The sequence below is a fragment of the Pongo pygmaeus genome, chromosome 13 (genome assembly GCF_028885625.2).
Source record: "Pongo pygmaeus isolate AG05252 chromosome 13, NHGRI_mPonPyg2-v2.0_pri, whole genome shotgun sequence".
Taxonomy (NCBI): Eukaryota; Metazoa; Chordata; class Mammalia; order Primates; family Hominidae; genus Pongo; species Pongo pygmaeus.
In genome coordinates this window covers 118989288-119057701 of record NC_072386.2, presented here as the reverse complement: position 1 = coordinate 119057701, position 68414 = coordinate 118989288, and the positions used below count along the sequence as shown (strand labels likewise).

Here is a 68414-nt window from a genome sequence, read left to right as displayed (position 1 = left end):
TGGGTGGGTGGGTGGGTGGAGGAATGTTGTCCTGCCTTGCCAGGGGTCATTATTGCTCTTGGAGGTAAGGGAGACTGAAGTGAGAGATGATTGGGTCAGAAAAAGGGCAATTGTGCTGGTGTGTAAGCTCAGGAGAGCAATGGCCCCATCTTCCTCACATGACTTCCCCACTGAGCTAGCACAGTACCTAGCAGAGACATTCTTGATAAACAAAGACCATGTCTGACTCATGAGGATGAAAGGCAAGTTGTCTGCAGATAAATCTTTTTTTTTTTTTTTTTTTGGTAGAGATGAAGTCTCCCCATGTTGCCCAGGCTGGTCTCAAATTCTTGGGCTCAAGCAGTCCTCCTGCCTCAGCCTCCCAAAGTGCTAGGATTACAGGCATGAGCCTCCATGCCTGGCCCAGATAAATCTTAACACAGCAGTCTGTGGCTTCTCTCTTTCCAGCTTTGCTGAGGCCTGTCAAGGAAGCACGGATCCTCCTAGAATCCCAGGCTTTGGGGAGTGTAGCTGGGCCAAGGGTCAGTGAGGCAAAACAGTGAGAAGTCCAGACCAATACAGTTCTAATTGGATCCAAGCAGCCAGACAATATCAATTAAAATGCACTTAGTCATGAGACTTACCCCCCTTCTAAGGGGCAGAAATGCTGAACGCTGTAGGGCATGGACAGACTTCTATTTATCTTTGTATCCTCAGTGTCTGGCTTGCTGCCCGGCACATGGTAGGCACTCAATAAATGGCTGGTGAATGAACTACCCAATTAAGGGAAAACATGAAAGAAATGGGAGGCATCCAATGAGAAGAAAGGCACTGGGAAGAGGTTTTAGATTCCCGTCCCAGACTTTTCCTTTCACATAGACCTTGGCTTGTTTATCTACACACACACAGGCACACACACACACCTACCTATTACACACACACACACACACACACCCCTACCTATTCCCTCTTTTCCACGTGATACTGCAAAGTACACCACCCATCTTTCAAGGCCTGTTTCTTTGCCTTCTCTCTAAGCTCTGCAGTTTCTCTCAGCTTTGAAACCATATGACAAACCTGTTTGTAGGAAGCACAAAATAGTGCCTTGGGTAGACTTCCTCCCTGCTCTGTGTTTCTTCAGTAATTGGTGTGTGTCCCAATTTCTGCATTTTTTGTCTTATGTATACTATACCGTCCCTGTTAGTTCCCTTCAGTGTCATTTCTTATTTGTCCCCGTGTCTCCACCTGACTCAAGTTCTGCAGAAGGCAATCAGCAAGTTTACTGACTGTCCTGAAGGAGGCTCAGGTCTGTTTAGCATCCCCAAGTCTTGGGAAAGAAAAAGAAAAAAGTCCCGCCCTGGCCACTACATCCCACGAGAAACAAGACCTTAATAACAGTGTAAAAAGAAACTGCTGCCCAAAGAATGAAATCAGTGGGTGGAGGGTGGTCCTTCTAGGTTCTAGCTCAGATGCCAAACAGATGGGATTGGTCCGAGATAGGAATGGAAAAGAAGATAGAGAGGCTGCCTGCTAACAGTCACGACCTTCGACTCCGGCGGAGCACAGGGCACCGAGGGGTACACAGAGAGCATCTCCCTCCCAATTTACGCCTCTATTTCCGGACAGACGGCCTCATTGCCAAGGGAGACTGGCCTCTCAGACTCTCCTAGGCGGGTAGCGTAGCTCACAGCGGGCACTGGGACACCCAGTGATTCGGCCGTGTCAGGCCCCACGGCAGAAGGAAAGGAATTCTGGGCCCGACGACTTCAATCCATCCCCACGGCGCCCCAGCTCTGTGACTCACCCGAACTCCACGTCCACTGACAAGGGCGCTGCCATGTTGAGGAAGCCGAGCTCGCAGGAAACTCCCCTCAACTTCCGGCGCGCCCGCAAATTTCCGGGTGTCTCCGGGCGCCGCGGACGGAAGAGGCGGTGCCCAGGAATCCAGCTTCGTCAGCTGTTGGAGGAAGACATCGAGGGAAGGGGAGGGCAGGGCAGGGCAGGGGAGGGGAGGGCAGGGCAGGGCAGGGCAGGGGAGGGGAGGGCAGGGCAGGGGAGGGGAGGGCAGGGCAGGGGAAGGGGTGGCAGAGGGAATATCACCGGTGCTGTTGGCGCTGTGAATCGGTCTCCTTCCGTCTTTCACCGACTGGGCTCAGAGACCCAGGGTGGGAAGCGCCTTGTACGGGACCACAAGCAGGCGGAGGAGAGCCCCCAGGATTTTTGCGGCGTGACCGTGAGCCACGTAACTGCTTATCTTGCATGAGTTAGAATCTCTTCAGTCTACACACCGCTTGGGCCAGCCCATCCACTCGTCTGGTTGGTTATAAATGACTCCCAGATCTTTATTTCCGACCCAGAATCTCTCCTGAGCGGGCGACTCGCTATCCAGCCGCCCCCTTTGCTGTCGATTTGGAAGTCACTCGTTCAACAGCTGTTCATTGCGCCTCCCTGTGCCAGGCATTTTGATCGGTGCTAGTGGTAAAGGGGATGGGCAAGGTTCTTGCCTTTAGGGCACTCACAGTCTAGCGGGGAGACTAACTGTAATCAAATAAGCATACTAAGACATGTACAACCTCAAACTTAAATAAAGTAACTGAAGTTATAGGAACTTCAAAAAGAAAACTGAGTAGACTGGACTTGCTGAGCTCTAAAACCTGAGTAAACTAGTTGGCTGTGAGGGGAGAGAAACCTCTAGCAGCATTCCAGTGAGGACGACAAAAGGCCCAGAGGCTCTGGGTGAGAACATGCTGGAACACGGGGAGGAAGGTGGAAGTTAGGGAGCCTGACTTTCATCCATCTAGAGATGGAGCTGCAAAGGTGCGCAGGGGCCAACCCCTGCCTTGTAAGCAGGTAAACATTTCAGTCTCTAGGAGCAGTGAGAGACAACTGAAGGGTTTTGGGAGACAGTGACATTTTAGAATTGTGTTTTAAAATATAATTTCTGGCTGCAATATGGAGAATGATTTGAGGGGAATAAGGAAAGAGACAAGGAGACCACTGGAGCCTGTTGCAAAAGCTCAGGGCAGGCCGGGTGTGGTAGCTCACGCCTGTAATCCCAGCACTTTGGGAGGCCGAGGCAGGCGGATCACGAGGTGAAAAGATCAACACCATCCTGGCCAACATGGCAAAACCCTGTCTTTACTAAAAAAATACAAAAATTAGCTGGATGTGGTGGCGTGCGCCTGTAGTCTCAGCTACTTGGGAGGCTGAGGCAGAAGAATCGCTGGAACCTGGGAGGTGGAGGTTGCAGTGAGCTGACATCGAGCCACTGCACTCCAGCCTGGTGACAAAGCAAGACTCTGTCTCAAAAAAAAAAAAAAAAAAAAAAAAGCCCAGGGCAGAAATGGAATGAAGCTGGCCAGGCACGGTGGCTCATGCCTGTAATCCTAGCACTTTGAGAGGCCGAGATGGGCGGATCACGAGGTCAGGAGTTCGAGACCAGTCTAGCCAACATGGTGAAACCCCGTCTCTACTAAACATACAAAAATTAGCCAGGCATGGTGACAGTCTCCTGTAATCCCAGCTACTCTGAAGGCAGAGGCAGGAGAATCCCTTGAACCCAGGAAGCAGCAGAGGTTGCAGTGAGCCAAGATCGTGCCACTGGACTCCAGCCTGGGCAACAGAGTGAGACGCTAAAAAAAAGAAATGGAATGAAGTAGACGTCCTATGGGTATCTAAACACCAGCACTTCCAAAACTGAACTCAGCATTGGTAGAGGATGATGGTGTAGCCTAGTGGTTAGGGGCAGAATGATGTAATAGTTAAGATCTAGGAGTTCAGGTGGAATGGATGTGGTGACTCACACCTGCAATCCCAATGCTTTGGGAGGCCAAGGCAAGAGGACTGCTTCTGGCTGGGAGTTTGAGACCAGCCTGGGCAACACAGCAAGACCCTATGTCTGTAAATGTTTCTTAAAAAATCAGCCAGGCATGGTGGAGTGTGCCTGTCCCAGCTACTCAGGAGGCTAAGAGGGGAGGATCACCTGAGCCTGGAGGTCAAGGCTGCAGTGAGCCGTGATCATGCTATTGCACTCAGCCTGGGTGACAGAGTGAGACTCCGGAGTGCAATGGCATGATCACAGCTGACTGTAATCTTGAGCTGCTGGATTCAAGGGAACCTCCTGCCTCAGCCTCTAGAGTAACTGAGACCACAGGCACTGATAAAGTCCTTCCTTCCTTCTAGTCCGCGATGCCTGGCTAATTTTTTAAATTTTTTTGTAGAGACAGGATTTCATCATGTTGCCCAGGCTACTCTCAAACTCCTGGGCTCAAGCAATCTGCCTGTCTTGGCCTCCCAAAGTGCTGGGATTACAGGTGTGAGGCACCACACTGGGCCAAAAAAAAATTGTTTTGTTTTTGAGACAGATTCTTGCTCTGTCACCTAGGCTGGAGTGCAGTGGCATGATCTCGGCTCACTGCAACCTCCGCCTCCCAGGTTCAAGAGAGTCTTCTGCCTCAACTTCCTGAGTATCTGGGACTATAGGCGTGCGCCATCATCCTGGCTAATTTTTGTACTTTTAGTAGAGATAGGGTTTCACCATATTGGCCAGGCTGGTCTTGAACTCCTGACCTGGTGATCTGCCCGCCTCGGCCTCCCAAAGCGCTGAGATTACAGGCGTGAGCCACTGCACCTGGCCTGGCCAAAGAATTTTTAATTAAAAAAAATTTTTTTTGTAAAGATCTAGGAGTACAACTACCAGCTTTATATGCAGGCCCTAGCCAGGCACAGTGACTCACGCCTGTAATCCCAGCACTTTGGGAGGCCAAGGTGGATGGATTGCTTGAGGCCAGGAGTTCAGAACCAGCCTCGCAACATGATGAAACCCCATCTCTACCAAAAGCCAGGCATGGTGGCACACACCTGTAGTCCCAGCTACTCGGGAGGCTGAGGCACGAGCTGGGAGGCAGAAGTTACACTACTGCACTCCAGCCCTGGGTGACAGTGAGACTGTCTGAAATAAAAATTAAAATTAAAAATTAATATATCTAGGTCCTACTACTTTCTAGCTGTGTCTTTGGGCAAGTCCCTTAACAGTTTTGCACCTCAGTTTCCTCATCTGTAAAATGGGGATAATAACATCCCAACCCCATAGGGTTGTAGTGAGGAGTGAGTAAGTTCTTGGCACAGTGACTCTTTCCTAAAACAGGTTCTCTCAGCCGGGCGCAGTGGCTCACGCCTGTAATCCCAGCACTTTGGGAGGCCGAGGCAGGTGGATCACTTGAGATCAGGAGTTCGAGACCAGCCTGGCCAACATGGTGAAACCTGTCTCTACTAAAAATACAAAAATTAGCTGGGCATGGTGGTGCACACCTGTAATCCCAGCTACTTGGGAGGCTGAAGCAGGAGAACTGCTTGAACCTGGGAGGCTGGAGTGCAGTGGCGCAACAAGAGAGCTAGACTCTGTCTCAAAACAAACAAACAAAACAAAACAGGTTCTGTGTTCCCCATCTCAGGAATACCACTACCACCCACCAAAACACTCAAGTAAACACCCAAATTAGCCTAATTTTCCCTCTCTCATATCCAAACAGTCACCAAATTTGGATGAGTCTCCCTTCTTTTTTTTTTTTTTTTTTGAGACGGAGTCTCACTCTGTCGCCCAGGCTGGAGTGCAGTGGTGTGATCTCAGCTCACTGCAAGCTCTGTCTCCCGGGTTCACGCCATTCTCCTGCCTCAGCCTCCCGAGTAACTGGGATTACAGGCGCCCGCCACCACGCCCGGCTAATTTTTTGTATTTTTAGTAGAGATGGGGTTTCACCATGTTAGCCGGGATGGTCTCAATCTCCTGACCTCGTGATCTGCCTGCCTCAGCCTCCCAAAGTGCTGAGATTACAGGCGTGAGCCACCATGCCCAGCCAAGTCTCCCTTCTAATCTGGCATGCCTCCCCAGTCCTCCAGCTCATCACCTCACCTGCACCTGCTTCCTCTCTGGCCTGCCTGCCTCCCATCTCCTCTGGCCTTGGCTTCATTGTACAAATCAACTCCACGGACAGCTTTGAGCCCCTTCAATGTGCCAGGCCCTGTTCCTATAAAACAAGGACAAATGAGACACTGCCCTGGTCCTCGGAAAGCGGAGGACTCACGTGGTACACAGAAAGGCCTCATCCTCACCGTGCCATGTGACCCACCCCTCTGTGGAACTCAGTTTCCCTATTCTGTGAAGAGGTTTGGGACCAAATGATCTTCTAAGGTCTTCTATGCAAACATATTCTAAGATTCTTCTACTGTACTCTAAGCTCCTTCTGGGCAGAAACTTTTCCTGATTCATCTTTGATTATACCAGGTAGTGCGGAACTTTGTACTCTATAGGGGTTTGCCAAGAGCTTGCTGAATGAGTAAATGAATGAGTGATATCAGTCCCCTGCTCAAAGTCACTTAATGGCTTCCCTTTGCCAACAAGCTAACGGCCTATACCTAGAAGGCATACAGAGCCCTTTACAGCCTCTGATTCCAACCCACCTCAGTGTCCCCTGACCTGGAAACTGCCTCCCAGAGCTGGAATGGAGCACTTGGGAGCATTTGAAGAGCTTCATCCACCTGACAAACATTCACTGAGAACCTATTACACACCAGGGGCAGTGTTGCTGCTGGGAACACAATGATGAACAAAACCTGTCAGTTGGCCGGGTGCGGTGGCTCACGCCTGTAATCCCAGCACTTTGGGAGGCTGAGGCGGGTGGATCACGAGGTCAGGAGATCGAGACCATCCTGGCTAACACGGTGAAACCCCGTCTCCACTAAAAATACAAAAAAAATTAGCCAGGTGTGGTGGTGGGCACCTGTAGTCCCAGCTACTTGGGAGGCTGAGGCAGGAGAATGGCGTGAACCCGGGAGGCGGAGGTTGCAGTGAGCCGAGGTCGCGCCACTGCTCTCCAGCCTGGGCGACAGAGCGAGACTCCGTCTCAAAAACAAAACAAAACAAAACAAAAAAACAACAACAAAACAAAACACCACCACCAAAAAAAAACCTGTTGGTAGGCCAGTTGTGGTGGCTCACGCCTGTAATCCCAGCACTTTGGGAGGCAGAGGCGGGTGGATTACTTGAGGTCAGGAGTTTGAGACCAGCCTAGACATGGCGAAACCCCATCCCTACTAAAAATACAAAATTAGCCAGGTGTGGTGGAGCATACCTGTAATCCCAGCTACTTGGGAGGCTGGGGCAGGAGAATCGCTTGAACCCAGGAAGGGGAGGTTGCAGTGAGCCGAGATTTCGCCACTGCACTCCAGCCTGGGTGACAGAGCCAGGCTCCATCTCAAAACAAAACAAACCCCAAAACCTGTGGGTCTTCTTGCCCTCCTGGGGCTGATGTTCAAGGAGACCACATAGAGGGAACCACAGGAGACAGAGCAATCCATGCTATGGAGGGAGAACACGGGGCCTGTGGGAACCAGAGGAGGTCCCCAACTTAGTCCCGGGGTCCGGGAACGCTTCCCACAGGAAGTCACATGGAAGCCCAAGTCTAAAGGAGGTGTTGGGAGTCTATGCACAGGGCCAGAGACACTCCCTCCCTACTGGAATCTCCCAGGTAGGTGGTCCTCCAGCTTCTCCTGGCACAGCCCAGAGATTGGTGAGCTCTTTGGGTAAACCAGCCCACTCTGTGGATGCCCAGCTATCACTGATAAAGTCCTTCCTTCTAACCCAAGCCTACCCCACTCCACCCTTTAGTTAGTAACAATATTGGCGTAACACCCATAATCTTTCAAAGAGTATTTATTGCACGCCCACTTTGCACCTGCCAGGTGCATTACATGCACCCCCTAAGTGACTCCTCACAGGGACTCTTCGTGATCCCTTTTTCAGATGAGAGCACCGAGACTCCGAATGGGTGGCTTGCCTGAGCACACGTAAGGCCTCAGCCCCAGGCTTTTGTGCCCTCGGGATCCCTGCCCCTTATGCACTGACCTCACTGCCTCTCCTTGGACTAGCCTCACCCAAATGCTTTCCCTTTGGGTCCACACAGAACAGGGGCTTGGGCCCCATTCCCTGTTCCCTCCAGCAGGCCGGCCAGCCCGGGCGTAGGCCTCCGTCCTCTCTGAAGCTCGCAGGGAGACAATGGCGGGGTCGGTTGGGGAGGCGAGGGCGCGGGTGCCCCCCTGCCTGCTGTCCTTTGTCTTCCCGCCTGCTCCCCTCGCGCGCCCCGGGAGGCTGGGAGGCGCCTCTCGCAGGCTTCCTCCTCCCATTCTTGTGCTAATTGGGTGTCAAGCTGAGATCAGTGAGAAAGAAATCCGCCCCGGCTCGGGTTAAACTGCCGCCAAACACGAGGGCTGAGCCCAGAATATCATTAGGCCGGGAGGAAGCAGGGCCCCCTCCTCAGGGGGAGGGGCCGGCTACGCATTTCAGGCCCCTTTGAAAGTCACTCGGTCACCCCCTCCTTTGCTGCCGCAGCCTCAATGGGCCCCTCGGAGGTATTTAACCTTCTTCCCAGGAACTGAAAGTGATACACCATGCAGTGGCCTGGACAGCCACTTGCCTGTCCCGAGGGCAGCTGGACCTCCGGGAGCGCACGAGGCTGGCCCCTTCCAGCCTCTCCTGGAGGAACAGTTTGCAGATGGGAACACTGAGGTTCAGGGAAGGGGACTTTCCTCCCAGCTCTGCCATTCACAAGCTCTGTGGTATTTGGGAGAGACTTTGCCTCTCTGAGCCTCAGATTCCTCATCTGTGAAATGGGGATAAAAATGTACCTGCTTTGGGCTGGGCGCGGTGGCTCACGCCTGTAATCCCAGCACTTTGGGAGGCCGAGGCGGGTGGATCACTTGAGGTCAGGAGTTCGAGGCCAGCCTGACCAACATGGTGAAACCCCATCTCTACTAAAAATACAAAATTAGCCCGGCATGGTGGCGGGTGCCTGTAATCCCAGCTACTTGGGAGTCTGAGGCAGGAGAATGGTTTGAACCCGGGAGGTGCAGATTGCAGTGAGCCGAGATTGGGCCACTGCACTCCAGCCTGGGCAACAAGAGCAAAACTCCATCTCAAAAAAAAAAAAAAAAAGTACCTGCTTTGAATAGGAGGATTTAATGACATCATGCACATAAAGCGCTTTGCACAGGGCCTGACACATAGAAGTGCACCGTACATTGTGGACATTGGTGGCAGCCTAAGGAAGTGGGTTTGACTTGATACTCGGACCTCCAAACGGAGCTTGCTCCTCTGGAGGCGTGCAAATAGAAGACCCCACGAAGGATTCTAACAACTCTAACCCCTCTCCCCAACCCTGCAGCCTCGCTGCCTGCCCTTATTTATTTGAGACAGAGTCTCGCTCTGTTGCCCAGGCTGGAGTGCAGTGACATGAGTACTCAGCTCACTGCAACCTCCGCCTCCCAGGTTTCAAGCGATTCTCCTGCCTCAGCCTCCAGAGTAGCTGGGGTTACAGGTGCCCACCACCACACCAGGCTAATTTTTGTTTTTAATATAGAGATGGGGTTTCATCACGTTGGCCAGGCTGGTCCCGAACCCCTGACCTCAAGTGATCTGCCCGCCTGGGCCTCCCAAAGTGCTGGGATATAGGCGTGAGCCACTGCGCCTGGCCTGTCTGCCCTTTTTTAACCTGCCCTGGACTTCCAGCCCTCTACATGGGGTTGCTCCCTCCATCTGGAACAATCTTCCTTGAAAGCCCTCCCGGACCAAGATACGCCCAGCCTGGGTGCTGGATTAGGTACAGCTAAGCACACAGCCTTTGCTTCTTTAATCACCATCCCCCTCTCTGGAGATGGTGGCTCCCTGAGGGCAGATCTGGGATCCAGGTCTCTATCTTGCTCATCTGGCAGTTCCCTGCCCTCTCTGCACAGGGTAGGCCTTTAGAATTTGCTCCATAGGGCCGGGTGCGATGGCTCACACCTGTAATCCCAGCACTTTGGGAGGCCGAGGCGGGCAGATCACCTGAGGTCGGGAGTTGGAGACCAGCCTGACCATGGAGACACCCCGTCTCTAATAAAAATACAAAATTAGCCAAGCGTGGTGGTGCATGCCTGTAATCCCAGCTACTCGGGAGGCTGAGGCAGGAGAATCGCTTCAAATCGGGAGGCGGAGGTTGCAGTGAGCCGAGATTATGCCACTGCACTCCAGCCTGGGCAACAAGAACGAAACTCCGTCTCAAAAAAAAAAAAAAAAAAAAAAAAAAGAATTTGCTCCATAGATGAACCTACAGGGTGCTCAGTAAACTGTGGGGCACTATATAAATGTGAGGAAATGCCTGAGAAATAGTAGCTATTTTTGTCAGTTAACTTCACAAGCATGTATTAAACATCTGCTGCATGCATGGAGACGACTCACATGGCCATGGCTGAGGTATGATCAGATGCAGACCTGAGAGGTGAAGGGGTCACAGGCTCACCAGTCCCTGTCCATCATGGAGGGGCTGCGGTGGGGTCCAGTGCAGAAGTGGGAAACTTAGCCTAGTCTAAGTGGGGTTTTAACATCTAAATATATCTCCTTTTTCTCTTTTAACTACCACGCATTGAGTGGACACCAGCACCAGGCCCAGTGCTGAGATTTTCATGCATGATCTCATTGAATTTTCACAACTATCCCAAGATAGGGATTCCTTGACCTTCATTTACAGGAGAGGAAACTGAGGCTTAGCCTGGCAAGTGGTAGAGCTGGGATTTGGATGCAGGCCTGTCTGACTCCAGAGCCAGAGCTCTTCACCACCACTGCATATTGCCTTCGGGTGACTGTTCAACCTGGAGGAAGGAATGCCCCGCTCTGACAGCTCCTTCTTCCCATTGTGGAGAACTCACTATTGAGGGTTAAAGACACAAAGCCACACTGCCAACCAAATCCAGGTCCTTGGAAACCCGACCAAAGGCCCTCAGAGGCCTGTCACAGGGTCCTCTAAGTTGGGAACTTGCTCGCGGCTGAGGTGGGAATCAGCCTCTCCATGCTTCGCTCGGCTAAGGGCCAGGAGTGGATTCTCCAAGCTCCACACGCCCTCTGCTGATCACACTCAGGTACGGCAGCTATACCTGCCACATGACTCCACTCAGCACCGCTCTGCAAGGACCCCTACTCCAGTTCTGCCTCTGCATCCCACATTCTCTCAAGACAGGCACTGGATTCCTCTGTCTTTCCAAGTGCACTCCCCCAGGAAGCACCCCAGCTTTCAGCCTGGCTACCCTCCGCCTGCACTGTCATTTGCTGGCCCGGGGTGTGGCCAAGGCGGCCCTGCAGGCATGTGTGGAATGGAGGCTTTCTGGCTTCCCCCGCCTTCTGCACCAGGAGGCAGGGTGGTGTGGCAGGAAGGGCACAGGCTCCATTACAGCCCTCTCTACTTGCTGTGAGACGCTGGCCATGTGACTGAAATCCTCCGAGTTCTGGTTCTTTCCTTAGAAAGCCTATAGTGGAGATAAAGGCCCAGGGGCTTGCACTGCCCACCGCCCTGGGCTGTGCTGGAACTCCTTCCCATTGGGCAGTGAGTTTCCAGCGTGGGTGTGACTCCTCCATCGGGGCCTAGGAGACAGCTGGCTCTCCACTGGCACTGCTGGTGGGACAGCTGTGTTGACTGTTCCAGGAAGCTTCCCTGGCCTCTGTCCGGGCTGCCAGGCAGCCTTGCTTTGGCTCTCACTGCAGCCCTCACCCCTGCAAATCTTTCCCGCCCCTAAACAACTGGGAAAATGCACCTCAGGCAGAGTCAGGGTCCTGCCCGAGGTGACAGTTTCCCCTCAAGCCCCTTACTCGTGATGGCACTTTTAGCTTCTGAATCCTCTTAACTGATGAATCCCATTTCACAGATAAGGAGACTGAGTAATTTCCCCAAGGCCACCCACTTAGAGTGACAGAGCTGGTTTGGACTTTCAAGCCCACACTGTTAAACACCTTGCCAGACTCACATGGGCACTGCCCCTGGCTGAACCAGCACATTAGAGGCAGGGGCTGCGGCATCTTACCTGCCACACCCTCAGCTTAGATGAGTGAATGAACAGATGAGGTGGGTGAATGGGCCAGGCGGTTGGCGTGGGGGATCAAGCGGCCACAGTGGGGCTGTGGGGGCTCTGGGGTCAGGGTGGGCTTGGGTGGTTTGCACACAGGCTAGGAGGACTCAAGGCAGAGTTTATTGGCCCCTGAGCCCCCTCCCCCATTCCTCCTCCCCTCATAGCCAGGCCAAGACTGAAATGGAGGTGACACAGACCCACAAGGACTGAGAGGCCCTGCCTGAGGGATAATCAGGCAGCCACCCAGGGAGGAGGATGGGGGAGTGGGGAGAGACCGGGGGTGTGGTCCTGACCTCCTGCTGTAGATGGGGCATCAGGGGCCACCTACAGATGTCAGGTCCTCTCCTCCCCTCCTGGAGGTGGGGGTGGAGCCCAATGAACTTGGGCAGCTCTGGGGCTACGATTCTCTTTGGCCACCGGATGGATGCTACCACTGTCCCTGCCCACTCTGTTGACTTCCTGAGTCTGGGGACTTCTGCTCTGGTTCCATTTATAAGCTCCCTGCTCTCTGGGAAGGGCTTGGTGACCCCTTGTCCTCTCCCTACCCTGACCCAAGACATCATCCTGAGAAAACCCGTCAGTCTCAGCCTGGGAACCAGAGGGCCTGCCCAGCCCAGAAGACGTAACTTGGACATGAGACTTTCACAGAAAGCCTCTAGAAGGGTTGGGGAGGCAGTGAGTCACTTGGCAGTTTTGGATGGAGGGGCAGCACCTCAGGATGGAGGTGCCAGGCCCTGCTTGCTTTGGTCTGGCCTTGTCCAGGACCCCTCTGGGGAGGAACCTGGGGCTCTGGATCCAGCATCCACCAGCCCTCAGAGGGATGGGGGGAATCACAGCTTCTCCTCGCCTGCCTGGATGCGGCTGTAGGCCTCTTGGTCCAGTGGGACGTAGCGGCCCTTCCGGGCATCTAGATAGAAGAGCGGGTCTTTCACAATAGCTGGGTCAAAGCCCTCCTTCCGTAGCTCTGTCTTCTGGAACTTGTAGGTCCCTGGGGGAGCAGGGAAGAAGACTCAGTGCAGGGCAGGGGCAAGAGCTCCCAGCTTCCCAACCACCAGTGCTGAGGAAGGCAGGGAGCAGGGCTGGAGGACAAACAGGGGAGGGAAGTGGGGGAGGAGGAGGCACAGCCCTTTACAGTTTGCAAAGAATGTTCCACCTATTACCTAAAGTAATAGAGCAGCCGTGGCAGAGTTGGGGCATGGGGACAGCTGCTAGTTACCCACCCTCCCCTACTTTGCAGATGGGAAAACAGGCCTGGAGAAGGGAGGCTGTTTGCCTAGTGTCACATACTGAGTGACAGCAGAGTGGGGACCAGAACTGAGGTCTTCTGACTGTGATGTCTCCCTTTGAGTACCTACCAGGTAACAGTGTAAGCTTATTTCATCTGTACATCAGCCCCATAAGGCAGGTGCTCAACCGTATTCTCTGGATTCTAACATGGACGTGCTTGCAGATTTTAACATCTCTGAACTAGTATAATTAGCAGCACATATTTTCTTACTCGTATATAAAGAATTCATGGTATTTTTTTCTTTTTTATTGAGACAGGGTCTCGCTCTATCACCCAGGTTGGAGTGAAGTGATGCCATCTCAACTCACTGTAACCTCCACCTGACGGCCTCAAGTGATCCTCCTACCTCAGCCTCCCAAGTAGCCAGGACTATAGGTGTGCACCACTGTGCCTGGCTAAGTTTTGTAATTCTTTCTTTATTGGAGACGGAATCTCGCACTGTCACCGGGGCTGGAATGCAGTGGCTCGATCTTGGCTCACTGCAACCTCTGCCTCCCAGGTTCAGGCAATTCTCCTGCCTCAGCCTCCCAAGTAGCTGGGATTACAGGCACCCACCACCACGACCAGCTAATTTTTTGTACTTTTAGTAGAGACGGGGTTTCACCATGTTGGTCAGGCTGGTCTCGAACTCCTGACCTCAGATGATCCACCCTCCTCGACCTCCCAAAGTGCTGGGATTACAGGCGTGAGCCACTGCACCTGGCCAAGTTTTGTATTTCTTGTAGAGATGGGGTTTCGCCATGTTGCCCACCCAGATCTTGAACTCCTGGGCTCAAGCGATCTACCTGCCTCAGCCTCCCAAAGTGCTAGCATTACAAGCATGAGCTGCCACGCCTGGCTGCATCTTTCAATCAATGGTATTAATCCTGTACAGATGAGAAGACTGATGCTCAGGGTGGTAGAAGTGGGATTGGAACCTGGATGAGACAGACTACCAAAAATGGCTGCATATTCCTCCCCTCCCTGTACACACACACCTCTGCTATGTGGCTTTGGCACTTCTCCTGGCAAGAGCTCAACTTTTTCAATCTCCATTGGCCTCAATCTGGACTGGCTTTACAACTTGCTTTAACCAACAGAAGGTGGTAAAAGCAACGTTGTAGGAGTTCTGGGTGAGTCTAGGCCTTGGGGGACCTTGCATCTTCCACCTCTACCTGCTTGGGGTGCCCTGGGGCTAGTCTAGCCTTCCAAAGGGTGAGAGGCCACGTGGAGCAGAGATGAGCCATCCCAGGTGAGGGCCCAGACCGGCGCCGTCCGATATGACCTCATGTGGCTATTTACATTTAAATTATTAAACAAGGCCGGGCATGGTGGCTTACGCCTGTAATCCCAGCACTTTGGGAGGCCAAGGTGGGCGGATCACCTGAGGTCAGGAGTTTGAGACCAGCCTGGCCAACATGGCAAAACCCCATGTCTAATAAAAAAAATACAAAAATTAGCCAGGTGTGGTGGCACGTGCCTGTAATCCCAGCTACTGGGGACGCTGAGACAGGAGAATCACTTGAACCCAGGAGGCAAAGGTTGCAGTGAGCTGAGATTGCGCCACTGCACTCCAGCCTGGGCGACAGAGCAAGACTCCATCTCAAATAAATAAATAAATAAATAAATTTAAGTTAATTAAACAAAATTTAATCCCAAAGTGTTGGGATTACAGGCGTGAGCCATGGCGTCCAGCCAGCAGCCACCTTTCAAGTGCTCAGTAGCTCTGCCAGGCTAGTAGCTATCGTGTTGGACAGCAGAAACCTAGAACATTTCCATCGCTGCAGAAAGTTCTGTTGGACAGTGCTGCAGAAGTAAGCAGCCGAGAGCCAGACACGTGGGTGAGGCCATCTAACTGCCTCCTGCCCCAGCTAAGTTACTAAGTGATGACAACTCTTTCAGTGACCCCAAAGCAAGGTCAACAGAAGAACTGCTCAGCTGCACTTAACCCCTAAATTGCTTACCCACAGAATTATGAATAAATAAAGTGGTTGTTTCGAGCCATTTTGGGGCAAGTAAGTTTGGGGGTGGTTTGTTCTGTGGCAAAGCCCATCTGAAATACAAGGTCTGAGAGCCTCCCTGCCTTTCCTGGACAGAAGTATGGTGCTGCTCAATCCTCTGGAAGCTCGCGGTCTTGGCCATTAGCCTAGCCACAGTGTCTCTATCCTTCAGAACCACACTGAAGTCCTAAACCCTCCCCAATGCTTTAGGCACTCCAGGTACCCACTGTCTGGCAGAAGCCACACTGGCTAGGGAGTGCCCACCATCAAGGCAGGACTGATATGATGACAACGTGGGAGGTGGCCAGGGAAATGTGCTCCAAAGGGTGAGCAGCCAGGGAGGGCCCAGAAGAGGCACCTAGGGCTGAGGAAAGCAGGGGCAGGTATGGGCATGAGCCTTAGCATTTCCTGCCCACCAGGGAACTCTTGAGAGCCACCAATGGGCCAACAGATAGAAAGACGGTGCTGTCTTGTGGGCAACTGCAGGCCCGCTGCCCACCTCCCACCTGGACAACTGCAACAGCCCCTCCCAGCTCCCTCAGGGCTGCCTGCAATCCTCTCCCACTCTGTACACAGCAGCCAGAGAGCTTTGTAGAGCATGAGTCTGACCAGGTTCCCACCTGCTGAGATGCTTTTCTTTTGAGACAGAGTCTCACTCTGTCGCCCAGGCTGGAGTGTAGTGGCATGATCTCAGCTCACTGCAACCTGTGCCTCCTGGGTCTCCTGGGTTCAAGCAATTCTCCTGTCTCAGCCTCCCGAGTCGCTGGGATTACAGGTATGTACCACCACGCCCGGCTAATTTTTTTTTTTTTTTTTTTTTTTTTTGAGACAGAGTCTCACTCTGTCTCCCAGGCTGGAGTGCAGTGGCACGGTCTCGGTTTACTGCAACCTCCACCTCCCAGGGTCAAGTGCTTCTCATGCCTCAGCCTCCCAGGTAGCTGGGATTACAGGCGCCCACCACCATGCCTGGCTAATTTTTTTTTTTCTTTTTGAAACGGAGTCTCACTCTGCAACCCAAACTGGAGTGCAGTGGCGCGATCTCAGCTCACTGCAACCTCCACCTCCGGGGCTCAAGCGATTCTCCTGCCACAGCCTCCCAAGTAGCTGGGACTACAGCTGCACTCCAGCCTGGGCGATAGAGCAAGATTCCATCTCAAATAAATAAATAAATAAATAAATAAATAAATAAATAAATAAATTTAAGTTAATTAAACAAAATTTAATCCCAAAGTGTTGGGATTACAGGCGTGAGCCACGTAATCCACCTGGCACCTGGCTAATTTTTTTGTATTTTTGGTAGAGACAGGGTTTCATCATGTTGCCCTGGGTGGTCTCAAACTCCTGAGCTCAGGCAATCCATCTGCCTTGGCCTCCCAAAGTGCTGAGATTACAGGTGTGAGCCACCATGCCCAGCTTAATTTTTTTTTTTACTTTTATTTTTTGTATTTTTAGGGGAGATGGGATTTCACCATGTTGGCCAGGCTGGTCTCAAACTCCTGACCTCAAATGATCCACCCACCTCGGCCTCCTAAGTGCTGGGATTACAGGCGTGAGCCACCACGCCCAGCCAGCTAATTTTTATATGTTTAGTAGAGATGGGATTTTGCCATGTTGGGCAGGCTGGTCTCGAACTCCTGACCTCAAGTGATCTGCCCGCCTTGGCCTCCCAAAGTGCCAGGATTACAGGCATGAGCCACTGCGCCCGGCCTTGCTGAGATGCTTCTGTGGCTCCCTACTGCCCCTGGGACAGTCCCGACTCTTACCTGGCCTGCAAGGCCCTGGGCTTCTGGCCCCTGCTGGCTTCTCTCCCACTTCATGCCACTGCCTGCCTCTCTCACTTGGCTCCAGCCTTTGGGGGCCCCCTTTCGTTCCTCCAGCACCCAAGCTCCTTCCTGCTTCGGGGGCTTTACAGTGTCTATTCCTGCAGCCTAGAGTGCCTCCCACTGCCATAAAGTCCTTCCTTTCATTCAGGTCTCAGCTGAACCATCCCCTCCTCAGAGGAGCCTTCTAGTCATCCCAAGCGTCCCTCCTTTTTGCTTTCCTATCAGCTTGCTCTGTGGTTCATTTTTTTCTTTTTATCTGTTTAACTCTAATCTCATGACAGATTATGTGGTCGATTCTTTACCTTTGGAATGCCTTGTCCTAGGCCAGCCTCTCTCCTGCTCTAAAACTCCAAGAAGGCAAACGTCCAGAGCTCACCACCCGTATCCCGAGGCTTAGCGCCGTGCCTGGCACCTAATACGTGTTCTACTAAGGAACAATGTGTGTCCTCTCTGCCAGCCCCGTCTGCTCACCTCTACACAGGCAGGTCACTTTACCAACTGCCCGGCCAGACTGTGTGCAGAGGTCAAATAACAGCTAACCGGGTCTCTCCAGAAGGAAACGGGAAGGGACCTGGGATCCGAGAGCTGGAGCAGGGGAGGGACACACCTGTTTTGTGCAGCTCAGGCAGGAGGCGCAGGAAGATGGGGCGCGCATACAGGGGCAGTTCCTTCTCCAAGACCTGAGCAAAGCGCTCCAGGTCACAGTTGCCAGTGGGGCTGGCCACGGCAGCCATTCCGGCCCGGCCCTCGGTTCCTGGGGGTGGCAGGGTAGACACTGAGCAGCTGGTGGTGCCCCTGGGTGGTGCCTCCCTACCCACACCTTGCGCCTGCCTGCACATACCTGGCACCTCGACACCATACACGGCCACGTCAGCCATGTCCAGCAGGCGGCTGAGTGTGCCCTCCACCTCGGTGGTGGACACATTCTCACCTTTCCAGCGGAACGTGTCCCCAGTGCGGTCTCGGAAGTACAGGTAGCCCAGCTCGTCCATCACCAGCACATCACCTAGGGAGGGGCCGGATGAGGCAGGGCTGGGCCTGGCCAGCTCTGAGTCCAGGGCTCAAGCCAGGGAGGCTTTGCTGGAGCCCAAGGATTTGTTTGACCACAAGGGCCAGGACTGGGGGAGTCCTGGGAAGGTGTCCTCTGGAGGTGGGAAAAGGTCCCCTCCTCCCCCAACCCTCAGGAAGGGGCTATGAAGGGCTGGGGACCCACCAGTAAGGTAGGCCTGGTCCCCCTTCTTGAAGACGTCCTTGGCGATCTTCTTGTTGTTGGCGCCCTGGTTGAGGTAGCCATCGAAGCGGCGCAGGGGGTCTTTCTGGATGATGCGGCCCACCAGCTGGCCCGGCTCACCTGGGGTGGGGAAGGCAGGGTCAGATCTGCCCTAGGCAGCCTCTCCCACCCGTCCTGTCACCAGGTGTACCCTGCGTCTTTTTTTTTTTTTTTTTTTGAGACGGAGTTTTGCTCTTGTTGCCCAGGCTGGAGTGCAGCAGTGCAATCTTGGCTTACTGCAACCTCTACCTCCTGGGTTCAAGCAATTCTCCTGCCTTAGCCTCCTGAGTAGCTGAGATTACAGGCGCATGCCAACAGGCCCAGCTAATTTTTTTTTTTTTACTTTTTAGTGGAGATGGGTTTCATCCTGTTTGGCAGGCTAGTCTCGAACTCCTGACCTCAGGTGATCCACCTGCCTCGGCCTCCCAAAGTGCTGGGATTACAGGTGTGAGCCAACACTCCCAGCCTGTACTCTGCGTCTTGATCTGATTTGAGTCATGCTGCTTGCCACAGAAATGCCCCACCCTCCCCCAGCCCAGGAGCTCATCTTGGCAGGTCGGACACACTGAGCCAGTGATGTCTGTTCTCGAAACTGATGGGAGGATGAACATAGGTCAGGCTCCTTGGGGACAGCCTAACAAAGCCAGCACCCCAAGCTTCTGCTCCATGCCAGGACCCACTCAGAGTTTTATGTTCTTTATGAAACATAATCCTCAGGCCAGCCCCATGTGCAGGTGCTGCCATGGGCACAGTCTGTAGATAAGGGGACTTAGGCACAGTGAGGCTGAATACTCGCCCACGACACAGAGCTAAGGAGCTGAGCCAGAATAAATCTCAAGCAGCCTGGACTCAGGGTCATTTGGAGTCAATATGAAAATGAATGAATGAGGCCAGGCATGGTGGCTCACACCTATAATACCAACATTTGGGAGGCCGAAGTGGATGGGTCACTTGAAGACAGGAGTTCGAGACCAACCTGGACAACATGGTGAAACCCTATCTCTATTGAAAATAGAAAAACTAGCCGGGCATGGTGGTGTATGCCTGTAATTCCAGCTACTCAGGAGGGTGAGAAAAGAGAATTGCTTGAACCCAGGAGGCAGAGGTTAGAGTGAGCCGAGCTCACGCCACTGCACTCCAGCCTGGGCGACAGAGTGAGACTCCATCTCAAATAAAAAAAAAAAAGAATGAATGAATGGACTGATGTACAGATAGAATGGTGAATGAATGAATGGATGGATACACAAATAAATGAGTAACTTGTAACCCTAAGAGCAGAGCTAACTGATGGCCACTGGTCAGAACAGGGCTCCCCATCCACACACACGCCTGGCCTCCTTCCTTCCCAGGACAACCCCTCCCTCTCTGACCCTGAAGTGGCAGACCTGGCTGGCAGGGAATGCAGATGCCGTCGGGCCCCCGGATCAGCTCCATGGTGTCCTCGTTGACACGTACCAACCGGATGGGGTACACGAAGGACAGGATGCGACTATTGAAGCCACAGGCCCCCACCTGCGAAGGCCAAGACTTGGGCCTGGGCTCTCTCACCATAGGCCCAAAACTGGACAATGAGGGGGAAGTGGGACTGCAGCACCCACACTCTCACGCTGGAACTCTGCCCTCCCCTCTGTGTCCAGTGCCTTCCGTGGGCCATCCCTGCAGCAGCCTCGCCCATCCCCAACCTGGCCGCACCTGGCTGTCGAAGTTGCCCAGGCTACAGTTGCACTCTGTGGCCCCGTAGAACTCAGCCACCTGGGGTATGTGGAAGCGGCTGGAAAAGTTGGTCCAGATGGACTGCCGGAGGCCATTGCCTAGTGCCATGCGAACCTGGTGCTGGTTTTCTGCCTCCCGCGGTGGCTGGTTCAGGAGGTAGCGGCACAGTTCACCAATGTACTGCACAATCTAGGGGTGAACTTGGTGTGATTCGCGGCTCTAGAGGCTGCCCTCACTACACTAGGATTCTCCTGATCCCTCAAACCCCTACTCTCCCCAGGGGCTGGCCGTGCCATCCTTTCCCTCTCCGGGTCTCAGCCTCCCCATCTGAACAATGGGAACTCTGCCACAAATGAGCCCTTTGGAATGACTGGCCACCTCAGCTATAAGACAGATGCCCTGGAGTGTAGTTGGGAAGAGGGTAACTAGGGGAAAGGGACAGCTCGCCCTTCCCGCTCTCGCTCACCGTGCAATTGTACTTGATACAATCGTCCCAGAACCGGGAGGCTGAGAACTTCTTCCGAATCACCACTGTCATGCCATGCAGCAGGCACTGGCCGATTCCCACGATGTTTCCTGGAGGCAGAGGGATGGCCCCTGAGGGTCAGCGAGATGAAGACCCTCCCTGGCCCCAAATCAGTGATACTGCCATCCGGCCAGGCAGGCTTGTGCTGCCCTGCAGGCTTCTGCACCTCACATCTGCCTGCCTTGGGTGACCTCCTCCAAGAAGCCTCCCCGGCTTCCATCACCAGGCTCTTCCCTGGTGCTGCACTCTAGCTCCCTGCCTCTCTCCTACACTCACATATACATCCGACTCTAAGCACCTGGAGGGCAGGAGCTATATTTATTCAAGCTCTGTCTTCCCTTAAGCCCCTACAAACAAGCAGCAATGCCATGCATATCTGTGGAAACAAACTGAAATGAGACAGGCCCAGATGCCCCGTGGGACACTGCCACACATGCTGTGAGGCTGGTGTGCTCATCCTTTTTTCAATTTAAAACAACCATTTTTTTTTTTTTTTTTTGAGACGGAGTCTCGCTCTGTCTCCCAGCCTGGAGTGCAGTGATGCCATCTCGGCTCACTGCAAGCTCCGCCTTCCGGGTTCATGCCATTCTCCTGCCTCCTCCTCCCAAGTAGCTGGGACTACAGGCGCCCACCACTATGCCCGGCTAATTTTTTTTTCTTTTTTGTATTTTTAGTAGAGACGGGCTTTCATCGTGTTAGCCAGGATAGTCTCGATCTCCTGACCTTGTGATCTGCCCGCCTCGGCCTCCCAAAGTGCTGGGATTACAGGCGTGAGCCACCACACCTGGCCTAAAACAAAATTTTTTTAGAGACAGGTCTCACCATGTTGCCCAGGCTGGCCTTAAACTCCCAGGCTCAAGTGATTCTCCTGTCTCAGCCTCCCCAGTAGCTGAGACCATAGGCATGTGCACCACGCCTGGCTAATCCTGTTTATTTTTACTTTTATTTTTAAATTAAATTGAATTTATTTATTTATTTATTTTGAGACGGAGTCTTGCCTTGTCACCCAGGCTGGTGTGCAATGGTGTGATCTAGGCTCACTGCAACCTTTGCCTCCTGGGTTCAAACCATTCTACTGCCTCTGTCTCCCAGGTAGCTGAGATTACAGGCACCCGCCACCAAGCCCAGCTATTTTTTGTACTTTTAGTAGAGACGGGGTTTCACCATGTTGACCAGACTGGTCTCAAACTCCTGACCTCGTGATCCGCTCGCTTCAGCCTCCCAAAGTGCTGGGATTACAGGCGCGAGCCACTACACCCGGCCTATTTTTATTTTTTTTGAGACAGTGTCTCGCTCTGTTGCCCAGGCTGGAGTGCAGTGGCGTGATCTCAGCTCACTGCAACCTTTGCCTCCCAGGTCCAAGCAATTCTCGTGCCTCAGCCTCACAGGTAGCTGGGATTACAGGCACACGCCACTAGACCCAGCTAATTTTTTTTTTTTTTTTTTTTGAGATAGTGTCTCGCTCTGTTGCCCAGGCTGGAATGCAGTGGCGTCATCTCAGCTCACTACAACCTTTGCCTCCCAGGCTCAAGCAATTCTCGTGCCTCAGCCTCACAGATAGCTGGGATTACAGGCACACACCACCACACCCAGATAATTTTTTTTTTTTTTTTGAGACAGAGTCTTGCACTGTTGCCCAGGCTGGAGTGCAGTGGCACGATCGCGGTTCACTGCAAACTCCACCTCCTGGGTTCACGCCATTCTCCTGCCTCAGCCTCCCGAGTAGCTGGGACTACAGGCATGAGCCACCACGCCTGGCTAATTTTTTGTACTTTTAGTAGAGACGGGGTTTCACCATGTTAGCCAGGATGGTCTCGAACTCCTGGCCTCAAGTGATCCGCCTGCCTTGGCCTCCCAAAGTGCTGGGATTACAGGCATGAGCCACCGCACCCGGCCTAATTATTGTATTTTTAGTAGAGATGGGGTTTCGCCATGTTGGCCAGGCTGGTCTCGAACTCCTGGCCTCAAGTGATCCGCCCGCCTTGGCCTCCCAAAGTGCTGGGATTACAGGTGTGAGTTACCGCGCCTGGCCCAAAGCTGTATGTTTCTACTGCAGCACACTGCCTGATGGGGGTGGGGTTCCTGGAGACCTGGCAGGTGCTGGAGGCTGTGTGACAGCCCTAGAGTTACCTGCTGAGTGGTAGAGGGGGAGGCAGTCATAGACGATGTCGTTGGGCCGCATGCGGAATCCATAGTACACCAGGGCAGCCATGCGGTAATACCTGGGAGGGCACAGGGCCAAGGGCTGAGTGGGCCCTAGAAAGGCAGAAGGAGGCTCCCCAGCCCTGCCTGTGCCTACCCCACCCTGGGCAACTGCCCCTTACCTGCTGTGCACCACGATGGCGGCCTTGGGCAGCCCTGTGGTGCCTGATGTGTAGATGTAGAACAGTTTATCTAAAGAAAACAGACGCGAGTGGCTGTCGGGGGCAGCTCAGGGCTGGGCACAGGGTCACACAGATGGACACCTGCAGGTGTACACCCTTCAACACCTGTTCCCATCACACCCTTGCTAGGAAGCCTGTTCTGATAACCTCAGATACCATTCAGCTCTAACACCGGCATCCATTCCAACAAATATTTCCTGGGCCCTTGCTCTGTGCTAGGCCCTGGTAGAGAGAGACATCAGTGAGTAAGATGGGCACGGGCCTGGCCCTCTTGGCAGTCACAGCTCAGTGGAAGTCAGATGAGGACACAGGCAATTCCAATACTAAGCAACAAGTGCCGAGGGAGGGCACAGGACCTGTTGAAACCCAGTAGCCACATTCGGCCCAAGCTTGCAGGAGGGGAGGTGGTGCCAGGTGGGCTTCCTGATAAAGGTGACACCTGCCCCAAGTCATAGAGCACAGGGAGGCATTAGCTGCAGGAAGTGGGGTGTTGAGGTAGCTTCTGCTGAGCATTGATCTGTCCCACTCTGCAGCCCTCGACAGGGATTGCCACGTTAGAGTTTCTATGCGAGGCTCGGCCCTACCAAACTTGAGGTTCCCTGGAGGTCAGGAACTCCACAGGGAGACTCCACGTGTTTAGAACACTTCACAGGAAAGGGAATGAGAAGAGCAGAAGAACCAGGTAGGCTACAGTATAAAAGAAGAGGAGTGAGAGGCTCAGGAAGGCTGCCTGGAGTCGGGGTCAGGGAGGCAGCACAGTGCTAGGAGAGGATCACAGCTGGAGATCCTGAGGTGTCCTGCACTGAAGAGGCACTTGATGAATATTCAAAGGGTCTTGCTCCTCACTCACCCTCCCACCCAACCCCAACCAAAGCCCAGACCAGGCGGGTTCCTGGAATCCACAGGATTCTGCCCATTAGGCATCAATGAAAGCTTGTTCAACAAATCAAACTAGACTTTGTGAGCTCCTGTGTTCTCAGCCCTGTATCTGGCACTGTGACACACATCAGCTCATGTCACCTTCACAGTAACCCTGGAGTGGCCCAGGTTTACTGTCACCATTTTCCAGATGGAAAAAGGGAGGCGACGTGACATGTTCCAGGCACATGGCAAGTTTCCAGAAAAGCCTCCTTCTGGCACTGAGGCCAGTGCTCTGTCCAGGGCCAGTGTGAGAGCCCCCCTATGGGGAGGGGACAGAGCCCACCTGTGAAGCCCTTGTCAGGGCAAATGGGCAGGTGCTTGGGAGCATCTTTCAGCAGAGGGTCCAGGTGTTCTGTGCTTGTAGGCACCGCATTGGGCTCCCAGGAGCCAGAGCAGAAGAGGCTGAGCGAGGGGTCCAGGCTGGCATGGATCTCACAAATGGCTGTGGGGAGACAGGGCAGTCAGCAGGCAGGCCAGAAATCCCCATGTTCCCAAGGACTTCTGCTCCCAGCAGGGCTGGCCATGTTGCTGAGGAGACTGGCTGGGCAGGAGGAGAGGCAGTGAAACAACTGGGCCTTCAGTGTTGACAGGGGCACCGGCGATGGTTCTATTAGCCACGGGCTAACCACAGAGCAGGCCCGCTTTACCTGCATTCTCTGGTCTCATGGCCCTGGGAAGGAGGGACCACTGACAGCCCCTCTTACAGATGAGAAGACTGAGGCTCCGAGAATGAGAGGACCTGCTCACAGCTAGAATGTGCTGGACCTGGCATGCAATGCCAGCTCTACCTCACATCGAGGTCTGGGCTCCCACCCACTATCCCGCACTACTTACTCTGTGGGGCACCAGATAGAAGGGAGGAGTGCGGGTCAGAGGCCAGTGGCCCTCCATCCCCTTCTGAGAGTGGGAACCTTCTTTCAGGCTCCCCTGTGCACTGCACAGGCACCACATCACCACCCGCCTGGGCATGGAGCAGCGCTGGTCGGCTTGGCCCCACCTTCCTGGCTTCCTCTTGATTTGCCCAACCCTCTCTTCTTCCCTCTCCCCTTTCAGCACCATTTTTTTCTTTTCTTTCTTTTTTTTTTTGCTTTTTTAAATAGAGACAGGGTCTCATTATATTGTCCAAGCTGGTCTTGAACTCCTGGGCTCAAGAGATTCTCCTGCCTTGGCCTCCCAAAGTGCTGGGATTACAGGCTTGAGCCACACTGTGCCTGGCCCCCTTTCAGCATCTTTTTTTTTTTTTTTTTTTTTTTTTAAGACAGAGTTTCACTCTGTTGCCCAGGCTGGAGTGCAGTGGCATGATCACGGCTCACTTGGTTCAAGTGATTCTTGTGCCTCAGCCTCCTGAGTAGCCGAGATTACAGGCGTGCACCACCACACCTGGCTAATTTTTGTATTTTTAGTAAAAACAGGGTTTCCCCATGTTGGCCAGTCTAGTCTTTGCCTCTTGAGCTCAGGTGACCTGCCCTCCTCGGCCTCCAAAAGTGCTGGGATTACAGGAGTGAGCCACTGTGCCTGGCCCCCTTTCAGCATCCTAATGTCTTCCCTATTCATTATCCCACAAGCACAACAGTGTGGGGAGAAAAAACAGAGTGCTGTGGTCAAGCTGAAGATCAAACCCCAGTTCTACCACTTACTAACTGTGTGACCTTGGGTGAGCTCCTCACAAACCCCTCTGAACCCCAGGCTCACCATCCATAAAACCAAGATCTCTACCTCACCCGGTCTTTATAGAGATTAGAGCTGCTCTTGGAAAGCAGCAACCTCAGTACTTTGCAGGTGCCCAATGTGGCAGCAAATCAAATGCAGGCTCTGTGAGGAAAGTGGGGAATTAATTTTGTTCCCATTTTACAGATGAGCTAGATACGGCCTAATTAGTCACAAGGATGATTACCATTGTACTGAGGGGCCACCTAGCATCAGCCATGTTGCTAGTGCTTCAAGTGAAGTGTCTTTTTTTTTTTTTTGACACGTAACCTCTCTCTGTCATCCAGGCTGGAGTGCAGTGACGTGATCTCAGCTCACTGCAACCTCTGTCTCCTGGGTTCAAGCGATTCTCCTACCTCAGTCTCCCGAGTAGCTGGGACTACAGGTGTGCACCACCATGCTCGGCTAGGTTTTTTTTGTATTTTTATTAGAGGTGGGGTTTCACCATGTTGGCCAGGCTGGTCTCAAACTCCTGACCTCAAAGCTGCCCACCTTGGCCTCCCAAAGTGCTGGGATTTACAGGCATGAGCCACCACACCTGGCCTTTTTTTTTTTTTTTTTGAGACGGGGTCTCACTCTGTCTGCCAGGCTAGAGTGAAGCGGCACAATCATCACCCACTGCAGCCTCAACCTCTTAGTCTTAAGTGATCCTCCTGCCTCAGCCTCCGAATAGCTGGGACTACAGGTCCATGTCACCATGCCTAGCTAATTTTTTAAAAACTTTTTTTAGTAGCCCAGGTGTGGTGGTTCATGCCTATAATCCCAGCACTTTGACAGGCAGAGGTGGGTGGATCGCTTGAACTCAAGAATCTAAGACCAGCATGGGCAACATGGCAAAACTGAGTATCTACAAAAAATGCGAAATTTAGCCAGGCATGGTGGTGCATGTCTGTGGTCCCAGCTATTCAGGAGGCTGAGGTGGAGGGACTGCTTGAGCCTGAGAGGTCAAGGCTGCAGTGAGCTGTGACTGCACCACTGCACTCTAGCCTGGGTGACAGGGCAAGACCCTGTCTCAAAAAAAGTTTCTTAGTAGAGACAGGGTCTTACTATGTTGCTTAGGCTGGTCTCAAACTCCTGGGCTCAAGGGATCCTCCTGCCTTGGCCTTCCAACATACTGAGATTACAGGTGTGAGCCACTATGCCCAGGCTGAAATACCTTTTTGAAAACAGTATGAGGTAGGAACGATGGATGAGGAAACTGAGGCTCAGAGAAATCAGTCCCTTTCCCAGGATCTCATTTACTCGTGGCACTGCCTAAGCTGTCTGACTCCACTCTGTGCCCTTAACCACTGACCCACAAAGCCTTGACAGGGCTGAAAGGGAGCTGTGGTCTGTGTAAGATCCCATGGGGTTCCTGCTTGTCCCCCACCCCCTTGGGGCTCACCTGAGGCCATTTCGCTGCCAAAGACAAGGGCCCGTGCACGCGAGGTGGTGAGGCAGTGGAGCAGAGCATCCCGCCGCAGGTTGGTGTTGATGAGGGCCGCCTCTACACCAAGCTTGGCCATGCCCAGCCATAGGCCCACGAACTCATTGCGGTTCTCCATGAAGATGGCAGCCACATCGCCCGAGGCCAGGCCCCGAGCCTGCAGGAAGTTGGCTACACTGCTTGAGTACTCATCCAGCTGGCGGAAGGTCCAGTGGGTATCTGTGCCCTCGAAGATCAGGGCCGTCTTGTCGGGGTGGCGCCGAACGGTAGAGGCAAACAAGATGGGCACTGTCCGCCGCTCCCGCAGGCACTGTCGCACCTTTGCCTTCACCTTCAGGAGCACCAGGCCGCCACTGTGTGCGAGCAAGAGAGGGCGCTGTGCCTGCCATGGTTGGGAGGGAGGGGTCCTGACACCCTACCCCAGGCTGCTGCCTCGCCAGCCTATGCTTCATGAGCCAGACCTCCTACAACACTTCCATCTCCCGGCTCCTGCTGGGAATATGCACCGCCTTACTGATGCCTCTCAATAACACTGAGAGTTCGTATGATTCCCCTCTCCCCTTACACAGAAGGAAATCAAGGCTCTCGTGGTGCCGTGGCCTGCTCAGAGCTTCATGGATGGAGGGTGGCTGAGCTGAGATTTGAACTCTAGGCCTCTCTGGCTCCAGAGTTCAACTCCTACCCTCTCAGCCTGCTGCTCCAGCAGAAACCTCCTAGGTCTCCAGAGCTTCCTGTAAAAGTCCAAACTCCTTGTTTGGGGCCTCCCACAGTCCAGCTGCTCCCCCGGCCCACCATGACCACAGTAAATAATGAATGAGTTTGCTGGTTTGTCCAGTCTTCCTCCCTATGAGCCTAGCTGGGATAGGCTTCTGTCTTATTCAACACTCTGTCCCCTGGGTCCTGTGCCAGGCAGAGTAGATGTTCAATAAGTTTGTGGAATCACTTGGCAGCATCCCACTCCTGCCACCTTTGTTTTTTTTTTTTTTTGAGACGGAGTCACACTCTGTCACCCAGGTTGGAGTGCAGTGATGCAATGTCAGCTCATTGCAACCTCCGCTTCCCAGGCTCAAATGATGCTCCCACCTCAGCCTCCCAAGTAGCTGGAACCACAGGTGCGCACCACCATGCCTGGCTAACTTTTTTGTATTTTGGTAGGGACGGGGTTTTGCCATGTTGCCCAGGTTGGTCTCGAACTCCTGAGATCAAGTGATCCACCCACTTCGGCCTCCCGAAGTGCTAAGAACACAGGTGTGAGCCACCGCGCCCAGCCCTGGACTCCATGCCTTTGTTGCTGATGCTGTGCCTTCTGGTTGGACTCATCTCCTTCCACCACCACTAAGGCACCTCTCAAGCACAGCCGCTTTTTGTCCAGGAGGCCTTCTCTGATTCCCAGGGTCCTGGCTGGAGGCTGTTTCTCCTTGCTCCATGCTCCCACAGCTACCACCCTTCCTGGTGTGCCATTCCGTGCCTTCTTTTGCAATCAGCCGAGATTGACAAATGCTGAGCTGCCTGTGCAGGGTGTGGGTCACTGAACTGGGTGCTGGGACACAGTAGTGAGCAAGGCTGCACCAGGGTCTCTGCCCACATGGCACTGCCAGTTTACAGATGTGCTATGTCCCTTTCTTTCCCCTGACCAATCTGAGCTTGGCAGATGGGGTCTGCCTTATTCCTCTCTGGACCCCAAAGCTAGCCTGGCACCTAGTAGAGAACAAGCGGGAATAGATATTTCTGGTACAGGATGTCCCTTGGAGCATACCTGGCTTTCTTTGGGGAGCAGGTTATCCCAGACATCTGAGTAGGGGCTCTGCTCTAGAACTCAGTGCCCCCTGTGCCATCTCGCACCCCTGCCAACCTGAGGGCAGGGCCTTTCCCCAAAATTCCTCTTTACCCTTTCATAAACTTACAGAGTCCTCAGGACCCCTTGCAGATGTCTCAGCACACTTGGTGTTCAATGTACGTCCTAGGCCAAGCCTGCCCAAGGCCTGGGAGCCTCAAGTTAGGGAGATTCCCTGGGAGAAGACTTTGACCTTGGAGATGGAGGTACCAGGTACTATTGCCAGGGGACGGGTGTGGAGCAGAGGCTGCTGTTCTGGAACTCAGCTCAGCTGCCCTGTGCTGGTAGAGACCATGAGGTCTGGCCTGGGGAGATTTGGGGGACCAGAAGCTCACTGTAGTGTGACAGACCTCAGGAAAGGCTGGGCCAGGTACTCACAAGATATCACGTCTGATGGTCTTGATGAAGACCCGGATGAAGCGCCAGCCGCCAGATCCCAAGTAGAGGAACAACAGGGAGAATCCCACCTGGGTCCAGGGCAGTTTCAGCACTAGCTTGGAGAACAGCAACACCCCCACCAGAGAGGCTCCAAGCAGCATTGTGGCCTGCGGACACAGGGCAGTTAGTGGACCCAAACACCCATCCCTCCAGGTCTCCTACCTCCCAGCCCAGACAGCCAGGCCACTGTGATCCCAAGGGGACAGCCTGTGGTAAGGCTTAGCCATACTGAGTTGGGTGACTGACCACAGGGGTCCCTTTCCAGGCTTGGCCTGGAAGGGGCAGGCTAGGGGCTTGGCACTTGAGGTGAGGAATTCCAAGAGTGAGAAGCAGGAGGCTGGTTCTCGTCTCATAGCCCCATCTCTGCCCACCATTCTCTAAGTGACCTTGGGCAAGACCCTTTCACATTCTAGACCTTAGTATCTGCCCTCTGTGCAATGGGTGTAGTGAGAAATGTTCGTATTTTTTTAAGTTTTTAAACTTTTTATTTGCATATTTAAAAAACTGTGCATTCCAATAATTAAAATCATTTGAACAAAAAAAAAATGGCACTCTGATTAAACTGCATTACAGCCTGCAGGACACCTTGGGCCAGCCTGGTTTTACGCTAGATTTCACTGTCGTCCCACCCTACTTCTTCCTTCACCAACATGCAAGTTCTTTCCTTCCCTGCCAGCCAGATAGACAGATGGGAGAGGCAGGCGCGGCCTTCATTGTCAGTAGTTCTTTGATGTGAAAGGGGCAGCACAGTCACTTAAACTTGATCCAGCCTCTTTGCATCTTACAAAGTTAAACAGCTAAAAGAAGTAAAATAAGAAGGCAACGCTTGTGGAATGTACAGTGCATACTGGCCGTGCACGCCTCATTACGATTCGCCTGCTTGCTTCTCCTGTTCAATGGTTTCTTTGGAAGGCAGTGGATTTTTCTCTTGCGTCTCTGTCTTCTTCAGTTTCGACTTATAGAATTTCTCAATCTCAGCCATATCGGTTTGTCAGACATGGTTGCAGAGGAAAAGCGGAGCGAGGCATGTGAGAACGACTGAAGTCTGGTCTGCGCAGTGGCCACCACCGAGTTGTCCTGAGACGTGTTCTAAGAGGCTTTTCTAGCCAAAACATGACAGTTCACTCTTCTGACATCCAGGGTCCCTAAACCAGATGGCCTGGGGATGGGTACTGACTTAAGAGCCTCTGGCTTGCTGGTAGTGGTGGCTCACACCTGTAATCCCAGCACTTTGGGAGGCCGAGGCAGGCTCACACCTGTAATCCCAGCACTTTGGGAGGCCGAGGCAGGCAGATCATGACGTCAGGAGTTCGAGACCACCCTGACCAAGATGGTGAAACCCTGTCTCTACTAAAAATACAAAAATTAGCCAGGCATGGTGGCACACACCTGTAACCCCAGCTACTCAGGAGGCTGAGGCAGAAGAATTGCTTGAACCCGGGAGGCAGAGGTTCCATTGAGCCGAGATTGTGCCACTGCACTCCAGCCTGGGAGACAGAGCGAGACTCCGTCTCAAAAAAAGAAAAAAAAAGTCTCTGGCTCGACTCCCCACCCAGAACCCAGGGAGGTTCTGTGGATGACCAGGCCAAGTCAAAGGGGCAGCTCCCTGGAAAAGGAGCCCTACGCGGTCCCTGCCCATAGGCTCAGGCATCGCAGTGCGTCTGTTGGTCGATAGAGGGCGACCTAGAAAACGAGTTAGAGCCTGGAGGTGCTTGAGAGGTGACCGCCCATGGGGCAAAGCTGATTGAGGGAGGCGAGGAGGACCTTGAAGACACCACCCCCCAACACACAGACACACACAGCCACTCGGATGAATCTTTGGGGTCTAGGGCTTAGGGGAAGGCGAATGACTTGACTGTGCTTCAGGGGCTGGGTTGAGCTAGAACTCTTGAGTTCCATTCCCGGAGCTTTGAGGACTCGCTCAAGGGGACATCTGATGGGACTGTTTTTCTCCGGGTTTTCCTGTTCTTGGGAGTAGATGAAGGTCATGAATGTGAAATGGCCTGAGAGCCTCCAAGCCAGGACAAGGGAATGGTCTGGACCACAAGAAGCGCAGGGACACCATCTCCCCCTCCCCCTCGCAAAAAGCAAAAGCCGGGGGCGGGGGAACTGAACCAGAGTCCTCAACCCCAACGCCAGGGTCCAGGGTCCTCAGATCTCTGGCCTCCCATAGCCCAGCACAGCAGAGGGGCATGAACCTGCCCTGGAAGGCTGGGGCAAGAAGAGCCAGAAGAGGGTGACTAGTTCCCTCGGGCCCCTGTCCCGGGTCACGCGTGCCGCCCTCGCCCCTAGACAGCAACGTAACAGTGCGTCTGTCGGGGAAATAGCGCCGCAGGGCGCGCCCCCCACCTGGGGTCCGCACCGCCACCTCGCCCGACTCGGCCCGGCACATGTCACCACCCGGGAACCCACCAGCCCAGTCTGTGCTCACCCGGCGTCGGCTCCGCCGCGCGGCGCCCCGTCCAGATGCGGCCCGGTTGCAGCAGCGTAGACAGCGCGAGGGGCATTAGCCGCCCCTGGGCGCACGGAGCCGGGTCTCAGCAGGGTTTAGCCGGCTCTGCGCCCTGCATGGCCCGGCCGCCCCGCCAGCCCCGCCCGCCGCCCGGCCCCGCCCGCCGCGCTCCTCCTCCGCCCGCCTCCCGCACCCCAAACCGGCTGTGCCGGGCCGCAGCACCGCCTGCCGCACCTTCCCCGCGGCCGGCAAGCCACAGAGCCGGCGGCGCAGCGCGGCCCCAGCCCGCCCTGCGCGCGCAACGGCTTCGGGCGGCGCCGCCGCGCGGCACGCTGGGAGTTGTAGTCCACGCCGCGCGGCCCCACCCGGAGGAGGAGACCCCCGAGTCCACAAGGAGACAGGCGGGCTTCACCCCGGCCCTTCCTCCCTGCCGACCCCGGCCCTTGCCCCCTGCTGTCCCCAGCGCCCGGATGTAGGAAGAGCCCCGCCCCCCCCCCAGTCCACACCACAGCCGAAAACCCGGAGCACGCTCTCGGGCCCCGGCAGAGTTCAGCAAACACCCAGCACCACACCTAGAAGCTCGCTAAGAGGGCGGTTTCAGGCAGAGTTGAGCGGGGCGGCTAGGTTCCGCAGCCGGCTCTGTGGCGCAATGGATAGCGCATTGGACTTCTAGCTGAGCCTAGTGTGGTCATTCAAAGGTTGTGGGTTCGAGTCCCACCAGAGTCGAATTTTGATGGCTCCTACTCCCTGACTTCCACCTGCTTGTTTTAAGGACTCCAGGACCTATCTAACAAATAAGGTTCAGAAAGAAAATCATAAGTGACACCCAACTTTGCTGCGACACAGCCATAAACCTGGTGTCCCAGTGACTATGAGAAATCCTTTCTCATACCATGGCGTCTTGTGAGCAGCCTGGCACACCTGTTGGCACAAAGGACACGGATTCGGAGGCCCTTAGTTAACTTCACCATCTATGATCTCTGGTCCCTGCAACAAATCAGTTAACCTATAAACCTATGCCCTTATTTGTCATGTCACCTCCAGAGCCATAGGCGAGTGGCCAGATTCTCGGCCCTGTTGGGACTCCTGGCCTCTGAAAAATTGGTTTCTTGTTAAGTAACCATTTTGGGCATCCACAGTTGCCACTTGTCCTTAAATATTAATAGATCCCTGGGAGGCTGAGGCAGGAGAATTGCTTGAACCTGGGAGGCGGAGGTCGCTGTAAGCCGAGATTGCGCCACTGCACTCCAGTCTGGGCGACAGAGCAAGTCTCCATCTCAAAAAAAAAAAGAAAAAAAGACATTCTGGGACTGGCGTGGTGGCTCAAGCTTGTAATCCCAGTACTTTTGGAGGCTGAGGCAGGAGGATCACTTCAGCCAGGAGTTCAAGACCAGCCTGGGCAACATAGTGAGACCCTGCCTCTACAGGAAAAAGAAAAAATTAGCCAGGTAGCTCTTGCTTGTACTCCCAGCTACTCAGGAAGATGAGGTGGGAGGATTGCTTGAGCTCTGGAACTTGGGGCTGCAGTGAGCTGTGATTGCACCACTGCACTCCACCCTGGGCAACAAAGTAAGACCGTGTCTCAAAAAATAAAAATAAGCTGGGCACAGTGGCTCATGCCTGTAATCCCAGTACTTTGGGAGGCTGAGGTGGGCAGATCACATGAGGTCAGGAGTTCCAGACCAGCCTGGCCAATATGGTGAAACCCTATCTCTATTAAAAATACAAAAATTAGCCGGACGTGGTGGTGCACGTCTGTAATCCTAGCTACTCAGGAGCTGAGGCAAGAGAATCACTGAACCTGGGAGGCACAGGGTGCAGTGAGCCGAGATTGGGCCACTGCACTCCAGCCTGAGCAACAGAGCAGCGAGAGCCTGTCTCAAAAAACTAATAATAATAAAAATAAAGATGAAATTTTGGTCTGACAAGGATTTGGACCTATTTCTTCTGGAATATAGGGTGCCTCCTTTTGGGGACTTGAGTAAATTCCAGCACCACATCCTTCATGGGTATCACCGTCAGGAAGCAGAATGTGCAGTGGTATGGGCATGGGCATTGAGTTCAACTTCTCAGCTGAAAGGTCAAGATTCATTTTGTTCTTATATATAAAAATTGGGACATACTAATTAATAATACCTCACAGGGTCAGTGTGGAGATTTGTGGGGAGTATTTTTTTTTTTTTCCGAGACAGAGTCTTGCTCTGTCGCCCAGGCTGGAGTGCAGTGGCGCGATCTCGGCTCACTGCAAGCTCCGCCTCCCAGGTTCACGCCATTCTCCTGCCTCAGCCTCCTGAGTAGCTGGGACTACAGGCGCCCACCACCAGGCCTGGCTAATTTTTTTGTATTTTTTTTAGTAGAGACGGGGTTTCACCGTGTTAGCCAGGATGGTCTCGATCTCCTGACCTCGTGATCCTCCCACCTCAGCCTCCCAAAGTGTTGGGATTACAGGCGTGAGCCACTGCGCCTGGCCAACATTTATTGAATGAATGAAAGGGAGACTGAATTGGAGGCTCTGACCTTATCCACGCCAGGATCCGTGAGTATAAACATGAGTACTTCCACATCAACTACTGAGGTCATAAGCAAATGGGCAGGTGAGAGTTAGCGGGAGGGTGCTGGTGACCAGCCACCTGCTCTCCTTCAGTCAGGCTTGTCACACTGGAGAAACCAAAGCAGTACCACCGGACATTGGGTCAGGCCTGAGAGGGAGAAGGAAGAGGACACAGAGAGAACAGGACAGCCTGCCTTTCAGTTGCTTACAGTCTAGCTGGCCACACAGAGGACAGGTGGAAGTGAGATGGAATAGGTCGTCCCTCACTCAGTGCTCACTGTGCTGGTGTGACACTCATCACAGTATTGTCATTAAATTTTTTTTTTTTTTTTTCTTTTTTTGAGACGGGGTCTTACTCCTGTTGCCCAGACAATCACAGCTCACTGCAGCCTTCACCTCCTGGGCTCAGGTGCTCCTGCTACCTCAGCCTCCTGGGTAGCTAGGGCTACAGGTGTGCGCCACCACACCTGGCTAATTTTTTGTATTTTTAGTAGAGACGAGGTTTCATCATGTTGTTCAGGCTAGTCTGGAACTCTTGAGCTCAAGTGATCTGCCCCCCCAGGCCTCCCAAAGTGCTGGGACTCCAGGCATGAGCCACCACCCCCAGCTCTACCAATAAAATAATTTCAGAGTGGTGAATGCTCTAAAGAAAAGGGTAGGGTGCGCTGGCTTACATCTGGAATAGCAGCACTTTGGGAGGTCAAGGCAGGAGGATGGCTTGAGACCAGGAGTTCAAGACTGGCCTAGCCAACATAGCAAGACCCTGTCTCTACAAAAAAACAATTAAAAAACAACAACAACAAAAAAAACCAGCCGAGCCCAGTGGCTAACACCTGTAATCCCAGCACTTTGGGAGGCTGAGGCGGGGGGATCATGAGATCAGGAGTTTGAGACCAGCCTGACCAACATGGTGAAACCACGTCTCTACTAACAATTAAAAAAAAAAAAATCAGCCGGGTGTGGTGGGGGCACCTGTAATCCCAGCTACTCAGGAGGCTGAGGCAGGAGAATCGGCTGAACCCGGGAGGTGGAGGTTGCAGTGAGCCGAGATCGCGCCATTGCACTCCAGCCTGGGCGACAGAGTGAGACTCCATCCCCCACAAAAAAAAGAAAAAAAAAAAAAAAAAAAAGAAACCACTTGGCCAGCCATGGTGGCTCATGCATGTAATCCTAGCACTTTGGGATGCCAAAGTGGGCAGATCACCTGAGGTCAGGATTTCGAGACCAGCCTGGCCAACATGGTGAAACCCCGTCTCTACTAAAAATAAAAATTAGCTGGACATGGTGGTGCACCCCTGTAATCCCAGCTACTTGGGAGGCTGAGGCAGGAGAACTGCTTGACCCTGGAAAAGGGAGGTTGCAGTAAGCCGAGATCACGCCATTGCACTCCAGCCTGGGTGACAGAGCAAGACTCCGTCTCAAAAGAAAACAAAACAAAAAAAAACAAAACCAAAAAAACAAAAAAACTTAGCTAGGCGTGGTGGCATGCATCCATAGGCCCAGCTACTAGGCAGGCTAAAACAGGAGGATCCTGGAGCCCAGGAGGTCGAGGCTGTAGTGAGCCGTGATCGTGGCACTGCACTCCAGCCTGGGTGACAGAATGAGACCCCATCTCAAAAAATAAATAATAATAAACAGAAGATGACAGCATGGAGAGAGGGGGAGGGGGACTAGGGACTGCTTTAGATGGCAGGAAGCCCAGAAAGACATCTCTGCGGTGACGTTTGAGCAGAGATGTGAATGACAAGGAGCTCACCATGTAACAACCTGGGGACACGGTGCTGTTCCCAAAGGCAGGAAGAAGCCTGGTGTGTTCAGGGAGCAGGATGAAGGCAAGCATGGTTTACTGAGATGGGAGAATAGACGTTTCTAGGCAGAAGTTGGTAGGGCCTCACCAGTGATTACCTATAGCCAGTTTGATTTTTCTCCAATCATGAGCTGGTAACACAAATGCCACCCTATGCTCAGGAGACCAGACTGCATTCCCAGCTAAGCCTGACAAGTGCTATAAAGGCCCAGGGTTGTCCAGGCACTGCCTGCCTAGAGCAGGTGAGCTGCCCAGCTGGGCAGTGAAGGCCATGTGTCTGACCTCCGCTGCCACCCTGGCACTGTTGATTTTAGTGAGCTGCAGTGGGGGTGCCTGGGACCCTGGGAAGCTGCAGAAACAGCTGGCAGGTCTGCAGAGACTGGTGAGGTATGGGGACTCACTAGCATGGCCTCCTTTTCCCGCAGAGATTCAAGGAGCTCAGAACAAAGTTTTCCTCCTGAAAAGTCCATGGTTCTGAGGTGGGCCTCCAGCCTCCCCTGCACTTCCTCTGCTATTGGGATCCCTGAACCAGACGTGGTGCGCACAGGGAAGGCTGGGGCCCTGGTATGGCAGTGCTGAGCAGATCTTCAGACAACCCGTGGCTCCAACCCCAGCTCTATCCTACTGCCTCGTTAGTAAAACACAAGTAAAATACCACCTCCCTCCTTGGGTGGTGACCTTGAGGTGTCAATGCAATAATGCATCTCAAGTGCTTGGTACTGCCTGACATATAGTACAGTTAGAAACTGATTATAGATAGGGAAACTGAGGCACTGGTAAACGTACCGGGGGCCTGTGGCCTGTGTTTTAGTTACTCCAGGCAATTCTCTGCCTGCCTCTGGGCCATCAATCATCTATTCACGCAATGAGGAATTGGCCTGAAAAATGCTAAAGCCTCTTCCATCTTGGGGCTTTTCTGGTTCTAAATCCCAAGCCAGGGCCACCCACTCTTCTAATACCTTTCATCCAGCCGGTCCTTGTTCCTTGGCTCTTACCCAAGGAAAATGCCTTTTTGCCACTCCAAAATGAACTGCAGCCTTTTGTGCTTATGAACACAAGAATAAAACAGCTCCTGATTGGCTGGAAACAGTGGTTCACATCTGGATTATTTGGAAGGCCAAGGGCGGGAGGATCACTTGAGCCCAGGAGGTCAAGCAGCCTGTGCAACAGAGACCTCATCTCTACAAAAAATTAAAATCAGTTGGGCGGCCAGGCGCGGTGGCTCACGCCTGTAATCCCAGCACTTCGGGAGGCCAAGGTGGCTGGATCACCTGAGAGGTCAGGTGTTCAAGACCAGCCTGGCCAACATGGTGAAACCTCATCTCTACCAAAAAATACAAAAATTAGCTGGGCATGATGGCATGCGCCTGTAGTCCCAGCTCCTGGGGAGGCTATGGGAGACTTGCTTGAACCTGGGACGCAGAAGTTGCAGTGAGCCGAGATCACACCACTGCACTCCAGCCTGGGCAAAAAGAGTGAGACCCTGTCTCAAAAATAAATATAAATTTAAAAAAAATTAGTTGGGCATGGTGGTGTGTACCTGTGGCCTCAGCTACCGGGGAGGTTGAGATGAAGACTGCTTGGGCCCAGGAAGTCGAGGGTACAGTGAGCCAAGATTATGCCACGCACTCCAGCCTACATGACGGGGTAAGAGCTTGTCTCAAACAACAAAAACCCAAAAAACCCCACCTCCTGCTCTTTGGGCCCTTTTTCTGAAGCCCGTCTTCTGAATGTCCCCTCAGAAACTCCCACAATAGTCCTGGGGGTGAGTGCCTTAGGATTCCACTCTTCCTGATGATGAAATGGGGACTCAGAGAGGGGAAGGAACTTGTCCTAAGTCCTCTGCCGGAAAACAGGGAGGAGTTGGCCAGGCGCGGTGGCTCATGCCTATAATCCCAGCACTTTGGGAGGCCGAGATGGGCAGACCACGAGGTCAAGAGATCGAGACCATCCCAGCCAACATGGTGAAACCCCATCTCTAAAAATACAAAAATTAGCTGAGTGTGGTGGCACGCGCTTGTAGTCCCAGCTATTTGGGAGGCTGAAGCAGGAGAATCATTTGAACTTGGGAGGTGGAGGTTGCAGTGAGCCGAGATCTCGCCATTGCACTTCCAGCCTGGCGACAGAGTGAGACTCCATCTCAAAAAAAAAAAACAAAAAAAAACCAGGGAGGAGCTGGGAATTTGAATCCATGTCCACCCAACTTCGGCCAGAGGAGAGGGGACAAGCAGCTAAAGCCCAGGCTGGGAGGGAAACTTCTGCCCTAGTGCTTGGAAGGTGCAAGAGTGCCAAAGTCAGGGGCATCCCTGGGGGAAAGGACAAGCAGACACTTGACCTGATGGGAGCCTTTATTCACACACTCACCTCCCCCTCTGCTTCTCTCTTCTCAGGCTTTTGGAATTGGATGTAGCCCTCACTCCTGTGAGGATACCCAGCCTGGCCCCCAGCAGACCTGGCTGGCTGGGAGGAGTTGCAACAGGAGTCTGCAACAATCCCAGCATGAGCCCAGACGACTGATACTGTTCATGCATGGTTCTCCTTGGGCAGCTGCTGGTCCCCCTGGGAGTGCCACTGTACTGCTTGCTCCCTGTGGGGTTCGTCTTCAAGGCCACTCAGCAGTGGCTATGACAAATTATGATAAATGTTGTCCAAAGGTCAGTGTTCAAAGAGGAACAAAGGTAGTCAAGGGAGCCCTCTGCCTCCAAGGGAAGCAGTGGGTGGGGGAGGTAGGCCAGGCCCCGCTGGCTCAGGAGCTCAGGCCAAGCCCTGGATGTGCATGGGTGGTGCCGTAATGCCCAGCTCCTCCCGCAGAGCCCTCAGGGACTGTTCCCAGCGCCGCTCATAGTACAGGTTGAGGACACATGGGGCTGTGCGCCCGTTCTGAACAGCCCATGGGATCAACTCCGAGACCAGCACTTGCAGGCTCCTGTGGGGCAGCAGAGGAAAAAGAAAACATCAAGTCCCTGGGGGCCAGGCACTCGACTGCTCGGCACTTGTGCATTTTCTCAGTTCATCCACACAAAGACCTCGGAAGGAGGTAGTTATTATCCCTGCTTTTCAGTGAGGCAACAGAGCTCAGTGAGGTGGAATCTCAAGCCCAAAGCCACACATCTTGAACATGTCGAAGCTCAGATTTAAATCATGGCTCCCTCACTCCAGAATCTAACACCAACCTGCCTTCCCACTGACGCTCGTCATTCTGACCATGCACTTAGGCCTGGCCCAAGAGACCCCAGAGTCCTGTGAAACGTACAGGCTTTATTTGCTCACTTGAAGACCCTTGCCCCAGGCCAGTTTCACATCTCTGCTCCATTCTTTCTACCCTTACTTCCTGGAGAACTGGAAGGGGCCTGCGCAGGGGTCTGTGTGCTCTTCCTACTTCTAAGAGCCCTGGTCCCTCTGAGTTCTGTCCTGATACCACCCTCAACCCTGACCCAGCTGCCACTTGAAAACTTACTGAGCACCAAGTCGGATCGGTCCAAAGAGTGCACCCAGGATGCACATGGGCAGGCCAGTCTGGACAGCCTCAAACCATTTCACCACGATCTCCCCTGTGGGTGAGGGATGGGTTGGGAGGTGAACAGGCTATCTGAAGGAAAGGCCAGTGGTGCTCATAGCAGGGTAAAGAGAGGCAACTGTTCCTCCCTAATCTCTACTGGGGTCAGCTGTGCCCAGTCCTGGCCTGTGCTGGGCCTTGGGGCACTTGGCTTGGAGTACGGGAGAGGGCCCAAGAGTGAACAGAAGGGAGTAAGGGATGGAAAGGAAGCCTGGGGTCAGGGCGCAGAGGACCCCATGACCCCATAAGCCAGGCTAAACACTCCAGGATGGTTCCTGCAGGCCTTAGGGAGCTACTGAGTTTCAGAACAGGGAGGCAGCTAAAGCCTAAAAAGATACCAGAAGCCCTGAAGATGGGCTCTGCTGCTCCATTAGTGCAGGAGCCCTGAGAGGCAGTGGGAGGGAGAAGGGGGACATGTGGCAAAGATGCTACTAAGATGTTCAGGTAAAGCAGAAATTGAGGCACCAAGCCAGGTGATGCAGAGGGTGGTGGAGATAGGCAAGCCCTGCCCTGGCCCTGAAGCCACCCCAGGGAGACAGGCCGTCAGGGTTGGGGGCACTCACCCAGGATGTTGGTGGGCATCCCCAGCAGGGTGTGAAGCATGTCGTGCACCTCCCGGTACCGCTGAATCACATACGCTAGCTCCTCATCATCCACGAAGCGGGTGGGTGCTCGGGTGTCTGGGGAGACCCTCTGACAACCATGAGCCTCCCCTAGAACCCTTCCTGATGGTTCCCAGGGCCCGATTGGCCAGTTTTGTCTCTGACACTGTCACAACTCTCACCAAACTCAGACCTACTAGAAAACTCTGGCGACTGGCTGGGGGCCGAGGCTCATGCCTGTAAATCCCAGCACTTTGGGAGGCTAAGGTGGGCGGATCACCTGAGATCAGGAGTTCAACACCAGCCTGACCAATACGGTGAAACCCTGTCTCTACTAAAAAATACAAAAATTAGCCGGGTGTGGTGGTGCACACCTGTAGTCCCAGCTACTCGGGAGGCTGAGACAGGAGAATCACTTGAACCCAGGAGGCGGAGGTTGCAGTGAGCCAAGATGGCACCACTGCACTCCAGCCTGGGTGACAGAGACTCTGTCTCAAAGAAACAAAAAAGCCAGAAAAAAAAAAATACAAAAATTAGTCGGGTGTGGTGGTGTGTGTCTATAGTCCCAGCTACTCAGGAGGCTGGGACAGGAGGATGCTTGAGCCCAGGAGTTTGAGGTTACAGGGAGCTATGACTATACCACTGCACTCAAGCAAGACATTGTCTCTAAAAATAAATAATGAAGCCCCAAAGACCCTGATCCTAGCACAAGCTGCTCCCAGCTTGGGGTGCTCTCTCCCACTACCCCCATCTTCACTGTGGTGACTCCTACTTATCCTTTATGACCTCGGTTAAGTGTCCCCTGTCCCCCATCCCTTCCCCCCACCACAGAGAGGCCACCCCTAACCTACAGACCAAGTGGGTTCATGTTATGGTCTCTGGAAGCATCATTCACCTCTTAGTGGCACTCAAAATCACTGTACCTTGATGTTTAGTGGATGTGAGTATTAATGTCTCCTAGACCTGCACTGTCCAGTATGGCAGCCGCTTGCCACATGTGGCTAAGAAAGGTGTCCAAGTGAGATGTGCTGAACATATAAAATACACACGAGACTTCAAATACTTAGTATGAAAAAAATCTAAAACTCTCAATGATTTAAAAATACTGGCTGGGCGCGGTGGCTCACGCCTGTAATCCCAGCACTTTGGGAGGCCGAGGCGCGTGGATCACGAGGTCAGGAGACCAAGACTATCCTGGCTAACACGGTGAAACTCCGTCTCTCCTAAAAATACAAAAATTCTCCGGGCGTGGTGGTGCGCGCCTGTGGTCCCAGCTACTTGGGAGGCTGAGGCAGGAGAATGGCGTGAGCCCGGGAGGCGGAGCTTGCAGCGAGCCGAGATCGCGCCACTGCACTCCAGCCTGGGCGACAGAGTGAGACTCTGTCTGAAAAAAACAAACAAACAAACAAAAAACAAAAATATTGATTACTTGTTGAAATAATACTTTGGATATATTGGGCTAAACAAGATGCGTATTTAAAATCAATTCTAGCCAGGCACGGTGATTCACGGTTATAATCCCAGCACTTTGGGAGGCCGAGGCGGGCGGATCATCTGAGGAGTTCAAGGCCAGCCTGACCAATATGGTGAAACCCCGTCTCTACTAAAAATACAAAAATTAGCCAGGCGTGGTGGCGGTTGCCTGTAATCCCAGCTACTTGGGAGGCTGAGACAAGAGAATTGCTTGATCCCAGAAGGCAGGGGTTGCAGTGAGCTGAGATGGCACCATTGCACTCCAGCCTGGGCAACAGAGTGAGACTCTATCTCAAAAAAACAAACAAAAAAATTCCACCTTAATTTTAATAGCAAAAAAATTAATTTCTTTTTGCTATTAAAGTAGCTGGCAGAAAATTAAAAATTACCTACATGCTCACATTTTATTTATTTTTTATTTATTTATTTATTTTTTTGAGACGGAGTCTCGCTCTGTCGCCCAGGCTGGAGTGCCGTGGTGCAATCTTGGCTTACTGCAACCTCCTCCTCCCGGATTCAAGCAATTCTTCTGCCTCAGCTTCCTGAGTAGCTAGGATTACAGGCACGTGCCACCACACCCAGCTAATTTTTTTTTTTTTTTTTAGTAGAGATGGGGTTTCACCATGTTGGTCAGGCTGGTCTCAAACTTCTGACTTCGTGATCCACCCGCCTTGGCCTCCCAGAGAGCCGGGATTACAGTTGTGAGCCACTGTGCCCGGCCGCTCACATTTTATTTTTATGGACAGTATCCAAACAGCCTGTCTGCTACATAAGGGCAGGACTGGCTCTGTTTCGCTTATTCTTTTACCTCCAGTAGCCTGATCCAGGGCCTGGATGAATGAACATCTCTTGAACATATGAATAAAAGGCCAGTCCTGGGCACTTTTCTGATCCCAGAACTCTCCTCCTCTTAACTGCCCACTGCCTCTGAGTACTCAGCAGCACCCATACAGAGTGGGAACAGCCTGGTCTTCCTGTTCCCAAAGAATGGCCTCAGCCTGTTGTGTGAAGCTGAAGGTGATCATAAAGTATCCACCAGGTGCTGGCACCTAGGGTGTCTTTTACATATATTATCCTTTCATCCTTGCAATCTTGGAGGTAAATACTGTTATTACTGCAGATATAGATAAGGAAAACAAGGGCCGGGTGTGGTGGCTCATGCCTGTAATCCCAACACTTTGGGAGGCCAAGGCCAGCGGATCACTTGAGGTCAGGAGTTTGAGACCAGCCTGGCCAATATGGCGAAATCCCGCCTATACTAAAAATACAAAAATTAGCCAGGTGTGGTGGCGTGCGCCTGTAGTCCCAGCTACTCGGGAGGCTGAGGCAGGAGAATTGCCAGGAGGTGGAGGTTGCAGTGAGCCAAGACTGTGCCACTGCCCTCCAGCCTGGGTGACAGAGCGAGACTCAAAAAATAAACAAATAAATAAATAAAAATAAGGAAAACAAGGCTCAGAGAGATAAAGTAATTTGCCCAAGATCACACAGCTAGTAAAGTGGAGTCAGCATTTGAAACAAAGTCTGCTGGATTCCAAAGCCAGTGGCCTTAATATCCATTACCAAGGCCGATAAGTGCCCTGGAAGATATATGGGAGGTCCTCTTACTTCTCATGAGGAATCTGAGACTCAGCGAGGTCAAAGGATTTGTCCAGGCTTGTAAAGCTGGGAAGAGAGCCAGGATTCTGACTCAGGCTCCTCCTAATTCTCAAGCCCATGCCTGTAGTCTTGATACTACAAGATGACCATACCTCTCACCAAAATCAGCCTCAGGGAGGGGAGGGTGGCCTCACCTTGAACCTTTATCTAAATCTCTCTGGGGACAAAGGTGCTCCTTCACATTCCATGAGCTGCTGATTTCCTTGCTCTACAAGTGTCACAATCGCCAGCGCGGTTACAAGTAGGGCCACAGCCTACTTGTAAGCGAGGTATCCTAGCAGTCCTATCCCTGCTACCCCCTCCCCTCCACAGCAACAGGGCTAAAGACTGGGGGAAATTCAGAAGACTGTCCCTCCCTGTGTAGCACTTGAGGCAGGTCACCCTGGTGAGTTTCCCACTGATGAAATGACTTGCATCCTGGTGAAATCTGAGAGAGATGGTTTAAAATAGGGCAGGTGATCGCCCCGTCAAGGTAGCTGTGCAGGAGACTGTGAGGAACAGAACATCGTCTCGGGGACAATAACCATTTAGAGCAGTGGTTCTCAACTGCCCACCAGGGGACATCTGTAATCTCTGGAGACATCTGTGGTTGTCACAACTTGACGGGGGTGCTCCTGGCATCCAGTGGGTAGAAGCCAGGGATGCCACTAAATATCCTACCAGGCTCAGGACCGCCCCCACAACAAAGAGTGATCCAGCCTAAACATTAACACTGCCCAGCTTGAGAAACTGTTCCAGGGCAACCTTTGGAGACCCCTCACCTCCATCAGCCTGGCTGGCTCTGGCAGCCATTTGGCAGGGGTGCCTTGATGGGATGTGTCTGTGTTGGAGGAGGGAGGGAAGATGGGCCAACTGGATCCTAAGGTCCTTTACAAATCAGGTCACTTTACTATCCTGCTCAAAACCTTCCACAAGTTTCCTACTGCTCCTGCTACAAAATACAGACTCCTCCTTCTGGTGGCCTACAGGGCCCAGCCCTGGCTCCCCTTCCAGCCCACTCATGTCTCCCTGCCACTTACTCCTCTGCGGCCACACTGGTCGACCTTCCTTTTCCTAAACACATGAGGCCTCTGCCCTTGCCATTCCCTCTACTCAGAATGCTCCTCCTCAGCTCTCCACAGGGTTGGCTCCTCCTTACCTTCCAAGTCTCCTCAGAGGAGCCGGCCCTGACCACTCCGTCAGAAGTGGCTGTAGCCTTCCCAATACCAAAGCTGTCATCTATCACACTAACTTGTTCTCTTCATAGCTGCTAGAATGTAAGTTCCACAAAGGCAGGCTTTTTGCTGGTTTTGTCCACTGTATCCGAACTGCTGACAATAGTGCTGGTATACTTTTTTTTATTTTTGAGACAGAGTCTTGCTCTGTTGTCCAAGCTGGAGTGTAGTGGCGTGATTACGGCTCACTGCCCTCGACCTCCTGGGCTCAACTGATCCTCGTACCTCAAACTCCCTCCCAGGTAGCTGGAACTATGGGTATACACCACCACACTTGGCTAATTTTTGCATTTTTTGCAGAGACAGGGTTTTACCGTGTTGCCCAGGCTGGTCTCAAACACCTGGGCTCAAGTGATCTGCCCACTTCAGCCCCCCACAGTATTAGGATTACAGGCATGAGCCAACATGCACTGACCAGTGCCAGAATATTCTAATTACTTGAAACATTTTACCTGTATTTTTACATGAATTTTTTTGTTTTGTTTTGTTGGAGACAGAGTCTTACTCTGTCGCCCAGGCTGGAGTGCAGTGGTGCGATCTCAGCTCACTGCAACCTGTGCCTCTCAGGTTCAATCAATTCTTCTGCCTCAGCCTCCCGAGTAGCTGGGATTACAGGTGCACACCATCACACCTGGCTAATTTTTGTATTTTTAGTAGAGACAGGTTTCCACCATGTTGGTCAGGCTGGTCTCAAACTCCCGACCTTAGGTGATCCTCCCACCAGCCTCCCAAAGTGCTGGGATTACAGATGTGAGCCACTGTGCCCTCCCTGAAAATTTTTTAAAACTATTTTATTGTCTACCTCTCCAAGTACAATAGAAATGAGGGCAGGGAACTTGGCTGTCTAGTTCACCACTATATCCCCAGTACACAAAACAATGGTTGGGCTGGGCACGATGGCTCACGCCTGCAGTCCCAGCACTTTGGGAGGCTGAGGCAGGTGGATCACTTGAGGTCAGGAGTTCAAGACCAGCCTAGTTAATATGGTAAAACCCCATCTCTACTAAAAGTACAAAAATTAGCCAGGCGTTGTGGTGTGCACCTGTAGTCCCAGCTATGTGGGAGGTTGAGGCAGGAGAATCACTTGAACCCAGGAAGCTGAGTTGCAGTGAGCCGAGAAGGCGCCACTGCACTCCAGCCTGGGTGGCAGAGCGGGAGCCTGTCTCAAAACAAAACAAAACAAAAAGGATGGGCCGGGCGCGGTGGCTCATGCCTGTAATCCCAGCACTTTGGGAGGTGGAGGCGGGCAGATCACGTGGTCAGGAGATCGAGACCATCCTGGCTAGCACGGTGAAACCCCGTCTCTACTAAAAAATACAAAAAATTAGCCAGGCATGGTGGCGGGCGCCTGTAGTCCCAGCTACTCGGGAGGCTGAGGCAGCAGAATGGCATGAACCTGGGAGGCGGAGCTTGCAGTGAGCCAAGATCGCGCCATTGCACTCTATCCTGGGCAACAGAGCAAGACTCTGTCTCAAAAAAAAAAAAAAAAAAAAAAAAAGGATAGCAAGCACACAGCAGAGCCTCAGTTAGTGAATGAGTTTGCCAATAGTCAGGACACCCCCTTCCCCCCCCTCCTTGTCCTCCCTGCCTGGGGCTGGAGGGGCTGGAGAGTGCCACACCTGCCATACCGTAGGGAAAGCAATGTCCCTGGAATAAGGGGACACAGTACAGCAGTGAAGAGCATGACCTGGGGTTGATTACTATCTCCATTAATACCAGTTATGTGAAATTAGCAAGTTTGCTTCACTGCTCTGAGCCTCTGTTTCCTTATCTACTAAAAGAGGATAATAATAGAACATACTTGACAGAGTTGTGGGGGGATTCAGCAAGATCACGGATGAGGCTGGCATCACGCATGCAGTGGGAGGTTAATGAACACTGGCCAGTATTATCAATTGGAGGCATGTTCCCACCCATTTGCCTATCCCATAGAAAATGACAAAGGCTTGGCATGAGCCTGAAGAGCACTCTTGCTGATGGTGGCAGCTCAGGGCTCCTCTTTCCTCAGGGTGTCATGCCTGTGCTATTCCTCCATCCTGTCTGGTGACTGCCAGATACACAGGAGCTGAAAACTCACATTCACATCCAGGAAACGGAGATACTCGCGACCAAGGGAGCCTTCCGGCAGGCTCTGGAGCTTGCCCAGGTCGAGGGTGGACGTCGAAATCCGGGGACGCTCCCTGCAAGGCAAGACTTGGGCATTGGGAGGGTGTGGGCAAAGGTAGGTGACCGATCCAACTATAGCGAGCTGAGGGGCAGGAGAATGTACAGAGGAGCAATGTGGCCACCACAAGCCTTAATGGAGCACATACAACTGGCCAGGCTAGTGTCAGGGACTTAGGATACTACCCCAAACCAAGGACATGGGCAGGGGTACAATCTCGGCAGGAAGACAGTCCTCGAATGTGACCAGAGTACTTGCAAAAGGTACTGCAAGGGCGGGGTAAAGCCAGCACATGTTATGGGAACTTAATGAAGGCACAGAGCCCTGTGGCTGAAACTGGGCCAAGGCCATCGCATTGCACAACTCGGAAGTCATCACAGTGTATATACATGTATGTGAATGACACCCCTGGAATTGGGCAGTGCCCAGCCTGTGCAACCATATGTAGCCAGGGTATCAAGAGCTCCCTAGCAGAACAGAACAAACACACTGTGATTCTAGAGAGGTCAGAATACCTAGAGAATGCCCCCAGACCCCCAGGCAGAGCTGGGACCTACTGCAGGATCTGGGCACCCTCTGGATCCCTCCTCATCCGGTCCCTGAGGACCTTCAGGGTGCGGTGTCCTGTGGTCTCCCCTAGAACTGCGACCATGTCTGAAAGGACAGAAACGGGCACAAATGGGGGATGTCATCTTAGGTAAGTTACCTGACCTCGTCTGAGCCTTTGTTTCCTACAGGATAAATTAGGGATGATGTCTAGCTCTTTGTTATAAGGATTCAGGTTAAACACTTAGCAAATTACCCAGCACACAACAAGGGATCAGTATACATATCTATAGTTCTTATTCTTAATCTACTGGGGCGGGACAGCTCTGGTTAGCACAATGTTTTAAAGATTTTATAAATCACTTTTCACAATACAACATCATGTCTCCATTGATTGGTAGAGGCTTAGGCATCAGAGATGCTGGGCTACAGTCCAGGTGTGTTCACTATCTAGGTGACCTAGTACAAATTGCTTCACATTTCTGTTTTTTGTTTTTTTGAGACAGGGTCTTGCTCTGTTGCCCAGGCTGGAGTGAAGTGGTGTGATCATAGCTCACTGCTAGGACTACAGGCATGCAGCTAGTTTTTTAAATTTTCTGTAGAGATGAGGTCTTGCTATGTTGCCCAGGCTGGTCTTGAACTTTGGCCCCAAGTGATCCTCCCACCTTGGATTCCCAAATTGCTGAGATTACAGGTGTGAGCCACCATGCCTGGCCTGCTTCACATTTTTCAGCCTCAGTGTCTTAATTTGTGAAGTGCAGACGACACCTTTCTTAGCTGGTTAATGTGAGAAACCATGAAAATCATGCATATATAACACTTAGTGGCCAAGTGTAGCGGCTGACACCTGTAATCCCAACACTGGGGGGCTGAGGCAGGAGGATCACTTGAGGCCAAGAGTTCCAGAGCAGCCTAGGCAACGTGGCAAGACGCCGTCTCTACAAAAAAATTTAAAAATTCGCTGGCCTTGGCCGGCGTGGTGGCTCATGTCTGTAATCCCAACACTTTGGGAGGCCGAGGCGGGAGGATCACCTGAAGTCAGGAGTTTGAGACCAGCCTGGGCAACATAGCAAAATCCCGTCTCTACTAAAAATACAAAGATTAGCCAGGTGGCACAGGCCTGTAATCCCAGCTACTCAGGAGGCTGAGGCACGAGAATCGCTTGAACTTGGGAGGTGGAAGTTGCATAGAGCTGAGATTGCGCCACTGCACTCCAGCGTGGGCCACAGAGCAATACTGTGTCTCAAAACAAAACAAACAAAAAACCACTGGGGACATGGAGATATAGTGTTTTTTTGTTTAAGACAGGGTCTCGCTCTGTCGCCCAGGCTGGAGTGCGATGGCACAATCACAGCTCACTGCAGTTTCCAACTCCCCGGCTCAAACGGTCCTCCCACCTCAGCCTGGGAATACAGCCGCATGCAACCAGCCCCAATTAATTCTTGTATTTTTTTTTTTGTAGAGATGGGGATTCGCCGTGTTGCCCAGGCTGGTTTCAAACTCCTCAGCTCAAGCCATCTGCCCGGTTCGGCCCCCCGATAGGATTATAGGCGTGAGCCACTATAATAGTGCCTAGCCTGTTTTTGTTAGTCGGAATAACAGTACTTCCCAGAACTCAAAAATCTAGGAGGCATGAGAAAAACACTGTAGAACCCTAGAATGTTCTAGTCACACATCCAGCAAACATTTATTGAGCATTTACTATGTGCCAGGCAGTATCCAGAAGGTTGCAGATGCAGTGGAACGAGGCAGACATGGTCCTTGACCTCGGAGTTGACTTTCTAGTAGGATGTTATAAACTGATCGGTACTTATGAATTATCTATTTAGTCTAGATGTTCTCAATAGGGCTGCATGATAGATTCTCCCAAGTAGTTTAAAGACAGACTTTCGGTTTCCACGCCCATTTCTCCCTCCACTGCAGATTCAGATTCAGATTCAGATTCAGTGCGTTTAGGTGGGATCCAGGAATCTGCATTTTCATAAACGTTCCGAGTGGTTACGAGCTGTAACCAGGTTTGGGTACCCCGACCTAGGCTATGTTCCAGTTACCCACGGGAAACGGCTCCAAGCCGCCCCCACGGGGGAGAGGCGCGGGCGGCCTTACCGTGGCGGTAGGGGTTATAGAGCGCCATCGCCGCAGAGCCGGCGGCCAACAGCGCTTTCTGCAGCGGGGAGGTGGGGATGTGGTGCGAGTATAGCGGGCCGGCGCCGTCGCTCCTGGCCCGGAGGGGCATTTCTGCAGGGCAAGAAAAAGGCCAAGGTCAGAGGAGCCGGGCGCCCTCAGGCTCCTTCCCACCTGCGCCCGGAACCCGGCGCCACTTGCCTGCCGCAGGCCGCGGTAGACCGGGGAGCCCACGGAGCCGGCGCAGGACAGGGAGCAGCAGAGTCGCCATGGCAGCGGGCTTCCGCGGAGGATGGGCGGGCACGGAGAACGCCGCGATTCTGTCAGGCGATGGAGCGTCGGAGGGGTCAAAAACCACTGAAAAACCGATTCTGACGGCGTTGCCTACGGCCTTTCGAGGGGAAACATCGCTGCACGGGCAGAAAGCATGTAGGCCAAGTAGGCGAAGGAAACGCACGCGAATTGTCTACCGTCTACGTCCACCAATCCAAAACTCTCGCCATTTCACCTCGCCCCACAAAGTGTCTGCAAAGGACACGCAACCACGCTCACTCAGCGCCGGGCCCTATTTCCTTCTCCACAGCCAGTTTTCCCCGAAGACTATAAAATGCGAACCTCTTCCGGCTGTGGAACATGGCGGCGCCCATGGTAAGGCCCACATTTGGGGGCGGGGCCTTGCGGTACTTCCGTCCAGGTCCAGCGGGTGCTGTTATCTTCAAGTATGGGGTCTGCTGGCTTGTCGCGGCTGCATGGGCTTTTCGCGGTCTATAAGCCCCCGGGGCTAAAATGGAAGCACCTGCGGGATACAGTGGAGCTACAACTTCTGAAGGGTGAGTGCCTCGAACCAGACCCACGTTCCCGCTCTCGTTCTCTTGGAAGTCCATCTCCGCTTCTGGTCCTTCCCGCAAAACAAAATCACGTGACCTATTCGCCTGGGCAGAGCGCTTTCCCAAACGCGTGTTCTCTGTGCTTTCTTCCTTCTCACTTTCCTCTGTTTTCCGAGGGGGAAACTGACTCAGTATTGTTGCTTGCCACACGATTACTACGTTATAGAATCTATCTGAATCCGCCTGTTTCTTAACTACTGCTATTCCGCCCTCTGCACCATGGGCTTCTGCTTTGTCTTCTACATCATACTTCCCTGTTGTCTAATCCCCCAGGTGTTTGGACAGAACAAGATATTCCTGGCCAGGCGTCGTGGTGCACGCCTGTAATCCCAGCTACTCTGGAGGCTGAGGCAGGAGGATCGCTTGAGCCCAAGAGTTTGACATTATAGTGAGCTATGATGGCGCCATTGCACTTCAGCCTGGGCGACAGAACGAGGCCCCGTGTGTTAAAAAATATTTTATATGTACATATATTTGTATGTATGTGTGTATGTATTATCTCTGTGTGTTCAGGTCTCAATGCCAGGAAGCCTCCCGCCCCTAAACAGCGTGTTCGCTTCTTGCTGGGCCCCATGGAAGGCAGCGAAGAGAAGGAGCTGACCCTCACAGCCACCAGCGTACCCTCTCTCATCAACCATCCACTGGGTAAGGCAGATTTAAGCAGGATCCTGTGTGTCACTTCCCAGGGAATCCCTGAGCAGAGTCAGTGTCCCAGTGCTCAGATTCCTGTGCCAGGCCCTTGAAGGTCCACAGAGGAGTGAGGTATTAGACCAGGAATTGGCAGATTTCCTTGGAAAGGGCCAGATACTGAATGTTTTAGTTTTCAGGCCATGTGATTTCTGTTGGAATTGCTCAGCTCTGCCAATGTAGTGCCAAACAGCTATAGACAGTATCTAAAGGAATGGGCCTAGCTGTATTCCAGTAGAACTTTATGAACATTCATATTTGAACTTCAGGTAATTTTCACGTGTCATGAAGTACAGTTGCCCCTGAGTCCATGAGTTCCACATCCCATAATCCAGCTTCAGATTGGCAATATTTGGGAAGAAAAAGAAACACAAAGTTCCAAAAAGCAAAACTTGAATTTGCTGTGCACCTAGTACTGTGTTGAATCCACTCAAAGTGATGTACAGGCATTATATTAGGCATTATAAGTAATCTAGCCAGGCGTGGTGGCTCACACCTGTAATCCCAGCATTTTGGGAGGCCGAGGAGGGTGGATCATGAGGTCAAGAGATCGAGACCATCCTGGCCAACATGGTGAAACCCCGTCTCTACTAAAAATACAAAAATTAGCCGGGCGTGGTGGCAGGCGCCTGTAGTCCCATTTGCTTGGGAGGCTGAGGCAGGAGAATCACTTGAACCCGGGAGGCGGAGGTTGCAGTGAGCCGAGATTGCGCCACTGCACGCCAGCCTGGCAACAGAGCGAGGCTCCGTCTCAAAAAAAAAAAAAAAAAGTAATCTAGAGATGATTTAAAATATATGGGAGGGCCAGGCCTGGTGGCTCATGCTTGTAATCCCAGCACTTTGGGAAGCTGAGGCGGTGGATTACTTGAGCCTAGGAGTTTAAGATCAGCCTGGGCAACAGGAAACCCTACTTCTACAAGAGAATACAAAAGGCCGGGTGCAGTGGCTCACACCTGTAATCCTAGCACTTTGGGAGGCTGAGGTGAGCAGATCACCTGAGGTCGGGAGTTCGAGACCAGCCTGGCCAACATGGAGAAACCCCGTCTCTACTAAAAATACAAAATTAGACAGGTGTGGTGGCACATGCCTATAATCCCAGGTTCTTGGGAGGCTGAGGCAGGAGAATTGCTTGAACCCGGGAGTCGGAGGTTGCAGTGAGCTGAGGTTGCGCCATTGCACTCTAGCCTGGGCAACAAGAGTGAAACTGTCTCAAAAAAAGAAAAAAAAATTAGCCAGGTGGGGTGGCACATGCCTATAGTTCCAGCTACTCGGGAGGTCGAGGTGGGAGGATCACTTGAGCCCAGGAGTTCAGAGGCTGCAGTGAGCCGAGATTGTGCCAGTGCACTCCAGCCTGGGTGACAGAGGGAGACTCTGTCTCCAAAAAAAATTAAGAGGCCAAGGTGGGCGGATCATGAGGTCAGGAAATCGAGACCATCCTGGCTAATACCATGAAACCCTGTCTCTACTAAAAATACAAAAAAATTAGCTGGGCGTGGTGGCGGGTGCCTGTAGTCCCAGCTACTCCAGAGGCTGAGGCAGGAGAATGGCGTGAACCCAGGAGGCGGAGCTTGCAGTGAGCGGAGATCGCACCACTGCACTCCAGCCTGGGCGACAGAGCGAGACTCCGTCTCAAAAAAAAAAAAAAAAAAGTGGCCAGGTGTGGTGGCTCACGCCTGTAATCCCTGCACTTTGGGAGGCCAAGGCGGGCAGATCACTTGAGGTCAGGAGTTCAAGACATGGCAAAGCCCCATCTCTAGTAAAAATTAGCTGGGCATGATAGCACGTACCTGTAATCCCAGCTACTCAGGAGGCTGAGTTATGAGGAGTCGCGTGAACCTGGGAGGCGGAGGTTGTGGTGAGCCACAATCGTGCCACTGCACTCCAGCCTGGGTGAGAGAGTGAGACTCTGCCTCAAAAAAAAAAAAAAAAAAGGTATATGGGACAACATGCCTAGGTTATATGCAAATACTACGCCATTTTATATCAGGGACTTGAACATCTACAAATTTTGGTATCTGCAAGGGATCCTGGAACCAATCCCCCCTGGATACCAAGGGACAACTATAGTATTCTATTTATTTAGAGACAGGGTCTCACTCTGTCACCCAGGCTGGAGGGCAGTGGTGAGATCTCGGCTCAGTGAAACCTCTGCCTCCTGAGTTCAAGCAATCCTCCCACCTAAGCCTCCCGAGTAGCTGGGACTACAGGCACAGGCCACTATGCCTGGCTAATTTTTTTTTTTTTTTTGAGATGGAGTCATGCTCTGTTGCCCAGGCTGGAGTGCAGTGGCACGATCTCGGCTCACTGCAAGCTTCTCCTCCTGGGTTCACGCCATTCTCCTGCCTCAGCCTCCCGAGTAGCTGGGACTACAGGCGCCCGCCACCACACCCAGTTAATTTTTTGTATTTTTAGTAGAGACGGGGTTTCACCGTGTTAGGCAGGATGGTCTCGATCTCCTGACCTCGTGATCCACCCGCCTCGGCCTCCCAAAGTGCTGGGATTACAGGCGTGAGCCACCACACCCGGCCATGCCTGGCTAATTTTTGTATTTTTTGTGGAGATGGGGTTTTGTCACGTTGCCCATGCTAGTATTGAACTCCTGGGCTCAAGTGATCTGCCTGCCTCGGCATCTCAAAGTGCTGGGATTATAAGCGTGAGCCCTTGCAACTGGTCTCTTGATTTATTTTGAACTGTTGAAAAATGGAAAAACCATTCTTAACTCATAGGCCACAAAAAACAAGCCAGATGCGGTGGCTCATTCCTGTAATCCCAGCACTTTGGGAGGCTGAGGCAGGCGGATCACTTGAGGTCAGGAGTTCAAGACCAGCCTGGCCAACATGGTGAAACTCCGTCTCTACTAAAAATACAAAAAATTAGCAAAGTATGGAGGCAGGTGCTTGTAATCCTAGCTACTCAGGAGGCTGAGGCATGAGAATCGCTTGAATCCGGGAGGTGGAGGTTGCAGTGAGTTGAGATGACGCCACCGCACTCCAGCCTGGGTGACCAAGTGAGACTCCATCTCAAAACAAAACAAAACAAACACCAAAAAAAAACAGTCTTCAGGATTTGACTTGTGGACTGTAGTTTGCTGACCCTTTTTCTATTCTGGGACTCCAGGTGAGAAATGAGACCCTAGGTAGAAGTCCTAAGGTAGGGGTTTTGGGTTTCTGGGAAAGAATAATTTTTTTTTTTTTTTTTTTTTTTTTTTGACAGAGTCTTGCTCTGTTGCCCAGGCTGGAGTCTGGAGTGCAGTGGTGCGATCTCAGCTCACTGCAACCTCCATCTCCCAGGTTCAAGCTATTCTCTTGCCTCAGCCTCCCAAGTAGCTGGGATTACAGGTGTGTGCCACCACACCCAGTTAAGTTTTGTATTTTTAGTAGAGATGGGGTTTCACCATGTTGGCCAGGCTGGTCTCGAACTCCTGACCTCAGGTGATCCGCCCACCTTGGCCTCCCAGAGTGCTGGGATTACAGGCGTGAGCCACCGCGCCCAGCCGAAAGAGTGATTTTTTTCACTGAATAAAGTTGCCCAACAATGGAACTGGTTCTGGTAATGTGCCCCCATCACTAGATGTGATTAAGGCATGTGTCAGGGAATCTAGAGGTTTGACCAGAAACCTCAAAAACTCCTTGAACTTATGATATTCAATGACTCTATTACATGGTAACAATAAGAAGTATAATGTATTGAGTCACCACTCTGTACTAGGCATTGTGTTAAGCTTCCCCCAAGTACAATCCTCATTGATATCACCACAGTCCTGTGAGATGGGTCCTATTTTCATTTCACAAGGGAGAAAACTGAGGCTCAGTGTTGACATTTAGTAACATGGCCTGGATTCAGTAGGCCCTTAACTACCCTGGACTCTTCCCCTAGATTCCTCTTAATCTGTAGAAGTGTAAACACTTCTGGCTCATTACTGCATTTATTCTTTCAATAGTTCTTTCCTGAGCAGCTAGTGAGTTGACACACCCAGGTTCTGCCTTAAGGAGCTCACAGCCTCCATTTTCTTCCAGGGACTCTTCTTCAGTAGAGCTGGGCAGGGAACCCCACACCCTTGACCTTCAGTGTTATGCCAGTCTTCTTAGAGCCTCTCACTGGGAGACTGATGATAGGCAGAGTAAGAGGCATCTTGGGCTGCCCTTTGGATCCCAGAGCACTGGGTCCCAGATTCCATGACGGGGAAGCCTGAGAGTCTAGCCTGATGCTAGTTTGGGCTCCATGAGGCTCCATTCTGAGAACGAGGTCAACATGCAGCCCAAAGCCATCCTGGGGTGACATTTAGTTGAGAAAATGGACCTTGTTTGTTTCTTTCCAGTATGTGGACCAGCATTCACCCACCTCAAGGTTGGCGTGGGACATCGGTTGGATGCCCAGGCTTCTGGAGTACTTGGTAGGTGATGTGAGAAGCCTGGGGGGTACAGTGATAAGGCTTGAGAAAAGATCCCGAAGCTACCAGGAGCCCAGCCCACTTCTTACCTGGCACCCACGTCCCACCACTCCTCTCCTGCTCTGATTCCTGCCCCAAGGCTGATCAGCTAGGGAGTGTATAGGTGGGACGGAGGTAATCACAGGTTAATACCACAGTCACCCACCTTTATTCAGTGATTCCCACACATGACGTAGTTCGAGGACCTTTATGCACATTTATTTACCACAGCAACTTTATTAGGTAGATACTGTATGATTTTATGGAAGAAGAAAATAGGACTTAGGTGACTTGTTCTGGGTCCCATGGCCAGTGAATACCCCTGGTCTGGAGAGGGAAAACCATCATTGCATCATGGGGCAGCCAGGCGCGTGACTCTGGACCTAATGGCCAGGGCCTGCATGTGGCTGGGTCTGGACACACAAAGCCCTAGTCATGAGCCATCTGTGTCCCCAGGGTCAGGTGGTGTCCACATCCTCCAGCCGCGACAGTCACAGTCCCCTTGTCTTGCTTCCTGAGGCACAGGCAGGCAGACATGATCTCATGCCCCCTCTCCCTGTTCTGTGTCCCCACGAGTGAATGCAGGGTCATTCTCTCCCTCAGCCAGAGGGAGAAACAGACCGGGAGAAACGCAGGAAGTGACCACAGTGGCCACCGTTTATTGGGCCCTTCCTCTGTGCCGACTGTACAGCACCCACAGGAATCAGTATTTTTTTTTTTTTTCCTGAGACAGAGTCTTGCTCTGTCTCCCAGGCTGGAGTGCAATGGCGCGATCTCGGCTCAGTGGAACCTCCGCCTCCAGGGTTCAAGCAATTCTCCCTGCCTCAGCTTCCCGAGTAGGTGGGATTACAGGTGCCCGCCACCACGCCTGTCTAATTTTTTTTGTGTGTGTGTGAGACGGAGTCTCACTCTTGTTGCCCAAGCTGAAGTGTAGTGTAGCACCACACCTGGCTAATTTTGTATTTTTTGGTAGAGATGGGGTTTCACCATGTTGGCCAAGCTGGTCTCAAACTCCTGACCTCAGGTGATCCGCCTGCCTCGACCTCCCAAAGTTCTGGGATTACAGGCTTGAGCCACTGCGCCTGGCCTTCAGACAGTATTTTTACCCCCATTTTACTGATGGGGAACTTGACGCTCAAAGAAGCTAAAGATTATACTCAGAGCTGCCCCTGATTTGAGTGCAGGTTTGTGTGACTAGGCCAGGGATCTCTTCCTCTCAGGTGTCAGAATCCCATGGGGAGCTTGGCAGGGATCCTAGGCCCCCTCCAACCATGAGTCAGATTCAGTGCGTATGGGTGAGGCCCAGCAATCTGCATGTGATATATACCCAGAGGGGCGCACCTGCCCCCGTAGCAGATCTTTTTGCCTTCTTGTTGCCTGTGGCAGCATCAGAAAAGAGAGTATTCTGATGGTGGGGGTAGGGGTGGGGATACTTAGGGGAATGGGAATGGGGAAGGGGGTCCCAGGTGTGAGATGAGGCTGGCTACTTTTCAGTGCTCGGCGTGGGACATGGATGCAGGCTCCTCACCGATATGTACAATGCTCATCTTACCAAGGTACGAGGGTCTGGGGACAGCCTGCTTCTCCCTTGGTCCTTTCCTGGAGGTCACCAGCAGGATTCTGAATCTTAGAGGATTCCGTGGGGGAACACCCAAGGCATAAGCAAGCATTTTTTTGATGATTGTGTGCTGTGCAGGGGCTGTAATAATAATAACAGTAATAACTACCAGCGTTAGTGTATGCCGACTACTCTGTGCTGAGCACTGTATGTGGATTCCTTTAGGGAAGCCTCACAGCCTCCCTGTAAAGTGGAATCTGTTGTTAGCCGCATTTCACAGATGAGAGAACTGAGGCTCAGAGAGGAGATGTTACTTACCTAGGTCATGTAGTTGTTAGGGCTTTAAGAGCTGGGATTTGAACCTAGGTCTCTCCAACACCAGAGCTTGATCATGATGCCATTCCCTATTCTGTCCCAAGACTGAGAGGTAGATGTCAGCATCCTGCCCACAGGGAGCTTACCATCCAGAGGTGGGGTCAGGGCTATGGAGTCTGATACCACAAAGTATGTACGCAGGTGCCACGTTATGGGGCCCATGTTTTTAGTGGTTAAGGGCACAAATTCTGGAGCCAAATGGCTTCAGTTTGAACCCCAGCTTCTACCACTCTGACAGCTGTGTGTCCTTGGGTGGATTACCTAATTAATATCTGTGTGCCTCAGTTTCCTCATCTGTAAAATGGGAATGAGGGCCAGGTGTGGTGACTCATACCTGTAATCCCAGTACTTTGGGAGGCTGAGGCAGGAGGATTGCTTGAGCCCAGGAATTTGAGACCAGTCTGGGTAACATAGCAAGACTCCATCTCTATTTACAAAATTTTTTTTAATTATAAAAATTTTAAAAATTGTGGCCAGGCTCAGTGGCTCCTGCCACTTTGGGAGGCTGAGATGGGTGGGTCACTTGAGGCCAGGAGTTCAAGACCAGCCTGGACAACATGGTGAAAACCTGTCTCTACTAAAAATACAAAAAAATTAGCCAGGCTGGTGGTGCATGCCTGTCCTCCCAGCTACTTGGCGATCCACCCGCCTCTGTCTCCCAAAGTGCTGGGATTATACATGTGAGTCATTGTACCCAGCCAATCATTACTTATCTGTGGCAGATGGGGTTAGCTGCACAGATTCAGAGGAGGGGGAGTTTTTACAAGCAGGGATGAGCAAGGGCCTGATCTGGGCCATGAAATCTTATTCTATTTAGAGGTGTGGAGAGAAGCCGACAGGGCATGCTAAAAGGGGCTCGGGATGATAAATTGCCGAGTTAGGTTGGAGAGGAGAAACATGGAGGCCTGGGGTGGCCACAGGGTGGCTGTCAGTGGTCAGCACCTTTGGAGGCTGCCAGTGCTGGTTGTCATGGAAACCAGCCAGCAATCTTGTAGGAAGCCTGCTGACTGGGAGCCAGGTACCATGTCCTATTGAATCCGGGCAGCAGCACTGTGAGACTGGCCCTGTTACTGTCCCCAGGTGATGGGAGAGCTTGAATACAAAGAGAGCAACAGCTTGCTGAAGGCCACATGACAGAGCTGGTGCCTTTCCTCATGGGGCCGTGGAGCAGCTGGGCAGGGGCTGGGCACATGAGCTCCCTGAGGGAGACCTGAGGACCCCCCACCCCCAGCTTCTGGGGCAGGGACTACTACGGCTTAGAGTGGGGTCACTGACGGATCTTTACCCCCCGTCCTTGAAGGATTACACAGTGCGTGGCCTCCTGGGCAAAGCTACAGATGACTTCCGTGAGGACGGGAGGCTGGTAGAGAAGACAACCTATGGTGAGAACTGGAAGTGGCTGCCGCTGCCTCCCTACGTGTTTGCTTTCCCTGAGTCCTCTCCCCGCCCTAGGCCACGCTGGCCCCTTCTTAGTTCCACTCCACACACCAGGCTTGGGCTGAGGCTTTGGCCACGGGATCTGTGCTCCAGGAGCACCCTGTACTCCCATGCTTGCCTGGTTCAAATGTAACGTCACTTCCAGAGACTCCAATTTCTCTCCATAGCGCCAGCCTTTTACCTTTTCCTTTCCTTTTCTTTCTTTTTTTTTTTTTTGAGACCGTGTCTCGCTCTGTCGCCCAGGCTGGAGTGCAGTGGCACGATCTCAGCTTGCTGCAAGCTCCACCTCCCGGGTTCACGCCATTCTCCTGCCTGGGACTGAGTAGCTGGGACTACAGGCACCTGCCACCACGCCCAGCTTTTTTTTTTTTTGTATTTTTAGTAGAGACGGGAGACAGGGTTCCACTGTGTTAGCCAAGATGGTCTCGATCTCCTGACCTCATGATCCGCCCTCCTTGGCCTCCCAAAGTGCTGGGATTACAGGCATGAGCCACTGTGCCCGGCCTTTCCTTTTCTTTCTTTTTTTTTGAAACGATGTCTCGCTCTGTCGCCCAGGCTGGAGTGCAGTGGCGCGATCTTGGCTTACTGCAACCTCCACCTCCCAGGTTCAAGCAATTCTCCTGCCTCAGCCTTCGGAGTAGCTAAGATTACGGGTGCACACCACCACACCCAGCTAATTTTTTGTATTTTTAGTAGAAATGGGGTTTCACCCTGTTGGCCAGTCTGGTCTGGAACTCCTGACCTCAGGTGTTCTGCCCACCTTGGCCTCCCAAAGTGCTGGGATTACAGGCGTGAGTCACCACGCCTGGCTACTGTTCTAAATTTTAAAAAGAGGCCAGGTGCAGTGGCTCATGCCTGTAATCCCAGCACTGTGGGAGGTCGAGGTGGGTGGATCACAAGGTCAGGAGTTTGACATCAGCCTGGCTGATATGGTAAAACCCCGTCTCTAGTAAAAATACAAAAATTAGCCAGGCATGGTAGCAGGCACCTGTAGTCCCAGCTACTCAGGAGGCTGAGGCAGGAGAATCGCTTGAACCTGGGAGGCAGAGGTTGCAGTGAGCTGAGATCGCACCACTGCACTCCAGCCTGGCAACAAAGCGAGATTCTGTCTCAAAATAAATAAATAAATAATAATAATACAAAAAATTAGCCGGGCATGGTAGTGCATGCCTATAATCCCAGCTACTCGGGAGGCTGAGGCAGGAGAATCGCTTGAACCCAGGAGGTGAAGGTTGCAGTTTGCCGAGATCTCACCACTGCACTCCAGCCTGAGCAACAGAGCGAGATTCCATCTCAAAAAAAAAAAGGCCAGGTTCGGTGGCTCACACCTGTAATCCCAGCACTTTGGGAGGCCAAGGCAGGTGGATTGCCTGATGTCAGGAGTTCAAGACCAGCCTGGCCAACATGGTGAAACCCCGTCTCTACTAAAAATACAAAAACTAGCCGGGTATCGTGGTGTGTACCTGTAATCCTAGCTTTTCGGGAGGCTGAGGCAGGAGAATTGCTTGAATCCAGGAGGCGGAGCTTGCAGTGAGCTGAGATTGTGCCATTTGCACTCCAGCCTGGGCAACAGAACAAGACTCCGTCTCAAAAAAAATAAATAAATAAAAAAAGTCTGGGTGCAGTGGCTCACATCTGTAATCTCAGCACTTTGGGATGCCAAGGCGGGCAAATCACAAGGTCAGGAGATTGAGACCATCTGGCCAACATGATGAAACCCCGTCTGTACTAAAAATACAAAAAAAAAAAAAAAATAGCTGGGCGCAGTGGTGCACACCTGTAGTCCCAGCTACTCGGGAGGCTGAGGCAGGAGAATTGCTTGAAGCCAGGAGGCAGAGGTTGCAGTGAGCCGAGATCACACCACTGCACTCCAGCCTGGGTGACAGAGCGAGACTCCGTAACCAAAACAAAACAAAACAAAAAAAGAACTTTTGAACACAAAGAAGGAAACAATGGATACTGGGGTGTACTTGAGGTGGGGGTGGGTAGACAGAGGGAGAGAAGCAGAAAAGGTAACTATTGGGTACTGGGCTTAATACCTGGGTGATGAAATAATCTATATGACAAACTTCCACGACACATGTTTACCTATCTAGCAAACCTTCACATGTACCCCCGAACCTAAAATAAAAGTTAAAAAGATAGAATGCCCTCGCCAGGTGGGGTGGCTCAAGCCTGTAATCCCAGCACTTTGGGAGGCCAATGCAGGCGGATCACGAGGTCAGAAGATCGAGACCATCCTGGCTAACACGGTGAAACCCCCTCTCTACTAAAAATTAAAAAAATTAGCTGGGCATGGTGGCAGGCGCCTGTAGTCCCAGCTACTCGAGAGGCTGAGGCAGGAGAATGGTGTGAACCTGGGAGGCGGAGCTTGCAGTGAGCCGAGATTGCGCCAGTTCACTCCAGTCTGGGTGACAGAGTGAGACTCCGTCTCAAAAAAAAAAAAAAAAAGAGTGCCCTTACAATGCTGACTCGTGTATCTTTCTGAGAAGAAGGTCCAGTGTTTTCATGAGAATCTCAAAGGACTCCCAACCACCCCGCCATGGGGATCCCTCCAAAATGTCCTCTCTCCATGTTCCAGGGATGGGGCTGGCCTGGGGGGAAGGAGTTTGCTGTGACCAATACTCAGCAGGTACCTGCGCACTGACAACCCCCTGCCTTTTCCAGACCACGTGACCAGAGAGAAGCTGGACCGCATTCTGGCCATTATCCAAGGCTCCCATCAGAAGGCCCTGGTGATGTGAGTAGGGCCCTCAGGGAGGTACTGGGAGAACAGTAAGTGCCCTTGGCTCCCATAGGCTCCCCCAAACCTGGGGCAGATTCCATGGATCTTGTTTTTAGAGCCCAGAACCAGACGGGAGCTATCTGTTTCTTTCTTGGTGTTAAGAAATGGTTCTGTGTGCCAGGTCTTGGGTTGGCCAACAGGAGGCCAAGAAGAGCAAGAGAACCAAGCTGTCCTGCTGAGAGTATATGATCTAATGGCAAGGAAACCAGGGACCACATCATCGGAGCACAGAGCCCAAGGGCAAGAGCAGCCAAGGAATTAAGAGCTTGGGCTCTGGAGCCAGCTTGCCTGGGTTTCCTGACTATACCAGGCACCTGGTGATGAAGGAGGGCAGGAAAGGTGGCTGGAAGAGCCACGGTGGCAGGGCACACAAAGCAAGTGAGGAGCTTCCAGAGAGGTGCCTCTCATGTGGGGGAAAGGGTAGGTAGTCCACCCAGCTGCAGCCCCCCTCCTGATCTGCAGGTACTCCAACCTCGACCTGAAGACCCAGGAGGCCTATGAGATGGCCGTGAGAGGCCTGATCCGGCCCATGAACAAGTCCCCGATGCTGATAACTGGCATCCGATGCCTCCACTTTGCACCTCCGGAATTCCTCTTAGGTAGGTTGGCCAAGGAAGTTGGAGCAGTGAGATGGGGCCCCTAGGTTTGGGAGTCACTCAGGAACGCTCTTGCAGAGGTCACTGTTGTCTGGCTCAGCTGAGGCCAGCACACGCCGGCCCTGATCTCTGCGGGCCAAGGCATCAGGCGCCGACTTCCTTCCCAGCCCTGGCCTGGGCTTGGCTGATGACAGAGCTCACAGAACAAAAGCTCTCCTGTCTCTTGCCAAGTCACCCTTGGAAGCCAGACCTTACCAAGCAAAGGTTATATTTAGTGGCTCATTTCCAGAGCTGCCCATGTTTGAAGCTGTGAGGGCTCCATCAGACACAACTCTTACCTCCCCAGTCCCACCCAGCTCAGGCCCCTCTTATCTGTGTTCCTTTTATCTCTGCTTGCCCCCGCCCCTTTTTTCTGTTGGTCATGTTAATGGCTGCTCCTCTGCTTGAGCACAGAACTCTCTGTTATTAAGATAACATCTTATTAGCATCTTAAAGATAATCATTTATCTTTCTATAAATGATTTCTTTTATTCCTCTTAATTCTCATTTTACAGATAGGGAAACTGAGTCTTAATAAAAGGCAGGTTCTAACCTGGGCAAGATGGCGAGACCCTGTCTCTACAAAAAATAAAAAAATTAGCCAGTTGTGATGGCTCAGAACTGTAGTCCTAGCTACTCTGGAGGGTGAGGCAGGAGGATCATGTGAGCCTAGGAGGTCAAGGCTGTAGTGATCTGTGATCACACCACTGCACTCCAGCCTGGGTGATGGAATGAGACCCTGTTGCCAAAAAAGGGCAGATTCTGACTTAGCAGGTCCCGGTGAGGCCTGAGGTTCTGCAAGTCTAACACATTTCAGGTGGCACCCACAGGGCAGGTCCTCTGAATAGCACAACCTGGAGAGCTTAGGGGTCTTGCTAAGGTTGTTACACACCTAGGAGGTATCCAAGGGGTGTGGGTTCACAATCACACACTAGAGGCTGTTCTCTCACCACCATGTCTGTCATTGTGTGTCCCTGGCAGAGGTGCAGTGCATGCATGAGACGCAGAAAGAGCTGCGAAAGTTGGTTCATGAAATCGGCCTGGAGCTAAAGACCACTGCTGTCTGCTCCCAAGTGCGGCGCACACGCGACGGCTTCTTCACGCTAGACAGTGCCCTCCTGAGGACCCAGTGGGACCTAACCAATATCCAGGATGCTATCCAGGCTGCCGCCCCCCAGGTAGCTGCAGAGCTGGAGAAGAGCTTGAGCCCGGGGCTGGACACCAAGCAGCTCCCCAGTCCGGGAGGGTCCTGGGACTCCCAGGGCCCGAGCTCTACCTTGGGGCTGGAGGAGTGTGGGGCAGTGGATGGATAAATAGAAGAACTGCTCTGAGCTGGACCTGATAGCTGTGCAGAAAGTGAGAGTAGGGGCACCTTTTCTGTGTGTGACACAAAACTCAAGCTGTAACAGAAAGATCAATGGACTTGACCCAACTGAAAAGGAAAAACTTGCGTATGGAGGAAAAGACAGTAAACAAATGACAGACTGATAGAAAGTATTGGCAGACCAGGTGTGGTGGCCGGCACTTGTAATCCCAGCTACTCCCAAGGCTGAGGCAGGAGAATTGCTTGAGCCCAGGAGTTTAAGGTTGTAGTGCGCTGGACGGCACCTGTGAATAGCCACTGCACTATAGTCTGGGGAATATATGAGACCCCCCCCATCTCAAAAAAAAAAAAAATTCCCAATAAACTATGTGCCCACGAAAATTAAAAATTAAAAAAAATTATAAGTATCTGCAGTGTCATTAACCAAGGACTAATATCCACAATATACAGAGAGCCCTTAGAAAGCAATAAGAAAACAATGACAAAATTAGGCAAATGAGATGAAGTGTGTATCAGAAGAAATCCAAATGGCTAGTAAGCCAGAAATGACACTCAACCTCTTTAATACTGGAGACATAGATGAAAATGAGATGATTTTTGTTGTTTTTCTGTTGTTGTTTTGAGACGGAGTCTCACTCTTGTTGCCCAGGCTGGAGTGCAGTGGCACGATCTTTGCTTACTGCAGCCTCCGCCTCCCAGGTTCAAGTGATTCTCCTGCCTTAGCCTCCCAAGTAGCTGGGGTCACAGTCGCCCGCCACCACACCTGGCTAATTTTTTGTATCCGAGATGAGGTTTCCCCATGTTGGCCTGGCTCGGCCTCCCAAAGTGCTGGGATTACAGGTGTGAGCCACTGCACCTGGCTGGGACCTCAGTCTTTTCTCTTAAAGGTCTTCAGTTTATTGAATGAGCTCCACCCGCAATTGTGGTGGATAATCAGTGTGACTTAAAGTCTACCCATTGACTGATTGAAATGTTAATCTTTTTTTGTTTTTGTTTTTGTTTTTGTTTTTGAGACTTGCTTTGTGGCCCAAGGCTGGAGTGCAGTGGTGCGATCTCGGCTCACTGCAACCTCCGCTTCCCAGGTTCACGCCATTCTCCTGCCTCAGCCTCCCGAGTAGCTGGGATTACAGGTGTGTACCACCATGCCTGGCTAATTTTTGTATTTTTAGTAGAGACAGGGTTTCACCATGTTGGCCAGGCTGGTCTGGAACTCCTGACCTCGGTGGTCCGCCCACCTCGGCCTCCCAAAGTGCTGGGATTACGCCCACCTCGGCCTCCCAAAGTGCTGGGATGACAGGCATGAGCCACCACACCCGGCCTGTTTTTGTTTTTTAGACAGGGTCTTGCTCTGTCACCCAGGCTGGAGTGCAGTGATGCAAACATGACTCACTGCAGCTTTGTCCTCTCAGGCTTAACCATCTTCCCACCTCAGCTTCCAGAATAGCTGGGACTGCAGGCACGCACACAGTATCTGGCTAATTTATTTATTTATTTATTTAATTTTATTTTTGAGACAGGGCCTTGCACTGTCGCCCAGGCTGGAGTGCAGTGGCGCGATTTCAACTCATTGCAGCCTCGACCTCCTGGGTCAAGCGATTCTTCCTGCCTCAGTCTCCAGAGTTGCTGGGATTACCGGTGTGTACCACCAAGCCTGGCTAATTTTTGTATTTTTAGTAGAGACAGGGTTTCACCGTGTTGGCCAGGCTGGTCTCGAACTCCTGACCTCAGGTGATCCGCCCACCTCGGCCTTCCAAAGTACTGGGATTATAGGCATGAGCCACTGTGCCCGGCCTGTTTTTTTTAGACAGAGTCTTGCTCTGTCACCCAGGCTGGAGTGCAGTGGTGCAAACATGACTCACTGCAACGTCATCCTCCCAGGCTCAACCATCTTCCCACCTCACCCTCCAGAATAGCTGGGACTACAGGCGTGCGCCACGATGCCTGGCTAAATTTTTTTTTCCAGCCAATTTTATTATTATTTTTTTGAGATGGAGTCTTGCTCTGTCACCCAGGCTGGAGTGCAATGGCACGATCTCGGCTCACTGCAACCTCTGCCTTCCAGGGTCAAGTGATTCTCCTGCCTCAGCCGCCCGAGTAGCTGGGATTATAGGCGTTCGCCACCACGCCCAGCTGATTTTTGTATTTTTAGTAGAGATGGGGTTTCACCATGTTGGACATGCTGGTCTCAAAGTCCTGACCTCAGGTTATCTGCCCGCTTCAGCCTCCCAAAGTGCTGGGATTACAGGCATGAGCCACTGTACCTGCCCACCTGAGATCAGGAGTTCGAGACCAGCCTGGCCAACATAGTGAAACCCCGTCTCTACTAAAAATACAGAAATTAGCCAGCTATGGTGACGCACTCCTGTAATCCCAGCTACTTGGGAGGCTGAGGCACAAGAATCGCTGGAGCCCAGGAGGTGGAAATTGCCATTAGCTGAGATTGTGCCCCTGCACTCCAGTCTGGGCGAGAGAGTGAGACTCTGTCTCAGAAAAGAAAAAAAAAAAGGCCGGGCACGGTGGCTAACGCCTGTAATCCCAGCACTTTGGGAGGCCAGGGTGGGCGGATCACGAGGTCAGGAGTTCAAGACCATCCTGACCAACATGGTGAAACCCGTCTCTACTAAAAATACAAAATTAGCCGGGCGTGGTTGCACGTTCCTGTAGTCCCAGCTACCTGGGAGGCTGATGCAGAAGAATAGCTGGAACCCGGGAGGCGGAGCTTGCAGTGAGTGGAGATTGCGCCACTGCACTCCAGCCTGGGTGACAGAGTGAGACTCTTGTCTCAAAAAAAAAAAAAAGAGAAAGAAAAAACAGAACAAAATCAGCAATATTTAGATAAGCAGAATCCAATGAAATGGTGAGGAAAGCTGGGTGGGAGTGGAGGGTATCAGCAAAACTCAGTTCTTTGGAAAAATTAGGTAACTTGAACGTAGGGCACATGGGCTGTCACACCACCCCATTTAGGGTCCTTATTGGCATAGAGATGATAAAAGTGGACTCTGATGGCCTCTCATGATCTCAGGATAGCAGGGGAACTCTGAGTCATGGCCAAAATATTTGGTCAATGTACAGCCTCAGACAGCTGGGAATACCACCCCAAATCACCTGGATAAGGAGATGTTTTCCTTTTCCTGTGTCTTTAACTCTGAGAAGGATGGAGTTGAACAATCAACGATTGTTAAAAATGTACCAAATGTGTAAGCATCATGAGGTGTTTAAGCTGAGCTTTTAAATTAAAATTCTGCTGGGCGTGGCAGCTCATGCCTGTAATCCCAGCACTTTGGGATCCCCACACAGGAGGATTGCTGGAGCCCAGAAGTTTGAGAACAGCCTGGGCAACACAAGGAGACCCTGTCTCTGCAAAAAAAAAAAAAAAAAAGCCAGGTGTATTGGTGTGTGCCTGTAGTCCCAGCTACTAGGGAGGCTGAGATGGGAGGATCGCTTGAACCTAGCAAGTCAAGGCGGCAGTAAATGGAGATCTGTACTCCAGCCTGGGCAACAGAGCGAGACCCTATGTCAGAAAAAAAGAAAAAGCCACCCAGCAGGTTGAGTGTGGTGGCTCACGCCTGTAATCCCTGCACTTTCGGAAGCCAAAGCAGGTGGATCACTTGAGGTCAGTAGTTCGAGACCAGCCTGGCCAACATTGTGAAACCCTGTCTCTACCAAAAATACAAAAATTAGCTGGGCATGGTGGTGCTTGTCTGTAGTCCCAGCTACTCCAGATCTGGGCTGAGATGGGAGAATCATTTGAACCCAGGAGGTGGAGGTTGCAGTGAGCCGAAATCACACCACTGTACTCTAGCCTGGGTGACAGAGTGAGACCCTATCTCAAAACAAACAAACAAACAAAAACCCCACCAGCAACCTTGCTGACAAATCCACAGGCCCCGACGTCTGCCAGTTGCCTGCCTGGATGAACTGGGCACCTGGGGGAGGGGCGTGGCCCCCAGGCTACTCATCTTGGCTTTTGCAGCCGAAGGGCCTGGGTCAAGCCTCAGCTTACTGTGTTTACTGACTGGGTAATGTGACCTCTGTGAAGCTGGTCACCTATCTATAAAATGGGGATTAAAATGACACTCACTTGCTCATTCTCTTTTGCCCCACCCACGTGTGTTAATTGCGTGCTCCTGTAGGCCAGCCACTGCTCTGGGTGCTAGGACTTGGTACTCAAGGACAGATGAGGCTCTAGGTCTCACAGAGATTATGACATAGGGGAATCAGGCAAGAAAATAATGGAGTGATGAGCACAGGGAGGAGATCTGGCTGGTCAGTGAAGCAGAGGCTGGGTAGCTGATTTATTTTATATATAAGTATGTATGTAATTTTTTTTTTTTTTTTTTTTTTTTGAGACAGAGTCTTACTTTGTCACCCAGGCTGGAGTGCAGTGGCGCAATCTTAGCTCACTGCAACCTCTGCCTCCCAGGCTCAAGTGATTCTCCCACCTCAGCCTCCCGAGTAGCTGGGACTACAGATGCACACCGTGACACCTGGCTAATTAAGACCCTCACCTCTTAAAAAAGGCTAAAATGATAAATTTTACATTATGCACATTTTATCACACCCACATAAAAACCATAAAAACAAAACAAAAGCTCTTTCTTGACCTCATAACTCTTTACAATTACTGCATTCCTTTGCCTCCTTTAGAGCAAAACTGGAAAGGTTGTCTGTAGTCACTGTCCCCAGTTCCTCTCTTCCCACACTCCCCTGAATCCATGCCAGTCAGACTCTCCTTCACCAACACGCTCCTGAAATGACTCTTGTCAAAGTCAACAATGACCTCCTCCTTGTTAAATCCAGCAGCTCCTTCTCAGCAGCATCTCACACAGCTGGTCACTGCCTCCTCCCAAAAAACACTCCCTTCAGGAGGCTCCTCCTTGTCTCCCCGTCTCCCTCCCTGGTCCCTTTGTGGGGCTCCTCCTCTCCCTCTCCCGAG

General features: G+C 52.3%; 4 protein-coding genes and 1 non-coding gene across 9 annotated transcripts in view; 2 read left to right on the top strand and 3 right to left on the bottom strand.

The window, feature by feature from the left end:
- Nucleotides 1-2445, bottom strand: part of URM1 (ubiquitin related modifier 1) — a 20982-nt gene extending 18537 nt beyond the window's left edge. Inside the window, exon 1 of one of the 2 annotated variants that reach the window (XM_054501064.2) lies at nt 1784-2445. In XM_054501064.2, the coding sequence (XP_054357039.1) occupies nt 1784-1818 (35 nt within the window). In that variant the 5' untranslated portion in view covers nt 1819-2445. The remainder of the gene's footprint in view (nt 1-1783) is intronic. The other variant, XM_054501062.2, reaches the window with a different exon arrangement.
- A 9560-nt stretch (nt 2446-12005) lies between these two features.
- Nucleotides 12006-31958, bottom strand: SLC27A4 (solute carrier family 27 member 4). 2 transcript variants are annotated; one of them, XM_054501061.2, is made up of 13 exons: nt 31648-31958; nt 29157-29323; nt 26903-27297; nt 24095-24253; nt 22831-22900; nt 22637-22728; nt 20447-20556; nt 19960-20169; nt 19653-19779; nt 18211-18348; nt 17839-18003; nt 17605-17751; nt 12006-12895 (listed from the first exon to the last, which is right to left on the bottom strand). In XM_054501061.2, the coding sequence occupies exons 2-13, from the start codon at nt 29315-29317 to the stop codon at nt 12738-12740; spliced, it is 1932 nt and encodes a 643-aa protein (XP_054357036.1). In that variant the 5' UTR covers nt 29318-29323; nt 31648-31958; the 3' UTR covers nt 12006-12737. The 2 variants fall into 2 exon arrangements, with proteins under 2 accessions (XP_054357036.1, XP_063506439.1); XM_063650369.1 differs by having other exon boundaries at nt 17929-18003; nt 31648-31806.
- Nucleotides 31959-32303: 345 nt separating this feature from the next.
- On the top strand, nt 32304-32394 carry TRNAR-UCU (transfer RNA arginine (anticodon UCU)). The gene is given in 2 exon segments: nt 32304-32340; nt 32359-32394. It is a non-coding gene; the product is annotated as a tRNA-Arg (tRNA).
- Nucleotides 32395-38356: 5962 nt separating this feature from the next.
- On the bottom strand, nt 38357-50006 carry COQ4 (coenzyme Q4). 3 transcript variants are annotated; one of them, XM_054501059.2, is made up of 7 exons: nt 49563-50006; nt 49344-49475; nt 47249-47345; nt 46605-46707; nt 40146-40275; nt 39484-39577; nt 38357-38952 (listed from the first exon to the last, which is right to left on the bottom strand). In XM_054501059.2, the coding sequence occupies exons 1-7, from the start codon at nt 49630-49632 to the stop codon at nt 38781-38783; spliced, it is 798 nt and encodes a 265-aa protein (XP_054357034.1). In that variant the 5' UTR covers nt 49633-50006; the 3' UTR covers nt 38357-38780. The 3 variants fall into 3 exon arrangements, with proteins under 3 accessions (XP_054357034.1, XP_063506438.1, XP_063506437.1); XM_063650368.1 differs by lacking the exons at nt 38357-38952; nt 40146-40275; nt 47249-47345 and having other exon boundaries at nt 49563-49696; XM_063650367.1 differs by lacking the exons at nt 38357-38952; nt 39484-39577; nt 47249-47345 and having other exon boundaries at nt 40141-40275; nt 49563-49696.
- A 43-nt stretch (nt 50007-50049) lies between these two features.
- On the top strand, nt 50050-67569 carry TRUB2 (TruB pseudouridine synthase family member 2). Its single transcript, XM_054501057.2, has 8 exons — nt 50050-50191; nt 50762-50893; nt 55254-55328; nt 56859-56920; nt 58598-58679; nt 61402-61474; nt 61982-62118; nt 63136-67569. The coding sequence occupies exons 1-8, from the start codon at nt 50083-50085 to the stop codon at nt 63465-63467; spliced, it is 1002 nt and encodes a 333-aa protein (XP_054357032.1). The 5' UTR covers nt 50050-50082; the 3' UTR covers nt 63468-67569.
- The last annotated feature ends 845 nt before the right edge of the window (nt 67570-68414 follow it).

Bases quoted from the DNA above. Each gene is read 5' to 3' on its own strand.
- SLC27A4 (XM_054501061.2), bottom strand. From the start codon at position 29,317: ATGCTGCTTGGAGCCTCTCTGGTGGGGGTGTTGCTGTTCTCCAAGCTA. The intron at 22,729-22,830 runs GTAAGGGGCAGT...GTGCCCTCCCAG, and splicing joins GCCATCGTGGTGCACAGCAG to GTATTACCGCATGGCTGCCC. The intron at 18,349-19,652 runs GTCTGCCACTTC...TCCCCACCCCAG, and splicing joins CTGCATTCCCTGCCAGCCAG to GTGAGCCGGGCCAGCTGGTG.
- COQ4 (XM_054501059.2), bottom strand. From the start codon at position 49,632: ATGGCGACTCTGCTGCTCCCTGTCCTGCGCCGGCTCCGTGGGCTCCCC. The intron at 49,476-49,562 runs GCAAGTGGCGCC...CTTGCCCTGCAG, and splicing joins TCTACCGCGGCCTGCGGCAG to AAATGCCCCTCCGGGCCAGG. The intron at 39,578-40,145 runs GTGAGTGCCCCC...CCTCACCCACAG, and splicing joins GATGCCCACCAACATCCTGG to GGGAGATCGTGGTGAAATGG.
- TRUB2 (XM_054501057.2), top strand. From the start codon at position 50,083: ATGGGGTCTGCTGGCTTGTCGCGGCTGCATGGGCTTTTCGCGGTCTAT. The intron at 58,680-61,401 runs GTGAGAACTGGA...TGCCTTTTCCAG, and splicing joins GGTAGAGAAGACAACCTATG to ACCACGTGACCAGAGAGAAG. The intron at 61,475-61,981 runs GTGAGTAGGGCC...CCTGATCTGCAG, and splicing joins CATCAGAAGGCCCTGGTGAT to GTACTCCAACCTCGACCTGA.